At 43.6% G+C, this 63,627-nt stretch overlaps 1 protein-coding gene, 1 long non-coding RNA gene and 3 pseudogenes across 2 annotated transcripts in view; 1 reads left to right on the forward strand and 4 right to left on the reverse strand.

Moving 5' to 3' along the window:
* The window catches only part of LOC133126735 (tripartite motif-containing protein 16-like protein), a 23,070-nt gene extending 7,323 nt beyond the window's left edge, over positions 1 to 15,747 (reverse strand). Inside the window, exons 1-4 of the mRNA XM_061239073.1 lie at positions 15,163 to 15,747; positions 13,978 to 14,073; positions 12,157 to 12,390; positions 11,852 to 12,011 (exon numbers count right to left, since the gene is read on the reverse strand). Coding sequence (XP_061095057.1) covers positions 11,852 to 12,011; positions 12,157 to 12,390; positions 13,978 to 14,073; positions 15,163 to 15,747 — 1,075 coding nt within the window. The remainder of the gene's footprint in view (positions 1 to 11,851; positions 12,012 to 12,156; positions 12,391 to 13,977; positions 14,074 to 15,162) is intronic.
* Positions 5,253 to 6,693, reverse strand: LOC133126811 (uncharacterized). Its single transcript, XR_009708551.1, has 3 exons — positions 6,540 to 6,693; positions 6,067 to 6,166; positions 5,253 to 5,575 (listed from the first exon to the last, which is right to left on the reverse strand). It is a non-coding gene; the product is annotated as an uncharacterized LOC133126811 (long non-coding RNA).
* A 7,322-nt stretch (positions 15,748 to 23,069) lies between the features above and the next one.
* On the reverse strand, positions 23,070 to 25,649 carry LOC133126736 (E3 ubiquitin/ISG15 ligase TRIM25-like; annotated as a pseudogene).
* A 6,233-nt stretch (positions 25,650 to 31,882) lies between these two features.
* On the reverse strand, positions 31,883 to 42,533 carry LOC133126737 (E3 ubiquitin/ISG15 ligase TRIM25-like; annotated as a pseudogene).
* A 20,160-nt stretch (positions 42,534 to 62,693) lies between these two features.
* The window catches only part of LOC133126738 (E3 ubiquitin/ISG15 ligase TRIM25-like), a 15,061-nt pseudogene continuing 14,127 nt past the window's right edge, over positions 62,694 to 63,627 (forward strand).

Below are 63,627 nucleotides of genomic sequence, written 5' to 3' on the forward strand. Positions count from 1 at the left end.
AGATACTGGCCTCTGCTATGTTTCTGCTGTCACTGACACAGGCAGAATAGTTTCTCTGAAATAGACAGAGATAAGTTTCATTTCTCTGAAACTGCGTGACAGAGAGAGGGAGGCACTCCCTGGCTCTGCCCAGGTATGCTGTTGGACTGAGGCCAGGCTGAGCAGGGCGGTGACATATTAAGTTGCCACCTCTATTGTTGTTTTCTGTTCTCTTTTGGCAGCCAGGTCTTTTTGTGGCGACCAGTTTCAACAGCAAGGCTGTGGTCACTGAGTCTGTACATTGTTAACGTGTGCCTTTGTTTTGGGTTTTTAACTCTAGTGAGGTGTTCTGACAGGGAGTAATCTCGATAAGATTGTTGTTTTATTTACTTCAATTTAGTTTCTTCAAGCCAATTGTCAATGTACAGATTTTTGTTGATCTCGTCAAATTTATTAAATGTTGTGGTTGTAATATTTTCTTGTATATTGTGTAAGAATAGTTTTTTTTTACTTGTCCCAGAGGATCTTTCTCTGGGTAGAGTTGGTTGCTGTTCAGTGCCTCGTGCTGGTAGCCTGTGGGTCAGCCTGATTCAAATGAGCCCAGAATTTGAGAGCTCTTTTTTATATTGGCAGCAGGAGGGGGAAGCGGCCTAATTTGGCCCTGGACGCATTATTTGGGGCGTTTCTGTGGACACGTATTAGTTTTACACAACAATTTTTCTATTTCATTTCCATCCCATTGTTTTTTTTCATTGTGTAATAGAGGCCCCCATATTTCACTCCCATAAAGGAGGGTGGGTTGAATAATGCAGTCAAATATTTTTAGCCTGATTTTTACAGGGGGATTGAATTTGGAAATTGTTCTTTTAATTACGTAGTAGGCCTTGCGTGCTTAGTCCCGTAATGCGTTTAGTGCCATGTTGAAGCTCCCTGAAGCCCTAATCACCAGGCCCAGGTAAGTGTAGCTGGTGGTGTGCCCCAGGGTGTTGGCTCCTAGGGTGAAGTGGGACCTGTTTCCCTGCAATCTGCCTTTTTTTTGGAAGACTATAACTCAGATTTACTGTCAGTGCCCAGGTCTGACAGAATGGCTCTAGGCATGACAGGCTCTGCTGTAGCCCCTGTTCTGTGGGTGACAGCAGGACCAGGTCATCACATAGAGTAAGAATTTAATTTCTTTATCATGTAGAGTGAGTCCAGGAGCTGCCGACTGTTCCAACTGTAAAGCCAGTTCATGAATGTAAATGTTGAAGAGTGTTGGACTCAGACTGCAGCCCTGTCTCACTCCACGTCCCTGAGTGAAGAATTCAGTTCTTTTATTTCCAATTCTGATACTGCATTTATTCTCTGTGTACATCGATTTTATGATGTCATAGACTTTACCCCCTACACCACTTTGTAAGATTTTAAAGAATAGTCCACTGTGCCAAATTTTTCCTTTATTAGTTTGGTGGACGTGCTTGTTTATGAGTGTGTGTAGGGTGTAAATATGGTCAGAGTTGCGATAATTTGGTAAAAAGCCAATCTGACTCTTACTCAAGACATCGTGTTCCTTAAGGAAGGCCAGTATCCAGGCATTAATTATACTGCAGAAAACCTTCCCCAGATGACTGCTCACACAGATGCCTCAAAAATTGTTTGGGTCAAATTTATCTCCACTTTTAAATATAGGGGTAATCAAGCCTTGGTTCCAGATTGCAGGGAAACACCCAGTATTAAGTGTTAAATTAAATAGTTTCAGGAGGGCCTCATGTAGTTTAGGGCTGCCATGTTTCAACATCTCTGGGCAGATACCATCAGGTCCACATGCTTTTCTGGCTTTCAGGGCCTGTAGTTTGCTTTTTAACTCCTGCAGAGCTAATAGGAAGTGTTGTTGAAATTATATATTCATGTGATTATTTAATTATTAATTGCTTATCATATTATTAATTGCTTATCCTTTAGTAATTGCTTATACTATTATTGGTTGCTTATGCTGGAGTGATCCAGAGCATCCACACTTATTAAAGTATCATAACTTGCTTTGTGCTAATGAATATTATTTTCTGTAACTGTGTGAGTTGAGATGTCTCTCCCTTTCTGTACTGTGGGCCTCCAAGGCTACGGCAAAACTGTGTGTTCTGCATTATCTCGTCTTGGTGCCTGAGAGCCTACGGTAGCAAAAACATAAGTCCTCGCCATGGAGGCTTCCGTGGAGATTGTCCTCCCCCTAGACACCGGGAGTTAAAACAAGATGAGATACATTTCTCACGCGTAGGGAATGCGCAGGTGCGCAGGCCCCTGCGTATCCATCTGGGAACGTTTTTGAGGACACATATCTGCATAAGCAGTACCTTGAAGGGGGGAGATATGAATAAACTAACTGTTGTAAGGAGAAGAGTGGTGGATTGTCTTTGAATATTGATAATTGGGAATGTTTAATCATTTTGGGGCGTACATTTGTTGCGCTCCACGCATACATATATCCAGATAAAGGAGTGAAAACTCTGTCCTTGTTTTTGCATGTAACTTGGACCCTATGCGCATAGTAAAGATTGGATTTTATTTACTGTCTCTGTCTCTGAGTGTTTTCTTACAGGAATAAATTAAAATTCCCACCACAGGAAGGTATATACACAATCTTGACTCTTTGAGTGTAAATTTTGTTTTGGTCTATGTTGATATTACATTTATTACATATTACATGTATTATCTAAATCTGGTTTCCTCCCACAGTAGAAACAGGTCACAGTCTAAACACATGGTGTCATGGTGGGAGGTAGTACCCGGTGGGTCCACCAGAGGGCTGAGGATCATTAGTTCCACCTGTCCCTCATTAACTCCTGGGGAATTGCCTTCCCCAAGAGTATTTAAAGCCAGTGCTGACTCCCTTCAGTGCTTTTGTGTTCAATGTTTGCACGTGCACAAAGCCGGTAACACACCAGGTAGACTCTGTTCTGGTAGAGTCAGGTACGGTGTTGGTTATTTACAAAAATCTCTGAGACTACCAAAAAATTAGGTAAGGAAGGCGCTCGGTTGTGGTGTTTGTTCACCGACGCCTTCCTGAAAGGTTTTCATTTCTTCCTTTTTGTTTTGGGCTCGTGTGAGCCGGTGGTAGAGGGACGTTGTCCCCGGTATTGTATTTTAGTTTGTGTTTTTCTTCCTGAGCTGCGCCTCATGGGTTTTTGTTTTGTGCCTAGCGGTTTTTGCTAGGTTGTACCTTTATTTGGGGAATTCACTATTTCTCAGTGCTCACTTCCCAGCACTATATCTGGTTTGTGTATTCGCCCTGTTTTCTGAGGGTTGTTTTTATTTTCTACAGCTGTTTTTTGGGGCTTAATTTCTGTTCTTTCCATTACCGCCTACGGGTTAGTTTCTGTTCCTCCCTGTGTCCCGGGAGAAGGTCTTATTGTTGTATCTCACTTTCTTTATTGTGAGTTCGCCTTCAAGGGTCGAACCTCAGTCGCTACTGGCCCTCCACCCTGCCCCTACCCTACACATGGAGGTTTGGTTCATTAGAGTATGTGTGTGCCCTGTGATTGCTGGCCTGTCCCAGGCATGTTCCAGACTCTGGGCTTGCATGCTTTCAGCGAGAGTCAGGAATACACCACAAGTCATCCATTTTGTCTGAATATTAAAAAAGAAAGTAGTGTGGCCAAACAATTAATCGCAGGCTAGTCTTTAATCCCAAAATGAAGAAGTACTAAGGTTTACCATTCTCGTTAATAAATAATTCTGTTGTAATTAATTTTATTTTTGGGGAAGGTTTGCTAAACGTTTCTAAAATATGAGCAAAACATCTTTATTAATACATTCACAGGCGAAAACAGATGTGTCAAGCCCTCAACTTCATGCACTGTTAAACTATTTAGTTGGCCTGTGCATTCATAAACACAATTGAAATGTTAGCCGATGTCTCCATAAGAGCACAGAAAGAACAGATGGAAAAATATGTCCCATAACCTAATGAAAGGGCAGGTCACCGTTTTTCCTGCCTCTGAAGTAAAATGGAGAACTCCGAGTGTATCCACTTGTAGCGAAAGACACACTCTACACTACCTCTGGTTAAATGACTTTCTTGACCCAACATGGAATTTCTGTAACCTGGTTTTTCGATGTTAGCTTGGCTGAATGTAAAATGGAAAGTTCCAGAACGGACCGGCAGACCATGCCTCAGCGGGACTTGATCTTGCTCACATGAATGGTAAATGGTTGGAAATTATATAGCACCTTTATCCAAAGCGCGGTACAATTGATGCTTCTCATTCATACACACGTTCACACACCGACGGCGATTGGCTGCCATGCAAGGCGCCGACCAGCTCATCAGGAGCATTTGTGTCATGCTCAGGGACACTTCGACAGCCCGGGCAGGGGATTGAATCGGCAACCCTCCGACTGCCAGATGACCGCTCTTACCACCTTAGCCATAGGCACTTATTTTCTCTCAGTTCAAGCAGAGATTTTTACGTGGCAGTACAAACCCTTCAGGAGGGACTGTTTTATTTTTCTGCATAATGGGGCCTTTCACATGACAATTTGAATTATGTGAGATCGTGTCAAATGATAAATGTGTCTATTTGCATTAAATATCTTTATTGAATTAATCATTACAAAGCATTTTTCTTTACATTACATTACATTACAAAACATTTGGCAGACACGCTTATCCAGAGCGACGTACAACAAAGTGCAGATCGAAAGCAGGAACAAGTGTGAAGAGGACTCTAGAGGACAGTACGGTTCAAGTTTTAAAAAGTAATCAAGTTTTAATCATTTGCATCAACGCATTAACTTTGACAGCACTAGAAAAATATATACTTAACACTTTGTGAGGTACTGGTTTTAGCCCCCAAAAATGTGGATCAGATGAAAGAAACCTTTAATCCTTAATGGTTCCTAATTGGCATTAGTTCATTTTAAATGGATTTCGGCAAGCTCGAATAAAGTGATTTACATGAAATCTGAAGAGAAAAACAACAAGAAACACTGTCATTACACACACGCACGCGTGAACACACAACAAAATCAGGTTTGCAGATTCAGAAAGTAGCAGAAAAATCATACGGCATTTACATTTGTTTCTTCTTCATGATGAGATGTAAAAGGCGATCGGAGGGAAGGGTATGTGCAAGAGTGGCAGAGAAACCCTGAAAACCCGGGAAGTAAACTTTAGATTTACTTCAAAAGTAACTACATAGTCCATCAAATCCCCAGGGTGAGTCTTAGGGGCTCTTCTCAGGGCCCGCCATTCCTCCATAGCGCAATGTGCCATCCCAACCTCTTTACGCACATAAGATAACGTAACGTAACGTACCGTAACGTAACGTAACGTAACGTATGGTAACGTAACGTAACGCAACGTAACATAAGGCGAGTGTAGTGTACCTAGTGCTTTAGTTAGCCTAAAAGCTGAATAGAATCTGACACCGTATCAAGCCCGGTCTTGAAACCCCCCCCAGAGTTTGTGCCTCCACTACACACACTGGCAAGCTGTTCCACGCAGTGACCACTCGTTGTGTAAAAGATTCAGGCACTCTCCACACATATTTGCACAGACCGACTGCAGAGGCCTGTGTTGTTTTATGATTTGTCCTCTGGGCTGGATGCTCCGGCAGGCCTGTGGTGGAAAGAGAGGTTCATTTTGAGGACATCCAGGAAAAACCCAAACAATGGCAGGAACTGCATTTCCAATTCAAGACATGGACACTATGGGTTTTGGCCCCAGCAAGTGGGTCAAACTATTTATAGACACGGAACCGCAAAAAGCACTTATGAGTGGGCAGCACCTTTTACATTAAGGAATTGGCTAGTGAAGCCAGCACAGTAAAAAACATTTCTCAGCTGATTTGACAGAAAGCCCCACGGGCCTGAACTGTGAAGGGAGAAGGGTCTGTACTGAGAGAGAATGTGGATGCAGGTGTTACTGTCTAAAGGGTCTGTACTGGGTAAGAATGTGGATGCAGGTGTTATCAGCTGAAGGGTCTGTACTCTGTGGGAATGTGGATGCAGGTCTTAATGTTTGAAGGGTCTGTACTGTGTGAGAATGTGGAGGCAGCTCTTACCGTCTAAAGGGTCTGTACTGGGTAAGAATGTGGATGCAGGTCTTACCGACTGAAAGAGAAGCCCCTACTGGGATCCAAAAACAGGGAGGGGCCTGCAGGGGTGGACGTGGCTGCGACAGGGGCCCCCGAAAACAGGAAGGCTCCACCTACCAGACCAGTGAGAGGAGAGACTGTCAGACATCCTCAATATAAATATCCACAATGCTTGCCTGATCCTACCACTAAAGTGCACCTACACCTGCCTAGAAGAGTAGTACCTAGCACCGTATCAGGCCCGGTTCTGAAAACCCCCAGTGATTCTGCCTCCGCTACGTCCTGGCCAGCTGTCGACCGCTCTCAGTGTGAACGAATACTCCCGACTGTCTGTGCGGAATTTCCCCTTTGCCAGTTTCCATTTAATGCCCTCTCGTTCTGCGGACTGAACTCCTGCCTGAAGAATCGCCTGGAGCTCACTCATTTTGTTAACGCCCTGAATATATGTTACAGACACACACGCACACACCTCTCCTCAGTTCTCACCTGCACGAGAGGCCGAGGAGGCTGCAGCTGAACCAGGGGCGGAGGCTCCAAAGGAGTAAGTGGGCTCGGCAGGCTTCCCCAACAAAAACGCAGCTGTGGCCTCCGCCTTGGAGCGACCGGGACTGCTGAAGGTGAAGGTATCCCCCAGTGTAAATCCTCCCTTATCCCCCACTGTCAATCCCCCCTTATCCCCCAGTGTGAATCCCCCCTTATCCCCCAGTGTGAATCCCCCCTTATCCCCCAGTGTGAATCCCCCCTTATCCCCCAGTGTGAATCCCCCCTTATCCCCCAGTGTGAATCCCACCTTATTCCCAAATGTGAATCCCCCCTTATCCCCCAGTGTGAGTCCTCCCTTATCCCCCAGTGTGAGTCCTCCCTTATCCCCCAGTGTGAATCCTCCCTTATCCCCCAGTGTGAATCCCCCCTTATCCCCCAGTGTGAATCCCACCTTATTCCCAAATGTGAATCCCCCCTTATCCCCCAGTGTGAGTCCTCCCTTATCCCCCAGTGTGAGTCCCCCCTTATCCCCCAGTGTGAATCCCCCCTTATCCCCCAGTGTGAATCCCCCCTTATCCCCCAGTGTGAACCCCCCCTTATCCCCCAGTGTGAGTCCCCCCTTATCCCCCAGTGTGAATCCCCCCTTATCCCCCAGTGTGAATCCCCCCTTATCCCCCAGTGTGAATCCCACCTTATTCCCAAATGTGAATCCCCCCTTATCCCCCAGTGTGAGTCCCCCCTTATCCCCCAGTGTGAATCCCACCTTATTCCCAAATGTGAATCCCCCCTTATCCCCCAGCGTGAGTCCCCCCTTATCCCCCAGTGTGAATCCCCCCTTATCCCCCAGTGTGAATCCCCCCTTATCCCCCAATTCGAGTCCCCCCTTATCCCCCAATGTGAATCCCCCCTTATCCCCAAATGTGAATCCCCCTTTATCCCCCAGTGTGAGTCCCCCCTTATCCCCCGTTGTGAATCCCCCCTTATCCCCAAATGTGAATCCCCCCTTATCCCCCATTGTGAATCCACCCGTATCCCCAAATGTGAATCCCCCTTTATCTCCCAGTGTGAATCCCACCTTATTCCCAAATGTGAAACCCCCCTTATCCCCCAGTGTGAATCCCCCTTTATCTCCCAGTGTGAATCCCCCCTTATCCCCCAATTTGAGTCCCCCCTTATCCCCCAGTGTGAATCCCCCCTTATCCCCCAGCGTGAACCCCCCCTTATCCCCCAGTGTGAGTCCCCCCTTATCCCCCGTTGTGAGTCCCCCCTTATCCCCCAGTGTGAATCCCCCCTTATCCCCCAGTGTGAATCCCCCCTTATCCCCCAATTCGAGTCCCCCCTTATCCCCCAGTGTGAATCCCCCCTTATCCCCCAGTGTGAATCCCCCCTTATCCCCCAGCGTGAACCCCCCCTTATCCCCCAGTGTGAATCCCCCTTTATCCCCCAGTGTGAATCCCCCCTTATCCCCCAGTGTGAATCCCCCCTTATCCCCGAGCGTGAGTCCCCCCTTATCCCCCAGTGTGAATCCCCCCTTATCCCCCAGTGTGAATCCCCCCTTATCCCCCAGTGTGAATCCCCCCTTATCCCCCAGTGTGAACCCCCCCATATCCCCCAATTTGAACCCCCCCTTATCCCCCAATTTGAGTCCCCCCTTATCCCCCAGAGTGAACCCCCCCTTACCCCTCATTGTGAACCCCCCCTTGTCTCCCAGTATGAACCCCCCTTATCCCCCAGTGTGAATCCCCCCTTATCCCCCAATTTGAGTCCCCCCTTATCCCCCAGAGTGAACCCCCCCTTACCCCTCATTGTGAACCCCCCCTTGTCTCCCAGTATGAACCCCCCTTATCCCCCAGTGTGAATCCCCCCTTATCCCCCAATTTGAGTCCCCCCTTATCCCCCAGTGTGAGTCCCCCCTTATCCCCCAGTGTGAACCACCCTTATCCCCCAGTGTGAACCTCCCCTTATCCCCCAATTTGAGTCCCCCCTTATCCCCCAGTGTGAACCCCCCCTTATCCCCCAATTTGAGTCCCCCCTTATCCCCCAGTGTGAACCCCCCCTTATCCCCCAATTTGAGTCCCCCCTTATCCCCCAGAGTGAACCCCCCCTTACCCCTCATTGTGAACCCCCCCCTTGTCTCCCAGTGTGAACCCCCCCTTGTCTCCCAGTGTGAACCCCCCCTTGTCTCCCAGCGTGAACACCCTCTTATCTCTGCCCGAGGTCTGGATGCTGGAGGCGCAGGAGGAGGAGGAGGAGGAGGCAGAAGGGGAGGAGCTGGAGGAGACTGGGAGAGAGAAGGAGGAGGAGGAGAGGAGAGTGAGTCGTCTCGCGAGCACATCCCAGCAGCCCTGCGGTAACAGCCCTACCCCGTGGGCTCCATTTTGGCTCTGGGCTTATCGGGACTGACAGGCCACGCACCGCAGGGTCTGTCGGCCTCGTGCTGGGCACAGCACACACAGTGCACACCCAGGCCCATTCCGGCGTCTTACACATGCAAAGCCCGGCTGCCCTCCTCCTGAGGGGATCAGTGCACTCGCCACAGTCACTGTACAGTGTAGGTACACATAAATCCAGAATGCATATAAACACAGTCACTGTACAGTGTAGGTACACATACAGTGGGCTCAAAAATTATTGGCACCTCTGACAGAAAATGAACAAACAATACTCAAAAAAATTCTAAACAATATATTTATAGACAAACTCGAAATACCAACATGTGGGCGGCCTGTAGCGTAGTGGTTAAGGTAAATGACTGGGACACGCAAGGTCGGTGGTTCTAATCCCGGTGTAGCCACAATAAGATCCGCACAGCTGTTGGGCCCTTGAGCAAGGCCCCCAACCCTGCATTGCTCCAGGGGAGGATTGTCTCCTGCTTAGTCTAATCAACTGTACGTCGCTCTGGATAAGAGCGTCTGCCAAATGCCAATAATGTAATGTAATGTGATAAATACTGTGCTATATTAATGTTTCAATGGAACCAACAAAAATCATTTACTGATTTAATTAAAAATCTATTTCCTCCAAATCAGTGTTTCACAATTATTGGCACCCTTAAAGATCATTGTAAATAACACCTACCAAAATTAAACCAGGTATTAAATTCCACATATTTAAGTTTATCTATGTCTTAAGGAACTGTATTGAGTGATTACATCACTTCCTGTTTCACTAGGGTATAAAAATGAGGTAACACACATGCATTATCCCTTTGTCATCCAACACCATGAAGAAAACAAAAGAATTGGCAGTTCAAAAGAGGCAGATGGTCGTAGACCTTCATAAACGTGGTAATGGCTACAAGAAAATTCAGTGGTATATTCAAACGATTGAATATACCACTGAGCACTGTCAGAGCAATTATAAAAAAAGTTCAAAAGATATGGAACTGTTGAAAATCTCATGGGTAGAGGACGCAACTGTATCTTGCCCCCAGGATACTGAGGAGAATGGTGAGAGAAGCAACAAAATCCCCAAGGATCACAGTGAAAGAATTGCAGGCCTTGGTGGCATCTTGGGGTCACCAGGTTTCAAAAAGCACCATCAGACGCCACCTCCATAACCACTGCCTCATTGGAAGGGTTGCCAGAAGAAAGCCTTTTCTGACCACAAGACACAGAAGAAAGTGCTTGGAGTTTGCCAAACGTCATTTACATTATGACTGGAACAAGGTTCTCTAATCAGATGAGACCAAAATTGAATTGAATTGAATTGTTTTGGTCAGATACAGCATCGGTATGTTTGGCGTAGGAACAGAGATGCATACAAGCAGAAGCACCTCTTCCCACAGTGAAATATGGTGGTGGGTCAGTCATGTTTTGGGGCTGAAAATCTGGTTCCCTCTGCCAGAAGTCTGGGACTTGGTCGTAGGTGGGCTTTCCAACAAGACAATGACCCAAAACACACCTCAAGATCCACACAGAAATGGTTCCGTGACAACAAAATCAACGTTCTGCAATGGCCATCTCAGTCACCAGACCTCAATCCAATCAAAAACCTGTGGGCTGAGTTGAAGAGGTCAGTTGATAAGCACAAACCCAAGAATGTGAAGGATCTTGAAAGGATATGCAAAGAGGAATGGTCCAAAATCCCTCCAAATGTGTTCTTTAATCTTGTAAAAAATTACAGGAGGAGACTCCATGCTGTTATCCTTGCCAGAGGTGGTTGCACTAAGTACTAGGTGAAGGGTGCCAATAATTCTGAAACCCTAATTTTGTTGAAATTTATTTTTTATTAAATGATTGTTATGATTTTGGTTGTTTCCATTGAAACATTAATAAAGTACAGTATTTGGCACAGGTTGGTGTATTGCCTTTCTCTATAGTTATATTATTCTTTTTTTTTTAAGCCTTGTTTGTGCATTGCTGGTGAGGGGTGCCAATAATTCTTGAGCCCACGGTAGATCCAGAATCATGCAGGCCACACACTGGAGTATCTCAGCCGGGTTCTGCACCAGGCATGTGCCACAGTCCCATCTCCCGAACCCTGGTGCTCCTTGGTACTCTCGGGCGGCCTGTAGCGTAGTGGTTAAGGTATATGACTGGGACCCACAAGGTTGGTGGTTCTAATCCCGGTGTAGCCACAATAAGATGCACACAGCCGTTGGGCCCTTCAGCAAGGCCCTTAACGCTGCACCAGGGGAGGATTGTCTCCTGTTTAGTCTAATCAACTGTACGTCACTCTGGATAAGAGCGTCTGCCAAATGTGATGTAATGTAATGTGATGAGGAAGAGAGCCTGCAGGTTTTGGGAGGGTTTAGATAAGAAGTACTTTACAAATCATGCTTGGTGTGGGTGAACTTAAGGGGAATGATGACAGCAGAGCCAATTCTTGGACATGGCACAGGGCCGGTAGGTGTGTAAATCACACTGAAAATACTTTCAGAAGCTGGCTAAGCTGATGTCGATTATTATTAGATTTTATTTTATTTTATTTTATTTTATTTTATTTTTTATTTTTTTTGTTTTGCTTTACGGTACTTTTAAAATGTATTGTTTTTTATTCAGACAGATTGTGTGTCTGTGTGTGTGTGTCTGTCAGCTGAGAGTTTCAGAGTGAGCACTCACACTATCCTCTCTGGTCCTGGGCTCTACAGTATGAACTTCTTTCACTGCAGGGAAAGAGAGAGAGAAAAGGACAAAAAGAAATGGGAATGGGGAATTCTGTATATACTGATGTGGGTTTAAAATATTATTGAGTGCTTACAGATTAACAGACGATAACTGTATAGTCATTCTATTTGATCTGTCCATTGGTTTTGCATGGATAAACACTGTCAAAAAAGTATTTTGTTCCTTTCCCATAACAATTTTCACAACCTGATTCTGAAATTTTGAGCAGTTCCCCCTTGCAGACGTCCTCCAGTCGCTCTTTCAGCTCAGAGACACATTTCCTCACAGCCTCAAAAGAGACGTGTGGACTGATAGTGATGCTGGGTAAGTCTCCAGGTCCAGGAGGGACACAGAGAGACTGGCAGCTCTGCAGACAGACAGACACACACACACAAACAGAGAACAGTCTCAGTACAGATTCCTGTGCAGATGCCAGGAGCAGATCTTGGAACACACCTCACCATGTATGTACAGTGTACATGTGCAGACTGTCAGAGAGCCAGTGATGTTACCTGGAGGAAATGGATGTGATCCTCTGTGTGTGAAAGCTGCTCCAGCTCAGCGTCTCTCCTCCTCAGCTCAGCAATCTCCTGCTCCAGTTGCTCCAGGAGTCCTTCAGCCTGACTCACTTCAGCCTTCTCCTGATCTCTGATCAGCTCTTTCACCTCAGAGCACCTTCTCTCAATGGAGCGGATCATCTTAGTAAAGATTCTCTCACTGTCCTCCACTGCTGCCTGTGCAGAGCGCTGTTAGGAGACACAGAGAGAGGAGGGCTGTACATTTTAACTCGGCCTTTCACTCAGCTCTTACTGGGACCCCAGACAGCCTGTTCCCCACAGTGTGGCTGAGTGGGATTGAGCCCCACAGGGCTGAAAAGTGGCCCAACACTGGGCTCCTCACTGGTTGACTGGAGGAGAGCCCTGACTGAGCCCTGAAATGGCTCTTCCAGCAGCCAGCTGTTGTCTTCTCCTCTGGTCAGTACCAGTGGAGACTCCTCCATAGAGGTGGAGGAGGCCTGGCCTCCCCAATAATTTGAGAGAAGAGAGAGACTTAAAAAAAACAATAAATATATTTATTTTATTTATTTATTTTAACAAATAACATATTTTTTATTTTCATATTATTTTAGTTTTGTTCATAAATCTAAATTTTCCCATGGCTAAAACCCAATATTGCAATTGTAAAGCAACAGGCCAGATTTCCCTATCAGTTTGTATTAAGGGAGGCCAGGCCTCCCCTAGGAAATTAGCTTCTCATAGAAGTCAATGTAATGCATTTTTTTTCATGCCAATATGCGATTGGCCAGATCACTGAAAATGGGTGGGCAACGGAGGCCTGGCCTCACCATGCATTGTGTCCAGGGCTGAAAGATTGACATTTTGTTCGTCCAATCACATGCTACTGGTTCATTTGGAATCAACTATCCTTTCCTTTCCTATTCAACACAGAAGCCATTTTGAGAATTCGCCAGTCACTTCAGTCAAACAAACACTCGCCATAGTGGCTACGAGTGTCCTATCAACTTGTGCCTTTCAGGAAATTTGCTTAAAACGACCTCGGAAGTCGGCGAGATTCTGGCGCAATTTGAGATCTTGGGCTGGAGATATGCAGATTCCAGATACTAGGGAGTGAGAATGACATTCAATAGGTCATGTTAGACACCATTTGGGATTTATTGAACAGTTTTATTTTTAATGTAGTCCATTTCGTTTTATTACAAGTCAATTTAATAATCTTCCATATCAAATTACTGAATTGTTGCTCTGTGAGGAAATTCACTCTAAATACGAATAGAGTGCTGCCCTCTAGTGGATAACGTTAACGTTAGATAAAGCCAACTGGAACCATATTTTTACATATTTTATATTAAATATATTGAATAAAACTACATATGATAAAGAAAGTGTTATCTTATCTTTTTTATATGCTAAACTTGATTAAATTGGTGATTACATGTTGAAGCTGTAGAAGAATGAAAAATGTAAGCTAAACAAAATTGTTTTTAACTACATAATTAAAATTCCTGCCTTTTACACATGTTCACTTGGCATTTATATTACATCCAAATGTCATTTCTCAGCTTAATTATCAGGCAGGCTCATAGACTTACAGCAATGTCATTTCTTCAGGAAGGCGCAAGGCTAAGCTCTGCACAATGAATTTCATCAGCCAGAACTTTCTGACTGTAGCTTACACTCCAAATAGTATGCCTTTGGCCAGCACAAAGACAGATAAGAGAACAGGGAACATTCCATCGCGAGTGAAGTGAGCAAGCGGAAAAAAATGGCCTCCTCAATTCTGGAAGTCACCAGCCTCCTCTGGTCAGTACCCACCTTGAGTGACTGCACAGCCTGTCTCAGATCCTGCAGCTCCTTCTCTCTCTCCTGGATTCTCTGCTGGAATTTACTCTGTGTCACCCCCAGCTGCTTCTGTGGATAGTTTGATTCATCATATTATCATACATTGTACACATCACATTTTTAAAATATTGCATCTCGTGTAGCATTAAAAAAAATAAAAATAATAACAGTAATAAGCACCACGTTTTAAGACACTAAATTGTATGCCGTTAAGGTTGTAGTAGTCTGTCACAATAATCCTTCAACTGATAAAACCCTGGGTTAAACAATGATGTAATTTTCAATTGAACACAGAGTAAATAACCAGGAAATACAATGACACCTGTAGGCTCGTGTGTAGCAGTGTACTGGTCAGAAATAATTTGATGAATAGTGTTTGCAATATAGACAGCATGTTCAGAGGCTATTGTAATATTTTCTAAGTTAAAATGCCACCCAGGGCAGGTAATGAGTTAAGCAGGTTTTGAAAAGATGTTCAAATGCATAATAAAATGCTTTAAGTTTCTACATGCTTTTAAATACAGGAAGATATTGTTTCTCTTGCATTATTTATATACACTCAGAACACACAGAAATAAAGGTATGAAAACGGCCTAAAAAGGTACAAATCCTTGTCACTGGGGCGCTACTCTATACAGGTTGTACATGCAATTTTACCCCTCGCCAGTGATATATAATTCATTATTTGTCCCTTTTTTGGTTGGAAAACATACTAATTTGTACCCAGAGAACATTACTGTCCTCTCAGGGTATATTTGGGAAATGTCATCCTTGAAGAACAAGAATATACCTCCACTGTGACTTTATTTGTGAAAGTGCAGGCAGAAAGCAGAGAGGGTAACAGACAGAGAAGGGAGCAGAGCAGTGAAAGTGCCATGAGGGACCGATCCTCTATCCGTCTGTGTGGGAGAATCAGATGTAGCTCAATATTCAGCCTCCCTACAGGCTCCAGCACATCCGGAAGGTGTGACGTGTAAAAGACATTTCAACAACATACATACATATGCCATATTCTATGTGTTTTTGTTTCCGAAAACATGGCATGACATTTTTTGGAGTGTGTTTTCAATCAGTAACTTTTCAACTTTAATTTGAAACTATTCCTCTCCTGTATTATTACCAGTGTCAGAGCTGCCAGGGAAGAGCTCCAGTCCTTACCCGTTTCTCAGTCCTTTCTGCTGCAGCTGAGACTGTATCATGGCCTCTGTGTTCATCCATTGTACACAGATAACAGATACACTGCTGATCGGTACGACGGTAAATCTCCAACAGTTTTTTATGCTGACGGCAAATATTGTCCTGCAGGCATCCAGTAGCATTGATGACATTGTGTGTGTTTCCTGGGTTAAGCTCATTGTGAAGTTTGAGATGAGTTTCGCAGTAAGAGGCCAGACACACCAGACAGGACCTGACGGCTTTGCGCTTTCTCCCAGTACAGACATCACACGCCACGTCTCCAGGTCCAGTGTAACAGTGAGCAGGAGGAGCAGCTTGGAGTCCTGTCTTCTTCAGTTTCTCCACCACTTCAGCCAGCATGGTGTTTTTTCTTAAAACAGGCCTTGGGGTGAAGGTCTCTCTGCACTGGGGACAGCTGTAGACACCAGTATGATCATCCTGATCCCAGTAGCCATTAATACAGCCCATACAGTAACTGTGTCCACAGGGAATAGTCACCGGATCCTTCAGTAGATCCAGACAGATCGAACAGCTCAACTGGTCCAGTAAACCTCCACCTTCAGCCATTTTACTGTGAAAACCGATAAGAGATTAGTTTTAGTTCAGAATGTAGTGTAGTTTCTCTGAATGAGCGAGTAAGCAACGGTTCTCTCTTCCCCCCCGTAGCTGTCCACCAAATTTAAGCAGGAGGGAAGCAAAAGCAGGACAAAGTAATGCTGCCTGACAGCTAAGAGACTGACAGTCTCAAAACTGATTCTAACCTGATATCGGTTACAAACTGTACAGGAATCCAAACCATTTCACGATGAGAGCCAGCCTACAATGTTGTATACATCCATGTAAAAAACTAGGCCAGGGTCCATGTTGTATGTGTGGACATTTTGGTCATTTTAATAATAAAACAATTTTAACGAGCGCTCAGACAATCACGATTTCCTCTGAAATGTGTTGTGAAGGAACAGCTTCCGTTCAACCTGCAGTTCACTCCGCACATACTGAGCTACGAAGCCACTTCAGCTGCAGTAGATGCAGGCAAACTTTTGTCTGAAAGTGGCTGAACAAATAGTGTATTATAATTAATATATATTATAATATCGCCATTGGTAAAAGAACTGACGCCACTGATAGTTCTACAGAAAGCATTAGCTTGTCCCTGAAAAGCAATGCCGTGTTGTTGGCAGTATCACTTGTCCAATAAACCAGAATAATTTATCCAGTCAGCTACTTTGATCGAAGACAGTTTAAGCCACTAGTGTTCAGTTAATGAAAGTTAATAAACCTTTGCCCGTAGCCGTCTAATTCGCCAATAAAAGGTAAAGTGTTTTAACTTTGCTCAGCATTCTCTCAACGGTATGCCATAATTGCACAGCTGGACAAGCGAAAATATTTTAAACAGTCTTATCTGGGATAATGTATTATTATAATAACAAATAGAAATGATCTAGAAATATGTATTACATTAATATAAAAAAAAGAACGAATGCACACGTAATGATTGAGCAGTGGAAAAACAGCACACAATTACTTACAATATCAAGATGCGAAAGACAAGCTCTCGGCGCCTCAGGAACAGAGAAAGGGACCTAAAACCACTGGCAAAGCGACAGGCTTTCTACTGACTGTCCTAGGCACACCCAGAGATTGATTGGCATCTCAGTTTGTTTAAAAGGTACTTGCGACATCATCAAAATGAAGGGGATATATTGGAATTTCTTCACACGGAGCAAAAAGTCCAAATTGGCGAGTTACTTGACTACCAAGAAATCAGACTGAATTTAGCCATGGAGCGTTTTTGCAAGCAGTTTTCCTATTTATTAGCTTTGCCTTTGTACATATGAATGAGATGCTTAGTCTAAAAAAAGGCTGGCTTTGTCGCACATCTTCCAGATACGTTTAACTATTGCATTGGGCTGAGAATGCTTAAAAGGTCTATTTCACAAATCCAATCATCCAATTTGAAACACTGAATTTACTCTCTTAATATGCTACTAACATTCTCATCATGACAACTTCTGTTCTCTGCACAGGAGCATTACTGAAGTTTCCATCAGCATGACAAGAACCAATCTCTCCTCAAAATCAGTTGCGTCTCGTGAGCTCAGAAATGGCGGGGCGCAAAACCTTCCTTTAAACTAATCCTTTAAACTACTCCATCCGGTTTTCATTCAAATTATCTTGATTAACAAACGTTTCAATGACGGGGCTAATCAATTAACCGCTTAGTAGCCTCGCCAACACTTATTAAAAAAGATGCATCACTCTGTTATCTACCGCGTTCGCTTTCAGAATGACCAGCAGTACCAGTTTACAATCTACGCTTTGTAGATCATTTCCACCCCAGTCTATTATCCGAGAGTGAGTGCGGACTGCAGTCTACATGTGTCCGCAAATAATGTTGATAAAATGTGCACGATTTCATAATGCAAATATAATCAAATGCGTAAGACATAGGCTACTAAATGATAATACCTAATCTGACGGCAATGAGTATTTTGTGAATTAATCGTTGTATGGATAGCCTACTCAAGGAAAATCAGGGGAAGTCTGCCACTGCTGAGTGATTATAACTGATTTTTGGAAATTGTATTCATCATTCAACACGGTGTGATAAAGCCGCGTGCTAATTCTAGATTGATTAGCCAGATCGTCGACACATTTGTTAATCAAGGAAAGTTAAAGAAAACAGTATGAAATCAAATCAATGATTGATTTAAAGATAAGTTTTGCGCCCCACCAATTCTGAGCTCACGAGACGCCACTGCTCTAAGTGCTAATACTGATACAGTGCCGGGGGAAAGTATTGCTCCCTTCCGGGTGTAAGATTGTAGGTTTGTGTGTTAATCCACTCAAGTCTCAAACGCTGCTAAATCAATCATTCCGGCTCCTGCGTAGCTTCGCTCAGACTATCATGAGTCGGCCTGCAATAGGGCTGATAGGAGTGGCAACGAGTCATCACAATCGTTGGGAATAGCCGTCAATTATTGAATAGCCACCAGGAGTGCGTGGTCAGAGAACTAGTCCATCCACAGAGACACTTTTGGTTTGCGGTTTAGATTGACTCAGTTTAACCCAGGATACGATCATTGTATTGCTGCTGTTCTCCGAAATAAACCAATAATAAATAAATCCAATCGGCAGGGTAAAGAAAAGAGCCCTTTTCTTTACCCTGATTTCCTCTATTATTGCATGTTTGTCACACGGAATCGTTTCAGATCTTTTGATAAAACATAATATAAGACAAAGGGAACCTGAATAAACATGAAACACATTTTCGAAATTATTATTTTGTTTATTTAATGAAAAAGAGATCAAACACCATTATCACTCGTGAAAAAAGTTATTCTCTCCTTAAACTTAATATCTGATTTCACCATTTCTTGCAACAATAGCTGCAATCAAACACTTGTGTGATTTGATGTTGCAGAGTGTGGAGGAACTTCAGCCCCCTCTTTATTGCAGAGCTGCTTTCATTCAGACAGTCGGCAGGTTTTTCAGCATGAACTGCTCCTTCCAGGTCCCGCCACAGTGTCTATTGTGTTGATGTGACACAGCAGACCAGAGGGCATCAGTGGCAGAAGAGGAGCCCTGACCACAAAGAGCCAATGATCCATCAAGGCCAAAGGGGAACTACAACATGAGACAACCACCCCCAGATGCAGGAGTGCCACTGTGACCAAAATCAACCACCCCCAGATGCAGGAGTTCCACTGTGAGCAAAATTAAGAATATAAAAGTGGGGGAGGGGGACAATTATCGGGCAATGCGAGTGACAGGCATGACTGATTGAGCAGTGTTTGAGACTCGAGTGGATTAGGACATTTGAAGTCCAAACACAGACTGCTGATCCTCACAATTACACAAACCTTGTACTGACCATTGATTAAGCGCCTCATTCATTGGCTGAGAGAGAGAAACCCACAGTCCAACAGACAGGATTCTGCGGGCAGAGGCTCTGGGGCCCTGAGATGCTGGTATTGCATGAGAATAAATTAATTTGGACCCTTTACGGGACTTCCTTCCGTCCTGATTCCTGGGTCATTTCCCACTGCAGGGTTCACGTCAGGACTTTGACTAGGCCCCTCCAAAACTAAAATTTTGTTTATTTTCAGCCGTTCAGAAGTGGTCTTGCTCTTGTGTTTTTTTAACCACGGGGACAGTAGCCCCGCCCCCACCCTCCCAGTTCAAATAATTTCCCAAATTCCTCGACGGGGACAAATATGCAATTATAGAGGAAATCAGGAAGGGGCCGAATACTTATTATTGTAATTCCCGGGTTTCCTGTGTACATCATATTTTTTTTGGGAGGTCCCACAGAGAGGAAGAGGCGAAGCCATCTTTGGCTCCAATCACAGTCCAATAAATCAGAGTGGAAGAGGAGGAGCCATCTTTGGCTCCAATCACAGTCCAATAAATCAGAGTGGAAGGCGGGGCCTTTTTACTCACGACACTGGGTGCCGCTGGACAATACTGGAGGGTGTGTTGGACAGCGTTAAGAATCCCTCCCAAGCTCAGGTGTGTGCTGTATTTCCACAGGTGACCAAGCTCAGGTGTGTGCTGTATTTCCACAGGTGACCCACCTCTGCTGGAAGACTGCCCCCTCATTCCTGCCTTCTCCTGCGGCGTGCTCTCCTCGTATTTTCGCGGGAAGTTAATTAAGTTAATTATGATTGGGAAAAAAAGAAACAAAAGAAAGACCACGCAAAACAAAATCCTTGGGTGCGGATGAGGACTGAACTGTCAAAACCCATTCTTGGCTGGAGACTTCTCCTCCCCCCCACAACTGCAAGGAACCTCATCGTGGTGATGGACAGCAGACTGTCCCTCTCCGAGAACGTTGCGGTGGTGACCGGGTCGTGCATGTTCTTCCTATACAACATCCGCCCCTTTCTCACCCCCTACTCGACTCAGCTCCTGGTCCAAGCAATGTTTTTGTCCCACCTGGACTACTGCAACTCCCTCTTGGCTGGCCTCCCAGAGTCCGCCATCAGACCCCTCCAACTTATCTAGAATGCATCAGCTCGTCTGGTCTTCAACCTTCCCAAACACTCGTATGTCACCCCCTCCACTGACTGCCTGTCATGACTCGCATCAAATTCAAAACTTTGGTGCTAGCCTTCCAAGCAGTTTAGGGGTCTGCCCCAGCTTACCTCTTTATCTTTGCTTACCTCTTTATCTTTGTTGTGCAGGTAGCAGTTAAAATTGTACTTCCCTCTAAGGTCTTTCAGCACACTTATCCCTGGTTGTAGGTATGCACTTTGCACTTTGTTGTACGTCGCTCTGGATAAGAGCGTCTGCCAAATACCATTAATGTAATGTAATGTAATGAAAAGAACACAAGATGGCAGCGCGATACACAGGCATGGAGTGCTTATCAACCTACTAACAGTCCTGTACAGTCTGCTGTGTGAGAAGGAAGATGGCGGCCATGTTGGGGTACAGCACAAACACATTTACACAGATTAATATCTCATTAGCTGCACAGATCTATGGTGGTGAGGCACTTCCTGTACGTGGGCCACACCACTGCAGTATTATAACTGACAGGAAACCCAGAGAGCCCAAAGCCCTGCTTTTCTTTCAGTTCTCTCCATCCAACCCTTTCAAACCTTAAACTGTTCTCTCTCTCCACTCTTAGCTGTCCACCAAATTTAAGCAGGAGGGAAGGAGAATATTCTTACCACACCAAAAACCCAGGGCAGAGAGGAATGTAGTCTGTTTTTATTCTATTAAAGTAACACAAACTAACAAACAACAAAGTATACAGTATATGATACATGTATAACAATCTTTTGGAATTTTAATTCAGTTTACACTTCCTCACATTGGTACAAAGGACACATGAGCATAAACTACAGAACGACTTTCTCCCAAAAGAGTGATCGTCACAAAGCATTCATAGAATCCTGTGTGGAAGAAGCAGAAATGTAAGCACAGAATCCTATTCTTGATTGAGTATTATTCCTGATTGGTCTCTCCTCGGTTTCTGATAAATTATTTTTAGCTTCTTCTCCAGGTCGTAATTCACACAGACACTTATCAGGAAATAGGACAACTGGGAAAGACTGAGTTTGAACTCACAGGAGAAATACTCGGTGGGATAAGAGTCAACGGAAACAGCTGTGGGTAAAAAAAAAAAAAATCAAAAGAAGAAGAAATTTCAGGTGTGGAGGAGCAGCACAGGAACGGTTAATTGGGAGACAGAATCCTTCTAGAAAAAGATCTGGAGGGACTCTCTCCTCCTTTCTCTGCACAATAATCTCATTACAACAGTTTAACGAAAACATGTAGATGCACCATGAACTATTTCACACCCACAATTTTAGTAACCTGGGGAAGAGGTTAAAATAAGAAGTTTAAGAAATTTAATTAAATTAGCTTTGACCAGTCTGAGCATTCTCCTCTGACGTCTCTCATTAAAAAGTTTCTGTCTACAGAACTGTGCTCACTTGTTTTTTGGCTCTGTAAACTCTACAGACTAGTGTGCGTGTCATTCCACGGTCACGTTTTTCCCCATTCGGATGGTTAATGTGAACATTAACTGAACCTCCTGAACCGTATCTACATGAATGCATGCAAAGCCCTGCTCCCTCACAATTGGCTGATTAGATGATCACATGAATAAGTAGGTGTAATAAAGTAAAAAAGTTCCTAATAAAGTGATCAGGGAGTTTATATATTCCCTTTTGCGAGGCTCTCCTGTTGTTTACATGCTAAACATTCAGTACTATAAATACAACTTCCATGTCTTATTAACTTCTCATCTCTGTCTCACTGCAGTGTTTTTCTCTCACTCTGATTACAGCTGATCCTCTCTCTCTCTCTCTCTCATCACAGATCACACAGTTTCAGAGAAGATTCAAAACTAATGTCAAACCCAGGATAGAGGGGCTGAGTGAACATGGTCTCGAATCTGCGCAGGAGGGTCATTCTATTAGAGATGTTGTAGAAGGACAGAGTTCCTGCCCCGTGATCCAGGTACACTCCTACTCTGTAGGAGAAGGGAGCGTCGAATGAAATGTTGTTTTTATTGTGCCCGAAATTGTGATAAAGGGGAGAGCAGAACAAACTCCAGGACTTGTCATTACCTCCCAGAGCAGCGTCATAACCCCGCCCTTTCCTGCTGATGTCTTTATATGACACTGCTATAGAAACCCCATTATGATCACCACCACCACCACCTCTCCACTCAGTCTCCCAGTAACAGCGTCCAGACAGACCCTCTCTGCACAGCACTTGGGCAATGGCATCAAATCTCTCTGGATGATCAGGGTATGGCTGGATCTCTTCCACACGGGTCACCTCTCTGTTCCCCTCAGACAGAAGGAGCTGTTTATACACGGTGTTGGGGTCCAGTGTGAGCCGACAGGAATCTGATGGAGGACATGGTTATGATTTCATGAGAACAGGTCAATCTAAGGTCAGCCTATTATTTTCTCCATACATTCTGTATAGTGTGATTTTAGCGGAGTTATAATAGGCCAACATTTCTGAACTAAAACTGAGTCAAATCTATCTGGTTACACCCTCCTACAACTCATATGACAACCAGGCAGTTCTGGGTGTGTGTGTGTGTGTGTGTGTGTGTGTGTGTGTGTGTGTGTGTGTGTGTGTGTGTGTGCGTGTCTCAGCTGAGAGTTTCAGAGTGAGCACTCACACTGTAAGAAATCCTCTCTGGTCCTGGGCTCTACTTCTTTCACTGCAGGGACAGAGAGAGAGAGAAAAGGACAAAAATAAAGTTATGGGAATGAGGGATTCTGTTTATACTGAGGGGGGTTTCAAGTATTATTCAGAGTTTAACAGAGAATGACTGTACATGCATTCCATTTAATCTCCCCAGTGGCTTAGCGTGGATAAAGACGGTCAAAGAAAGATTTTGCCCGTTAACATTTTTAACAACCTGATTCAGAAATTTTGAGCAGTTCCCCCTTGCAGACGTCCTCCAGTCGCTCTTTCAGCTCAGAGACAGATTCCCTCCCAGCCTCAAAAGAGACGTGTGGACTGAACGTGATGCTGGGTAAGTCTCTAGGTCCAGGAAGGGAACGGAGAAACTGATAGCTCTGCAGACAGACAGAACAGTCTCAGTAAAGATTCCTGTGCAGATGCCAGGAGCAGATCTTTGTAAATGAGGAACACACCTCACCATGTGTGTACAATGTACATAGTGCAGACTGTCAGAGAGCCAGTGATGTTACCTGGAGGAAATGGATGATCCTCTGTGTGTGAAAGTTGATCCAGCTCAGCATCTCTCCACCTCAGCTCAGCAATCTCCTGCTCCAGTCGCTCCAGGAGTCCTTCAGCCCAACTCACTTCAGCCTTCTCCTGATCTCTGATCAGCTCTTTCACCTCAGAGCACCTTCTCCCAATGGAGCGGATCAGCTCAGTAAAGATCCTCTCACTGTCCTCCACTGCTGCCTGTGCAGAGCGCTGTTAGGAGACAGAGAGAGGATGGCTGTACATTTTAACTAGGCCTTTCACTCAGCTCTTACTGGGACCCCAGACAGCCTGTTCCCCACAGTGTGGCTCAGTGGGATCCACAGCCCTGACTGAGCCCTGAAATGGCTCTTCCAGCAGCCAGCTCTCGTCTTCTCCTCTGGTCAGTACCCACCTTGAGTGACTGCACAGCCTGTCTCAGATCCTGCAGCTCCTTCTCTCTCTCCTGGATTCTCTGCTGGAATTTACTCTGTGTCGCCCCCAGCTGCTTCTGTAGATAGTTTGATTTCTCATTATCGTATATTGTACACATAATTTATAAAATATTGCATTTTGTGTAGCATTAAACAAAAAAATAAATATATAAGCACCACGTTTTAAGACACTAAATCTTATGCCGTTAAGGTTGTAGTAGTCCGTCACTGTAAAATAATCCTTAAACTGATAAAACCCTGGGTTAAACAATGATGTCATTTTCAATTGAACAGAGTAAATAACCAGAACATACAATGACACCTGCAGGCTAGTGTGTAGCAGTGCACTGGTCAGAAATAATTTAATGAATAGTGTTTGCAATGTAGACAGAAAATATTATAATAGCGTCTGAACATGCTAAGTTAAAATGTCACCCAGAGCCAGTAATGAGTTAAGCGGGTTTTGAAAAGATGTGGAAATGCATAATAAAATGCTTTAAGTTCCTATATGCATTTAAATACAGGAAGATATTTTGTTTCTCTTGCTTTATTCATATATACACAGAAATAAAGCTATGAAAACTGCCTAAAAAGGTACAAATCCTTGTCACTGGGGCGCTACGCTATACAGTTTGTACATAAAATTTTATCCCTCGCCAGCAATACATCATTCATTATTTGTACCTTTTTTGCTTGGAAAACACTCATTTGTACCCCAAGAGAACATTACTGTCCTTTCAGTGTATATTTGGGAAATGTCATCCTTGAAGAATGTCATCCTTGTTTTAATAAGAAAATACCTCCACTGTCACTGGGCGAAAGGCAGGAATACACCCTGGACAGGTCGCCAGTCCATCGCAAGGGCACACACACCATTCACTCACACATTCATACCGATGGGCAATTTAGAATCTCCAATCAGCCTAACTTGCATGTCTTTGCACTGTGGGAGGAAACCGGAGTACCCGGAGGAAACCCACGCAGACACGGGGAGAACATGCAAACTCCGCACAGAGAGGCCCCGGCCGACAGGGATTCGAACCCTGGACCTCCTTGCTGTGAGGCGGCAGTGCTACCCACTGCACCATCCGTGCCGCCCCCATATGCCATATTGTACCTGTTTTTTTATTTTCAGAAAACATGGCATGACATTTTTTTTTGTGTGTTTTCAATCTGTAACTTTTCAACTTTAGTTTGAAACTATTCCTCTCCTGTATTACTACCAGTGACAGAGCTGCCAGGGAAGAGCTCCAGTCCTGTTTCTCAGTCCTTTCTGCTGCAGCTGAGACTGTATCATGGCCTGTGTGTTCATCCATCACACACAGCAGACAGATACACTGCTGATCAGTACGACAATAAACCTCCAGCAGTTTTTTATGTTGATGGCAAATATTGTCCTGCAGGCGTCCAGTAGCATTGATGACATTGTGTGTGTTCCCTGGGTGAAGCTCATTGTGAAGTTTGAGGTGAGTTTCACAGTAAGAGGCCAGACACACCAGGCAGGACTTGATGGATTTGCGCTTTCTCCCAGTGCAGACATCACACGCCACGTCTCCAGTTCCAGCGTAACAGTGAGCAGGAGGAGCAGCTTGGAGTCGCACATTCTTCAGTTTCTCCACCATTTCAGCAAACACAGTGTGTTTTTTTTTTTTAAACAGGCCTTGGGGTGAAGGTCTCTCTGCACTGGGGGCAGCTGTAGACACTAGTATGATCATCCTGATCCCAGCAGTCCTTAATACAGCCCATACAGTAACTGTGTCCACAGGGAAGAGTCACTGGATCATTCAGTAGATCCAGACAGATCGAACCGCTCAACTGGTCCAGTAAACCTCCACCTTCAGCCATTTTACTGAAAAAACTGATAAGAGATTAGTTTTAGTTTAGAATGTAGTGTAGTTTCTCTGAATGAGCCAGTAAGTAACTGTTCTCTCTATCCCCTCGTAGCTGTCCACCTAATTTAAGCAGGAGGGAATCCAAAGCAGGACAAAGAGTAATGTTGTCTGACAGTCTCAAAATGGATTCTAACCTGATATCTTTTATAAACAGCACATGAATCGCAACCATTCGCGCTCAGACAATCACAATTTCCTCTGAAATGCGTTGTGAAGGAACAGCTTCCGTTCAGCCTGCAGTTCACTCCGCAGATACTGAGCCACGAAGCCACTTCGTGTGCAGTAGATGCTGGCAGACTTTTGTCTGAAAGTGGCTGAACAAATGGTGTATTATAATGAATACGAATATGATAATATCGCCATTGATAAAAGAACAAACGCCATTGATAGTTCTAGAGAAAGCATTAGCTTGTCCCTGAAAAGCAATGCCGTGTTGTTCGCAGTATCACTTGTCCAATAAACCAGAATAATTTATCCAGTCAGCTACTATAATCTAAGACAGTTTAAGGCACTAGTGTTCAGTTATTGGAAGTTAAAAAACTTTTGCCCTTATGTGGCCGTTAGCTACAAAAACCCAGTTCCATTATAGCACCATGTTATGATTACGCCACTCCCATCTATTTGGCGGGGATGGGAGAACCCACTGATACTCTAGTAAAGATCCCTCCCCACGCTAGTGTTATTCAAATGAATGAAACAATTGGAGGCTGATGCATCAAAGGCAATACAGTAATACTTTATAACATTGGTTCAGAGTAATTAAAATATTTGTCGTGTAGAGGACCAACCTTTACTTACAGCAGTGTATTAGGGGTACATACATGAGTTCTCAAACACAAGTTTATATGAAAGATTCCAATAAATAATGTTGGGCAGCACCCCAGTGCTCAATACTGACAGGCAACCCACTTTTGATCCATAATAAGTACAGGGCTCCCCAGTGACTCAACACCCCAAGCACCGCAACCAAGGTGACACCATGTTAACCATAAAAGGCTTGGTCAATACACACCAATCGTAATCACACCACACGGGTGGTCCCCGTAACACATTGAGCATCGAGCCCTGCCCACTAAATATGAGAACCCAAGCAAAGCCCAATTAAGATTTAGAACAAGTAATGTAGTAACAAGTAAAGTGCATGAAGTGCCAAGATAATCAGTTAGATAGACAATTGTCCAAATTACACCTGCCCACTGGCACCTCCCCTTGTCCCAGCCTTGATATTGAACACTGCCCCCCTACTATTGATTGCAATAGTACAGCCCACCCTTGGTATTGCACACTGCCCAAACACAATAGGTTGCGTCAATAGTAAAACATCTTTTAATCATTGAGCTTATTTTCATAGACATAATATGAATAAACAAACGTATACCAACTTCACGTGGGAAAACAGCGGCTAGCTGTCCAAACAAAATGGCAAAAACGACGAGTGGCGGGGTTCATTCACAAGCCGGCTCCCAATCCCCTGGTGTACAACTGGGGCACGCAGACGCCGAAGCACACAGAACCTGGTATAACGTCAGTTCTGTTAGGCCGTCATACTCTATCATAAGGCAGCGAATGCTGGCCTAGTACAACCGCATGCCACACAATTCCAACTTACCGCACTTTCCACTCCGCTCCCCTTGCTAAGCAGCTGACTGATGACGCAAGAATCCTGCCCCTATGCACACCTCGTCATTTAAGCCCTTACTATTCGCCCCTGGGTCCTAAAGTCCCACTGGGCACAGTTAGCCGTCTCATTCGCCAATAAAAGGAAAAGTGTTCTTGTTAACTTTGCTCAGCATTCTCTCAACGGTATGCCATAATTGCACAGCTGGACAAGCGAGAATATTTTAAACATCTGGGATAATGTATTATTATAATAACAAATACAAATGATCTAGAAATATGTATTTATACATCACATTAATCAAAATAACAGAGCGAATGCACACGCAATGATTGAGCAGTGGAAAAACAGCACACAATTACTTACAATATCAAGCCACTAAGGACAGGCTCTCGGTGCCTCATGAACAGAGAAAAGGACCTAAAACCACTGGCAAAGCGACAGGCTTTATACTGACTGTCCTAGACACACCCAGTGATTGATTGGTATCTCAGAAGACAAACCTCTTCAAGCAGCACCTCTCCCCATCCCTCCCTACCTCCCTGTGAACCTTAATTGTTGTCTCTGTGACTTGCGGTATTTTTTAGTTGGCTAGGTAAGCAGTGTTTGGATAGTTAACTTTGGTCACTTTTGCTCTGTTGTTTGTTTAAAAAAAAAAAAAAAAAAATGGCCCTCGTCCTTATCTTTGTTGTACAGGTAGCAGTTGACATTGTACTTCCCTCTAGGGCAGTGTTTTCCAACCTTGGGGTCGCGACCCCACATGGGGTCCCGCGGAATTCAAATGGGGTCGCCTGAAATGTGTAGTAATTGATTAAATATTTTTTTATTTTTTTCATCAAGCCTTGTAGCTTACCTAACTGTACATGTATTTCCTGATCAGGGAAAATTAAATGTCACTTTGTGCACTAATCTGGCTACTCTGCATTTGCAACACAGTATAACAAACAAATGATCAAGAACTAATTCGAGGGAAAAAAAAGTCTCTGGGGTCGCCAGAAATTTATGATGTCAAAATGGGGTCACGAGCCAAAAAAGGTTGGGAACCACTGCTCTAGGGTCTTTCAGCGAACTTATCCCTGGTTATGGGTATGCACTTTGTTGTACGTCGCTCTGGATAAGAGCGTCTGCCAAATGCCAAAAATGTAATGTAATGTAATGTAATGTTTTTTTTAAAAGCCACTTGTCACATCGTCAAAATGAAGGGGACATATTGGAATTTCTTCACACGGAGCCAAAGTCCAAATTGTCAAGTCACTTGACTACCTAGAAATCAAACTGAATTTAGCCAAGGAGCGTTTTTGCAAGCAGTTTTCCTTTTGATTAGCGTGGCCTTTGTACATATGAATGAGATGCTTAGTCTAAAAAATGCTGGTTTTATCGCACATCTTCCAGATACGTTTAACAATTGCATTGGGCAGAAGAATGAAACAGTACAGTACAGCTACAGTAGGCTCTGTTACTAAATAGTAACGATGGTATTTTTGATGAGGGTATCAGAATGGAAATGAGACCCAGCGTCAGGCTACAGCAAGCACAGATCAGAAATTACCGCAATAGTTTGTAAAAACACTGTTGCGAGCCGAGCTGAGCCGAGCTGTTCTCCGATATAAACATCCTTTTCAAATTGTGAGCCTTTTTCCTTACCCTGATTTCCTCTATTATTGCATATTTGTCCCGCGGAATCGTTTCAGATCTTGGGAGAAAATTGAAAATTAGACAAAGGGAACCTGAGTAAACATGAAACACATTTTCGAAATTATTATTTAGTTTTTTTTTTTTTTTTTTAAGAGATCAAACACCATTATCACTCATGTGAAAACGTTATTCTCTCCTTAAACTTAATATCTGATTTCACCATTTCTTGCAACAATAGCTGCAATCAAACACTTGTGTGATTTGATGTTGCAGAGTGTGGAGGAACTTCAGCCCCCTCTTTATTGCAGAGCTGCTTTCATTCAGACAGTCGGCAGGTTTTTCAGCATGAACTTCTCCTTCCAGGTCCCGCCACCTGGAAGGAGCAGTTCCATTGTGTTGTGGTTGTGGCTGGTGTAAGCCCCGCGCTAAATACGGAATTTAGAGAGGGCGAAGGTATCTGCGTAGTTGTCCTTCTGGTGTTGGTGTTGATGTTAATAGGGTTAAATGTTAATGACCGGAGAGACTAGATCAGCCAATAAATAAACCAAGATACAAACACAGTAGTAGCACTCTGCCTTCCGCTTTGTACTTGTCCAGGCTGACAGAGAATCTCCACAATAGGGCCAATAAATCAACCTTCGTATGATCTGACTCCATTTTAATAATCATTTTGATTAGGTATCTACCTTTGGTAGATTTCTTAGTTATAATTCAGACTTGATCGTGACAGAAATCCTGTACCGTACCGGGCTCCCCGAACAGTCCTCCGCTGGTTCTGCCACATGACCAAAGCCAACCACCCCCAGATGCAGGTGTTCCACTGCGACCAAAACCAACCACCCCCAGATGCAGGAGTTCCACTGTGACCAAAACCAACCACCACCAGAATCGGGAGATAAGATCTGCACAGCCGTTGGGCCCGTGAGAAAGGCCTTTAACCCTGCATTGCTCCAGGGGAGGATTGTCTCCTGCTTAGTCTAATCAATTGTACGTCGCTCTTGATAAGAGCGTCTGCCAAAATGCCAATAATGTAATGTATGTTGGACAGTCGGCAGTATTTTTCATAGACTGGACATATTTAGAGGACACAGTACGGTCTAACTCAGTGAAACACTGTAAACATAAAGTTTGCATATAATCAAGGGATTTTAAATACACGACATTTTGAGATCATTTAGCCAAATTAACAACTTTCTCATCCAGTGAACTCAAGTTACGTCCTCAGTAGGAGGCAAGTAAGCTGCATTCTCCAATTCCTCCTTCTCCCAGCCCCACCAATCAGAACCCTTAAGACAGGAGCCAATCGGGCCCTGACGTGCTCCCTCTGGTGGTGAAACTGTGCTACTGCAAGAGCTGCTCACTGTGGGACACTGAGCAGAGCCCAGCAGGATAAGAGCACAAGATGTCAGCGGGATACACAGGCATGGAGTGCTTATCAACTGACTAACAGTCCTGTACAGTCTGCTGTGTGAGACGGAAGATGGCGGCCATGTTGGGGTACAGCACAGACACATTTACACAGGTTAATATCTCATTAGCTGCACAGATCTATGGTGGTGAGGCACTTCCTGTATGTGGGCCACACCACTGCAGTATTATAACTGACAGGAAACCCAGAGAGCCCAAAGCCCTGCTTTTCTTTCAGTTCTCTCCATCCAACCCTTTCAAACCTTAAACTGTTCTCTCTCCACTCTTAGCTGTCCACCAAATTTAAACAGGAGGGAAGGAGAATATTCTCACACCAAAAACCCAGGGCAGAAAGGAATGTAGTCTGATTTTATTTTATTAAAGTAACACAAACTAACAAACAACAAAGTATACAGTATATGATACATGTATTACAATCTTTTGGAATTTTAATTCAGTTTACACTTTCTCACATTGGTACAAAGGACACATGAGCATAAACTACAGAACAACTTTCTCCCAAAAGAGTGATCGTCACAAAGCATTCATAGAGTCCTGTGTGGAAGAAGCAGAAATGTAAGCAGAGAATCCTATTCCTGATTGAGTCTTATTCCTGATTGATCTCACTTTGGTTTCTTATAAATTATTTTTAGCTTCTTCTCCAGGTCTTAATTCACACAGACACCTATCAGGAAATAGGACAACTGGGTAAGACTGAGCTTGAACTCACAGGAACCAGGAATAGGGGTTAAAAAGAGGATACTTGGTGGGATGAAAGTAAACGGAAACAGCTGCGGGTAAAAAAATCAAAAGAAGAAGAAATCTCAGGTGTGGAGGAGCAGCATAGGAACGGCTAAGTGGGAGACAGAATCCTTCTAGAAAAAGACCTGGAGGGACTCTCTCCTCCTTCCTCTGCACAATAATCTCATTACAACAGTTTAACTAAAACATGGAGATGCACCATGAACTATTTCACACCCACAATTTTAGTAATCTGGGGAAGAGGTAAAAACAGTATGTTTAACAAATTAAATTAGCTTTGACCAGCCTGGACATTCTCCTCCGACGTCTGTCATTATCAAGGCGTTTCTGTCGGCAGAACTGTGCTCACTTGTTTATTTTTTTATTTTTATTTTTTTTGCTCTGTAAACTCTACGGACTAGTGCGCGTGAAAATCCCAGGAGATTTCTGAGATACCCAAACAAACCTGCCACCAACAATCATTCCACGGTCATGTTTTTCCCCATTCTGATGGTTGATGTGAACATTAACTGAAGCTCCGGAACCGTATCTACATGATTGTATGCAATGCACTGCTCCCTCACAATTGGCTAATTACATAATCACATGAATAAGTAGGTGTTAAAAAGTAAAAATGTTCCTAATAAAGTTTATGTCTTCCCTTTTGGGAGGCTCTCCTGTTGGTTGCAGGCCAAACAATCACTACTATAAATACAACTTCCATGTCTTTTTAACTTCTCCTCTCTGTTTTTCTCTCACTCTGATTACAGCTGATCCTCTCTCTCTCACAGATCACACAGTTTCACAGAATCACCACGAGAAAACCAAAACCCAGCATAGAGGGGCTGAGTGAACGTGGTCTGGACTCTGTGCAGGAGGGTCATTGTGCCAGAGACGCTGTAGAAGGACAGAGTTCCTGCCCTGTGATCCAGGTACACTCCTATTCTGGTGGAGGAGGGAGCAGTGATGTCAGTGTCCTCATTATTGTGACTGAATGTGTAACGGGAGTGAGAGCAGCGCAAAGCCCAGGACTTGTCAGTACGTCCCAGAGCAGCGTCATCACCCTTTCCTTTCCTGTTGATGTCTTTATATGTCACTGCTATCTCAACCCCATTATGATCACCTCCACTCCACTCAGCCTCCCAGTAACAGCGTCCAGACAGACCCTCTCTGCACAGCACCTGCCACCAGAAGTCAAATCTCTCTGGATGATCAGGATATGACAGGCTCTGTCCAACACAGGTCACCTCTCTGTTCCCCTCAGACAGACGAAGCTGTTTATACGCTGTGTTGGGGTCCAGTGTGAGCCGACAGGAATCTGATGGAGGATATGGTTATGATTTCATGTGAGAACAGCTCCATCTACGGTCAGTCTATTATTCATTATTTTCTCCATGCTGTATAGTGTGATTTTAGCTGAGTTATAATAATAGGCCAACATTTCTGAACTAAAACTGAGAATCAAATCTATCTGGTTACACCCTCCTACAACTCATATAATGACAACCAGGCTGTTCTGGATGTGTGTGTGTGTGTGTGTGTGTGTGTGTTTATCTCAGCTGAGAGTTTCAGAGTGAACACTCACACTGTAAGAAATCCTCTCTGGTCCTGGGCTCTACAGTATGGACTTCTTTCACTGCAAGGAAAGAGAGAGAGAAAAGGACAAAAATAAAGTTATGGGAATGGGGGATTCTGTTTATATTGAGGGGGGTTCAAAATATTATTCAGAGCCTAGAGTTTAACAGACAATTACTGTATATGCATTCCATTTGATCTCCCCAGTGGCTTCGCATGGATCAAAATTGTAAAAGATTTTGCCTGTTAACATTTTTCACAACCTGATTCAGAAATTTTGAGCAGTTCCCCCTTGCAGACGTCCTCCAGTTGCTCTTTCAGTTCAGAGACACATTTCCTCACAGCCTCAAAAGAGATGTGTGGACTGACAGTGATGATGGGTAAGTCTCCAGGTCCAGGAGGGACACAGAGAGACTGACAGCTCTGCGGACAGACAGAGAACAGTCTCAGTAAAGATTCCTGTGCAGATGCCAGGAGCAGATCTTTGTAAATGAGGAACACACCTCACCATGTATGTACAGTGTACATGTGCAGACTGTCAGAGAGCCAGTGATGTTACCTGGAGGAAATGGATGTGATCCTCTGTGTGTGAAAGCTGCTCCAGTTCAGCGTCTCTCCTCCTCAGCTCAGCAATCTCCTGCTCCAGTTGCTCCAGGAGTCTTTCAGCCCGACTCACTTCAGCCTTCTCCTGATCTCTGATCAGCTCTTTCACCTCAGAGCATCTTCGCTCAATGGAGCGGATCATCTCAGTAAAAATTCTCTCACTGTCCTCCACTGCTACCTGTGCAGAGCGCTGTTAGGAGACACAGAGAGAGAAGGGCTGTACATTTTAACAAGGCCTTTTACTCAACTCTTACTGGGACCCCAGACAGCCTGTTCCCCACAGTGTGGCTCAGTGGGATTGAGCCCCACAGGGCTGAAAAGTGGCCCAACACTGGGCTCCTCACTGGTTGACTGGAGGAGAGCCGTGACTGAGCCCTGAAATGGCTCTTCCAGCAGCCAGCTGTTGTCTTCTCCTCTGGTCAGTACCCACCTTGAGTGACTGCACAGCCTGTCTCAGATCCTGCAGCTCCTTCTCTCTCTCCTGAATTCTCTGCTGGAATTTACTCTGTGTCGCCCCCAGCTGCTTCTGTGGATAGTTTGATTCATCATATTATCGTACATTGTACACATCACATTTTTAAAATATTGCATCTCGTGTAGCATTAAAAAAAATAAAAATAATAACAGTAATAAGCACCACGTTGTAAGACACTAAATTGTATGCCGTTAAGGTTGTAGTAGTCTGTCACAATAATCCTTCAACTGATAAAACCCTGGGTTAAACAATGATGTAATTTTCAATTGAACACAGAGTAAATAACCAGGAAATACAATGACACCTGTAGGCTCGTGTGTAGCAGTGTACTGGTCAGAAATAATTTGATGAATAGTGTTTGCAATATAGACAGCATGTTCAGAGGCTATTATAATATTTTCTAAGTTAAAATGTCACCCAGGGCAGGTAATGAGTTAAGCAGGTTTTGAAAAGATGTTCAAATGCATAATAAAATGTTTTAAGTTTCTATATGCTTTTAAATACAGGAAGATATTTTGTTTCTCTTGCATTATTTATATACACTCAGAACACACAGAAATAAAGGTATGAAAACAGCCTAAAAAGGTACAAATCCTTGTCACTGGGGCGCTACTCTATACAGGTTGTACATGCAATTTTACCCCTCGCCAGTGATATATAATTCATTATTTGTCCCTTTTTTGGTTGGAAAACATACTAATTTGTACCCAAAGAGAACATTACTGTCCTCTCAGGGTATATTTTGGAAATGTCATCCTGGAAGAACAAGAATATACCTCCACTGTGACTTTATTTGTGAGAGTGCAGGCAGAAAGCAGAGAGGGTAACAGACAGAGAAGGGACCAGAGCAGTGGAAGTGCCATGGGGGACCGATCCTCCGTCCGTGTGGGAGAATCAGATGTGGCTCAATATTCAGCCTCCCTACAGGCTCCAGCACATCAGGAAGGTGTGACGTGTAAAAGACATTTCAACAACATGCATACATATGCCATATTGTACCTGTTTTTGTTTTCTTCCCGAAAACATGGCATGACATTTTTTGGAGTGTCTTTTCAATCAGTAACTTTTCAACTTTAATTAAACACTATTCCTCTCCTGTATTATTACCAGTGTCAGAGCTGCCAGGGAAGAGCTCCAGTCCTTACCTGTTTCTCAGTCCTTTCTGCTGCAGCTGAGACTGTATCATGGCCTCTGTGTTCATCCATCGTACACAGATAACAGATACACTGCTGATCAGTACGACAGTAAATCTCCAACAGTTTTTTATGCTGACGGCAAATATTGTCCTGCAGGCGTCCAGTAGCATTGATGACATTATGTGTGTTTCCTGGGTGAAGCTCATTGTGAAGTTTGAGGTGAGTTTCACAGTAAGAGGACAGACACACCAGACAGGACTTGATGGCTTTGCGCTTTCTCCCAGTGCAGACATCACACACCACGTCTCCAGGTCCAGCGTAACAGTGAGCAGGAGGAGCAGCTTGGAGTCCTGTCTTCTTCAGTTTTTCCACCACTTCAGCCAGCATGGTGCTTTTTCTTAAAACAGGCCTTGGGGTGAAGGTCTCTCTGCATTGGGGACAGCTGTAGACACCAGTATGATCATCCTGACCCCAGCAGCCCTTAATACAGCCCATACAGAAACTGTGTCCACAGGGAATAGTCACCGGATCCTTCAGTAGATCCAGACAGATCGAACAGCTGAACTCGTCCTGATCCAATAAACCTCCACCTTCAGCCATTGCACTGCTCACACTGACACAGACACAGAGTTAAGTTTAGTTTATCTGGAATTTTGTGACAGAGAGAGTGGGAGTGTTGTTCTGATTCTGCCCACAGCTGAGGAGGTGTGGTGCTGGTCTGAGGCCAAGCTGAGCAGAGCAGGGACGATAGGGTGAAAAATGTGATCTGTCCGGTCATACACGTTTCTTACAGGAAACTCATAATGCAAAGAAATCAGAATACATTACATCATATTAATGGCATTTGGCAGACACTCTTATCCAGAGCGACGTACGGTTGATTAGACTAAACAGGAGACAATCCTCCCCTGGAGCAATGCAGGGTTAAGGGCCTTGCTCAAGGGCCTGACGGCTGTGCGGATCTTATTGTGGCTACACCGGGGATCAAACCACCGACCTTGCATGTCCCAGTCATGTACCTTAACCACTACACTACAGGCCTACCCTCTATACAGAAGAGAGTGGGAACTGTACCGGCATAGATCTTGCTGTCCCTCACAAACATTTGAAAGTGAACTACAGGTGGTTCTCAGGGTGAGCTCGGTTATTAGAACGAGGGGGGCAGAAATGGAAATTAGCCAAGAATAAATTCCACACAGGCGTTAGTAAATACTTTTTCGCGCAGAGCGTGATCACTGTGTGGAATAGGTTTCCTGGACAGAAACACACTGGGGATTTTCAAGACTAGGCTTGAAAAAATAATAATAATAAGGTGCTAGATACTTTTTAGCTTTTAGGCAAAGTGGTACAGGAGGTAGACTTTAGTGGTAGGAAAAAGAGCATTGCTGGGCTGAATGGGCTGTTCTTCTCATTATGTTATGTTATGATTAACAAACACTCAAAGGACAAACAACAACTGCCACACTCAAATGCACTCAGTCAGCAGCAACGTCAGGTTTTTTCCTCACATTTTCGCCCATTCAATAAAGGCACAGTAGAGGTTGTTTTGCTCTTCAAGGAATACATTGTGAATAATTATATGCCTGAAAAGTACAATGGTTTACTCTTTGGATACTAATAACAACCTTTTACAACCAAAGATTGTGTATTTCTGGCTCTGGGTGTTTATTTGTATGTACCTACACGGTATCACTCCACTGCCAAGTGTTTGTGTCTGTTAGACTGGCTTTTTCATCATTTGTTTCTGAGAAAGTTGGTTACACTTCCTGCCAATCACGTCGCAGGATCTGTCCGGTCCTACCTGTTCCATACCTGGGGCTTTGTGCCACGCCAGAGAGCAAAGAGAGGGGGAACTCTCCCGGCAGTCACTCACAAACTCCTACTTTTTATTATTATGCAATTCATTCATACTCTCCAAACAGACAAGGAACAGACAATAACGGCTACTGCCATATGCATTCCATTAGCAGCAAGGTGATTCATTTTCTCCCTGGTCCTCTATTGGTTACACCGCTTGCCAGTCACCATGCAGGACGTTCACATAGCCAAGGAGCAGCTCAGACCCTCCTCACAGCTGAACTCTGTCCCTGCAGGATTGTGCTTTGACAGATTAAACTGGTTCAGTGAGCGACTTAATTAGACTGTGCGTATAAATCAATGCCCGGTCACTCATTGGTTAGGTCACGTCACTTGGCCTGACTCAGTCAGTTACAACAGGTACCATTAGCAAGCTAGCTAACATTACCCTCGCTCTGTCAGCTCAGTGACAGTAGGGTCTGTCAGCAAGCTAACTAATGGTACCTGCTGTAACTGACTGAGTGTGTGAATGTGGTAATTCCGGTTTTCACCAGCATTTATTTGCAGACATAAAGAGAGCCCATTATATTAACAACCAGACAAAACGTTCTCACCTAACGCAACCCAGCTATGTGTGCCTGCCGGTTTAGTAGGCGTGATCCCGGATAGCTCGCATTACTGCGCCCGACTGCAGTCAGAATCGAAATCAGAGTTATTGTCACGCGAGGGCAACAGAGACGAGAGCAGCGTTGAAATGGTGAGAGTTCTGTGGATCAAATTTGACGCAAAGACTCATCCAGGCCCCACACATCCCCTGCTTCTTCACCTTTAACAATTATTTTCTTGCAGTACAGACATGTGCACTCATCCCCCCATGGAAACTTTCTCTCTCTCTCTCTTTCTCTCTCTCACACACTCACTCTCTCTCATCAAAATAAAATAATACATCCATCCATCCATCCATCCATCCATTAGCTGAACCCGCTTATCCTGAACAGGGTCGCAGGGGGGCTGGAGCCTATCCCAGCATACATTGGGCGAAAGGCAGGAATACACCCTGGACAGGTCGCCAGTCCATCGCAGGGCACACACACACACCATTCACTCACACACTTATATCTACGGGCAATTTAGAATCTCCAATCAGCCTAACATGCATGTCTTTGGACTGTGGGAGGAAACCCACGCAGACACGGGGAGAACATGCAAACTCCGCACAGAGAGGCCCCGGCCGACGGGGATTCAAACACAGGACCTCCTTGCTGTGAGGCGGCAGTGCTACCCACTGCACCATCCGTGCGGCCAAAATAATACAAATAAATAAATACAAATCTGTCTGTACACCAGGTGGCTGGGGAGGACCACTGGTCACAGAGTGTATAGACCAGACAAACCAAAAAGAACAGTTGGTTTACCGTCTTTTATTGACAAGCTCAAACAGAAACACCAAAGTAAACAAAACAAGGGCGCTCTAACACAATTAAAATATTATCTGAAAACAATTCTTAACCACACCCATAATCAATGTTTCATTGCCATTTGTAAATCATATTTATCTTCTGGAATATCAAGCATATTCACTCAGTGAGCACTTAATTTGGTATTTGGTATTTATTATTTATATTTTGTGTTTTTCACAAAACTCTAGAGACTGTTATGTGTGAAAATCCCAGGAGATCAGCAGTTTTTGAGATACTCAAGCCACCCTGTCTGGCACCAACAATCATTATATAGTCAAAGTCACTTAGATCACATTTCTTCCCAATTTTGACATTTGGTCTGAACAACAGCTGAACCTCTTGACCACATTTGCATTCTTTCATACATTTTGTTGCTGCCACATGGTTGGCTGGTTAAACATTGCATTAACAAGCTGCTGGTAGCAGGCCTATCTAAATAATATATTATATATTATATATATAATAATAATATATCTAAATAATAATATAATAAATCACAAAGTATATAAATATATACTTTAAAATCATTTTCTGATTTCCTTACTACATATTAGTCAACATTTAGAATAAAATACAGAATGACTTTCCACCAACAGCCTGATCATTATAAATCATTTTTCAGGTCCTGTGTGGTGCACTCATGGTGAGGGCCTTTACTCTCCTTATCAGAGCCTCAGCTTTCATCTTTTATCTTTCAGTAGCCTCTCCTCTCTGTCTCTCTGTATCTATCACTCTGATTCCAGCTGATCCTCCCTCTCACTCATCACAGATCACACAGTCTTAAAGAGGATCCAATACCCAAACCAAACCCAGGATAGAGGGGCTGAGTGAATGTGGTCTGAACTCTGTGCAGGAGGGTCATTGTGTCAGAGACGCTGTAGAAGGACAGAGTTCCTGCCCTGTGATCCAGATACACTCCTATTCTGGTGGAGGGAGGAACAGGGATTACAGTCTCCCTGTTATTGTGCCAGAAACAGCAACTAGAGGGAGTGCAGCACAAATTCCAGGACTTGCTATTCCATCCCATAGCAGCATCGTTACCATTTCCTTTCCTGCTGATCTCTTTATATGACACTGCTATATCAATATCCCCCGTGCAACACTCCCACTCAGCCTCCCAGTAACAGCGTCCAGACAGACCCTGTCTGCACAGCACTAAGATCCAGCGGTCAAATCTCTCTGGATGATCTGCATATGGCTGGGTCTCAATCATACCAGTCATCGTTCTGTTCCCCTCAGATAGACGAAGGCGTCGATTTGCTGTGTTGGGGTCCAGAGTGAGCTGACAGGAATCTGATGGAGGAGATGGTTTAGATTTTATATGAGGACAGGTCCCTCTAAGGTCTCAGTGTTGTGCATTATTTTCTACATACATACTGTTCAACATGATTATGGCTTTTTCATCTCTATGTGTGTTCTGGATTTTGCGTTTATTTATGAGGAAACAGACTCACAATGGCATGGGTCCGATTTTGGCTTCAGAGTACTTAGAGTGTGTGTGTGTGTGCATGTGTGTGTGTGTGTGTGTGTATGTGAGGGAGAGGGTGTGTGTGCATGTGTGTGTGTGTGTGTGTGTGTGCATGTGTGTGTGTGTGTGTGTATGTGAGGGAGAGTGTGTGTGTGCATATGTGTGTGTGTGTGTGTGTATGTGTGTATGTGAGGGAGAGGGTGTGTGTGCATGTGTGTGTGTGTGTGTATGTGAGGGAGAGGGTGTGTGTGCGTGTGTGTGTGTGTGTGTGTGTGTGTGCATGTGTGTGTGTGTGTGTGTGTATGTGCGTGTGTGTGTGTGTGCATGTGTGTATGTGAGAGAGAGGGTGTGTGTGTGTGCATGTGTGTGTCAGCTGAGAGTTTCAGAGTGAACACTCACACTGTAAGAAATCCTCTCTGGTCCTGGGCTCTACAGTATGGACTTCTTTCACTGCAGGGAAAGAGAGAGAGAAAAAGACAAAAATAAAGATATATAGAGGGGGAGAACAGGCCAGAAGTTTGAGGATGAGGATTGAGGATAATGTCCACACTAAGATGGATCAAATGACTGACAATGAAATTACTTTTGTGGAATGTGGAACACAATGAATAAAAAAAACGATGAACATTTTTCACAACCTGATTCAGAGATTTTGACCAGTCCCACTTTGCAGATGTCCTCCAGTCCCTCTTTCAGCTCAGAGACACATTTCCTCACAGACTCAAAGGAGACGTGTGGACTGACAGTGATGCTGGGTAAGTTTCCAGGTCCAGGAGGGGCACACAAAGACTGACAGCTCTGCAGACAGACAGACAGACAGACAGAAAGAGAACAGTCTCAGGAAAGATTCCTGTGCAGATGCCAGGAGCATATCTTTGTAAATGAGGAACACACCTCACCATATATGTACAATGTACATAGTGCAGACTGTCAGAGAGCCAGTGATGTTACCTGGAGGAAATGGATGTGATCCTCTGTGTGTGAAAGTTGCTCCAGCTCAGCGTCTCTCCTCCTCAGCTCAGCAATCTCCTGCTTCAGTCGCTCCAGGAGTCCTTCAGCCCGACTCACTTCAGCCTTCTCCTGATCTCTGATCAGCTCTTTCACCTCAGAGCACCTTCTCTCAATGGAGCGGATCATCTCAGTAAAGATCCTCTCACTGTCCTCCACTGCTGCCTGTGCAGAGCGCTGTTAGGAGACAGAGAGAGGAGGGCTGTACATTTTAACTAAGCCTTTCACTCAGCTCTTACTGGGACCCCCAGACAGCCTGTTCCCCACAGTGTGGCTCAGTGGGATTGAGCCCCACAGGGCTGGAAAGTGGCCCAACACTGGGCTCCTCACTGGCTGACTGGAGGAGAGCCCTGACTGAGCCCTGAAATGGCTCTTCCAGCAGCCAGCTGTTGTCTTCTCCTCTGGTCAGTACCCACCTTGAGTGACTGCACAGCCTGTCTCAGATCCTGCAGCTCCTTCTCTCTCTCCTGGATTCTCTGCTGGAATTTACTCTGTGTCGCCCCCAGCTGCTTCTGTGGATAGTTTATTTTCCCATTTTATTGAACACATATTTTTCTTGATGAAAATACTAAAACACTAATCCACATTAAATCCAGTGTGTAGAAGTGCACTGTGTCGTAGGTACAGCTTCTAAACTGTGAGTGAACTAGCTCCCCCAGCCGTGTTGATTCTCATTCAGGGAGTGAATAGGGGGGTGATGGGGGTGAACAGAGCTGTCACACAGAGCTGACTTGGGTTCACTTCCTGCTCTTACTGCTCGATCACTGCGGACTTCAGACTTGAAACGATCACAACAAACACATTTAGTAAAGCTTTTCAAATTTGTAAAACGAATGAAACATACTTCTAGATTCAATTTTGTTTTTGCATAACAAAGTAGAAGAAATGGCACAACAAACCAACGTACTGTAGCAGTCATTCAGATTGAGCTTTTTAGATTTTGACTTTCTCAGTATACTGCATGCTGGTCTATCATAAATCATCGTCTGGAAATGGTTTGTAAAAGAGAACAGGACAATTTCAGTTGTATTTTGGAGCTTTTAGACAGACAGCACAGCAGAGAGGGGAACAGATAGAGATGAAACCACAGGGACCACAGCTGAAAATTCACACATTCCACCATGACCAGGAATGTTAACATATATATAACAAAATATGTTTTATATACATAGCATGCATATTTTCCCCACTGTTCCCAGTTCATCTAATTAAAAATCAAAGGTTAAATTATAATGCAATTACTGTGAACTGTGAATTAGGAAAATGTTCATTTTAACATTACATCCAGTGTCAGAGCTGCCAGGGAAGAGCTCCAGTCCTTACCTGTTTCTCAGTCCTTTCTGCTGCAGCTGAGACTGTATCATGGCCTCTGTGTTCATCCATCGTACACAGATAACAGATACACTGCTGATCGGTATGACAGTAAATCTTCAGCGGTTCGTCATGATGAGAGCAGATCTTCTTCTGCAGGTTTCCTGTGGCTTTCACCAGTTTGTGCTTCTTAAAGGCAGGAGATTCATAGTGAGGTTGGAGGTGAGTTTCATAGTAAGAGGCCAGACACACCAGACAGGACTTGATGGCTTTGTGCTTTCTCCCAGTGCAGACATCACACGCCACGTCTCCAGGTCCAGCGTAACAGTGAGCAGGAGGAGCAGCTTGGAGTCCTGTCTTCTTCAGTTTCTCCACCACTTCAGCAAACATTGTGTTTTTTCTTAAAACAGGCCTTGGGGTGAAGGTCTCTCTGCACTGAGGACAGCTGTAGACACCAGTATGATCATCCTGATCCCAGTAGCCCTTAATACAGCCCATACAGTAACTGTGTCCACAGGGAATAGTCACTGGATCCTTCAGTAGATCCAGACAGATCGAACAGCTCAACTGGTCCTGATCCAGTAAAACTCCACCTTCAGCCATTTCACTCCTTGGTTCTGCCCACAGCTGCAGGCGTGTTGAATTAAATATAGAAGATAAATAGCGTGACAGTCAAACCCCAGGGTAATGCTCTCGGGTTTCCCGCGTTTCCCGATAAGTTTTGATATAGTGTAGTTTCTTTGAATCTGCGTAAGAAAGTGCAGGAGGTAATTCCTGGTTCTGAGCGCACGCGCGTAGATACTGGCCTCTGCTATTTTAGTGGGCGCACTGACATGGAGAGTTAAGTTTCGTTTTCTCTGAAACTGCGGGACGGCCGCCGTGCCCGCGACTGACCGCCGCGTGATAGTTAAGCTTAACTTCCCTTAATTTTTACCATTCATTCTCAACGGAAGTTCTTACCACTTCGGATGTAATATATTCTTGGCCACACGTTGATATCGCGGCGCTGTTCCGAGGTAAACGAATGACGTCTTTACAGTGCGGATTCCTTAACTCTACGAAATCGCCTGGCGCGATTCATTTCCCTGGGCGCCGACACATCTATCTCAATAATTATAAAATTGCCTGCAGTTTAATCAGTTTCTGCGATGTATTATTGTTATTTTGAATGTTCTTATTTTGTGTTCCTTTATTTACCATTAATATATTATTGTTGTTGTTAACTTGCCCATATTATGTAGTTGCCCAGCTAAGTATTTAAATAATACAGCAGTTTCCACAATAATTATATGATACAATATTTACACCCATGTTACCTTAAATTATATGAATGTACAGTAAATACATGCTTATTGTTTTGTTTTTTCTTTGTTTAGTACAATAATGATATAATTTAGGCAGACAGTATAATTAGTACAGGTCTCTTGGTTACTTTCATCCTAACTCTTGTTACTTTGATATCTTCCGGTGATCAGCATGTGGAGGCATGTATATTTTCTCCCAGGTAGGCTACAAATGTACTTCCGAAGAGGCCTGTGAAGTCCTTGGCAAAATCATAACAATACCAGTACTTAACACCAGTCCTGAGAAGCTTCAGGAGACCCAGCAGTTGTGGCAGCATCTGACTGTCGGGAGATAGGCTGTGTGCATGCCAGTTGTCACCTTCCCTCCTGCCCTGGTTATTCCAACTTCCCCAGTCCCAAGCCCAGTCTCCTTTAATACCTGTGCATATCAACCCTGCTAATATTGTTACAACAATACATAGTTATTCACATATATATTTGTTGCTGTTGTTGTGTTTATGTGTTCATAAGAATTGTAATATGCAATGCGCTCCATAATGCTTGGGACAAAAACATTAATTTAGCTCAGTACACCACAATTTTATATTAATAAACAAACCATTCAAAGTGCAAGTTCTCATCTTTTATTAAAGGGCATTTTTATACATTCTGGTTTCACCATGTAGACATGACAGCACTTTTTATACATAATCCCCCATTTAAGGGCACCATAATGTTTGGGACATATTTATGTGATGTAAATGATAGTCATGTTTACTGCATATTTTTTGTATGCATGACTGGTTGAAGTCTGTGACCCACTGAGACATTGCTGTAGTCTTCTGTGGACAGTAGTCTCTGACACACCCACGCCTGCCTCCTGAAGAGTGTTTCTGATTGGTCGGACACTTGCTTGGCGATTTCTTTTCATTCTGATGAGAATTCTTCAGCTATCAGCTGTAGATGTCTTACTTGGCTTGCCATGCCCTTTGCCCCAATACATGTTCTCTCTCCTTAATGCTGTTCCAAACAGTTGATTTTGTTACACCTAAGGTTTGACATAACAAAACGGACATTACAGATTTTAATTTTAATTTTTCAGTCTCATAATGGCTTCCTGACATTCATTAGAACAACTCTGTCCCTCAAGTTTAATGACAATAATACAAACCAAAGGCAAGAAAAAGCCTAGAAAAATATGGTGTTTATGGTTACTATGTATAAAACACACTGTAATTTCAATATAGTGAAACCAAAGTCTGTAAACATGCCCTTCAATATTTGCTGAGAATATGCATTTTTACTGCATGTCAATTGTTTGATTGCAAATCTAAAATTGCGGAGTACAAATTTTAAAAAATGTCGTTGTCCTAAACATTGCAGATGGCACTGTATATAACATTGTAATCTTTTTTTGTGTACCGTAAATCCTCAAATTGTGGCCGGGGTCTTTCATTTACTTAGGCTGCACAAAGCACAGGCCTTTATTTTGGGCAGGCTTGTATTCGAGGCAGGCCTTTATTTCTTATTAGTCTTCTGTTGTAGAATTTTATTCTTAGAAATAAAGTAAAAGGCTAAACTTAAAGTGGGCCAGCACGGTTCAACACTTCCTGTAACCGTTCAGAAATCAGTTAGTGTAGGCTAATCAGGAACACCGTTTGATAAGTCATAGTGTCAGTCTTAACAGACTTAGTTTATTGCAAATATTCTCCATCCATCCATCCATCCATTATCTGAATGGATGGATGGCAAATATTCTCAAACACAATAAATCACATGCAAGTCCAGAATCCATAAAATAACAACTTGCCAGACACGCCTTCATGAACAATAACAAATTAGCGTAGATAACAGCAGGTTAAGGATCTTTTTTTCCTAAAGTGCGTTTTATTGTGAGACATGCGTTTCATTTGGAGCAGCATACCGGTAGGATATCAAAAATTTTTCGCTTTGGTTTGGGATTTAATTTACTTTTGGACTGTTTGATTCTATTGCTAAATGTTGGGACTGATGGGCACTGAAATCTGGGGGGTATTTGATGGTTCACTGTTAAGTTTTAAGTAGTTGAAAGAGTGTCGGGATTTCCACCCGTCTGTTTATTGCGAGCCAAGGCAGCCGCTTTCATTCATTCATTGAACGAGCGCTGTGCTGTAAATACATGGAAACCTTATTGCGTAGCCAAGTAGCCTAAATTGAGTTAATTTTTAATTTTGCCTGATTTACTTTTTATTAAATTCGTAGGCTGGAATGCCTCGCGGCAACAATTGTGTTTAAATGTATACTGCTTCAGCCTTTGGCAAGCTACTCAGAAGGGGGCGGCAAGCGACCGGTAGCTTGAGAGCAACGTGTTGGAGACCCGACTACGGCTAGGACTACGACTTTTCATTGGCAACAGTATTAAACCAACCAACAATATAAAATATTAAGAAGAGCTCTTTTATTTCATTGAGTTAAATCGAAACAATGTCTTCTAGTGCTCATGGACTGATAGTCCTACTGGTAGGCAATATTACCCCGGCTTGTATTTGGGGGCCGCCCTTTATTTGTCCGAATCGACCACGCCCCCGGCTATTATCCGAGGCCCAGCTTCCAATAGAATCCCGGACACAATTTCAGGATTTACGGTATGTAATAAATTGCAATAATGTCAGTACTTGTAGAACTTTCCATATATTGACATACACTGCTATTTGCACATACTGTACAACTTTTATGTTGCCTCATTGTGTTAGTGCAGGGGTCGGCAACCCTGGTCCTGGAGAGCCGCAGGGTGTGCTGGCTTTCGTCTCCACCTTAAAATAAGCAACCGATTCAGACCCAAGAAACCAGGTGAGGTGAGTTAACTGTGTAATCAACAGCTTTCATTGATCAATTAATGCCAAGTAACAACGAAAGCCAGCACACCCTGCGGCTCTCCAGGACCAGGGTTGCCGACCCCTGTGTTAGTGTAAATATGTTTATACAGTTCTGTACTTTAATAAGCTATACCCTTCACCTCAGTTACATATTTTGCATGTTCTATTTGACAATATACACTCAGTGTGTCAGGGTTGGGATGTAGTACCGGTCAGGTTATTTTCACCTGGTCCTCATTAGTGCCAAGGGAGCCTACCTCCTGAAAAGTATTTAAAGCCCTCTCTGACTATCGGTCGATGCTTTGGTGTTACTGTTCGCTCTGACACCAAGCCGGTATGTACGCGGGAAGAAAAAAAAGAAAAAAAAGAAAAGAAAATGAAGACGCTCAGCTGGTTGGTGCTGTGTGCACAGCTGACGCCTTCCGTAAGGTTCTTTGTTTTGTTTTGTTTGATTTCATTTTCAGCTCGTGTTAGCTTTCGAGTTAGGGACGTTGTCCCCGGTACATGTATTTTGGTTTGTGTTTTTTTCTGAGCTGCACCTCAAGGTTCTTTGTTTTCGTGCCTAGTGTTTTATACTAGGTTGTTATTTTATTTTGTCCCCGGTCTGGGGTTACAGTGCTCGTTTTCAGCACTCATTTTTGTTGGGTTGTTCGCCCTGGTTTTTAAGGGTCGTTTTATTTTCCGGTGGCCGTTTTGTGGGCTGTCAGTCAAAATCACTATTGGTTGATATGAACATGAACTGAAGCTCCTGACCCATATCTGCATGATTTTTTACATTGCATTGCTGCCAGGATTAGGGAATCGCATGACTAAGTAGGTGTACAGGTGTTCCTAATAAAGTTCTCAGTGAGTGGATATTTTGGCAATGGTTGTCTGTATCTGTGTGCATGGATAGTAGACAAGTTGTAAATATTGTTCTCCTTCAGTTGCCATAAAAACCTTTACCCAACATCCAACCAGCTGCCTTCCTTTCATTTTATTTCCTGCTTGATATTATTCATTGGAATGTAAAGTTTGTCAGGATTAGAAGATATTAAATTATGTACTTCATTATCTGTCACGACCTGGCTCAGTGGCCGTGACAAAGAGGGAGATGCACACTGACGCATTTAAAAAACAAGGTCAAATTTATTTGAAATAACCAGTTAACAAAAATGTGTAGTGTGAAAGTCAATTGCATCAGTAGTGTGAGTGAGTGGATGTGTGAAAAGTATGCTGAAGCAATGTTGTCTGATGCAAACCCAAAAAGAACCAACAGGTATGTGGGCAGAGAGTTCCCTTCTTCAGACAAGAGACAGGCACATTTTAACATCTGGTCACAGGTGCTCCCAATTGCGCAAACGACCTGGTGCTCCGCCAACAAGGCACCTGTGAAGTAACGCCAGAATAAGTAGCACAGAGCAGGGGGCTGGAACATGTCCCTAATTTTATTGTTTACTGTCAAGCAGCAGTAAACAATAAAATATAAAAAAAACATTTACAGAGTTACAATAACAGCCATTAAAAACAATGTACTTAAAACAAATTGCATATACCATATTGTTCAGAGTGAACAGTGGGGGACAAAGCCAAATACCTTAATTGTAATGTGAGATAACTATTAAGTAGAATGATGGCAGGAAGAATTTCCTATCCATAGTGAAATGGAGCTGAAGATCAAATCTAATGACACAACAAACATGATTATGGGACAATTCGACACGGAAATTGTTTCCATTATTTGTCATGGTTTGCCAAAGGGTGGATTCGAGCCATAGTGACCATTGCAGGGTTCTACACCTACACGCCACAGGCCCCCGCCAGGGACTCTGGTTCTTCCCACAGCTGCAGGAGGAGTGGCGTTGGACAGGCTGGCTCTCCCCACAGCTGCAGGAGGTGTGGCGTTGGACTGAGCTAGTTCTCTCCACAGCTGCAGGAGGTGTGGCGTTGGACAGGCTGAACAGAGCAGTGAGAGTGAGAGAAAAATATAATTCTAATGACAGTGGGGTGCAGAAATTTGGACACCCCGCTTTAGATGTTGTTTACTTAATTGTGAGGTAAACACGAGACCTTTCTGCAAAAAGACTGTTATAATCGTTCCTGGTCTCAACTATATAATGCACTGAGCAGTTTCTAGTGTCACGCCCGGCTTTGCCCTGCTGGGTCCGCCTCACTCTACCTGGCTTCACGTAATACATTTTGGAGTCTCTCCCTACCGGTCTGCAGGGGGAGCTGTGCTGGCTAGCCATTGTGGCTAACTGACTAATGATTGGGGGCAGTTTAAAACCAGTTCCTCCATGGCAGCGCTCTCTCTCTCTCTCTCTCGTTGCTGCTCTGGCCCTGTGCTACGAGGGCTGGCTGCAGCTCCTTTCTCTAATCTTTCCCCTCACCTCCCTTTTTGCATTTCATTACATTATGCTGACTTTCACGACATTTTTGTTTGCCTACACTTACTGATCTTTGGGAAGCATATGATTTAATAAATGATTCTGATTTGAACTTTGAATTGGTGTGGTCTCCCCTATGCCACTGCTACTGTGAGCTAGGTAGTCGTGACACTAGCATTTGGAAAATGGCTGAACCCTTCAAAAGCCCTTGATAATAAAAATAAAACAAAGAAGAACATTCTGAATGTGTGGACGAACGGCACAGAAACTACAAACTGGGAGACAGAATTCTTCCAGAAAGAGACCCAACAGCTCCCCCTGCAGGGATCTACTGGGAAAAGCTTCCTGACTATGGGGAATAATCATAATAAAACATGGAGACGCACCATGTACTATTTCCCACCCAAAATTGGATGCTGTCAGCACCATTGGTCATCTTTGTAGGGGGTTCAAATAATGTTTTATTTTGAGTAATATATAAATGTTTTTAATTTAGACTTTTTTTTTCTGAAAATGGTATGATAAAGTAAAAAGGTGATTGTATGGTGATGAATGGATGATAAGTTAGTTACTGTATGAGATAAAATAATGAAAAAAACAATGCTGGGTGATCTTTATTATGTGTGTGTTTTGTGCCAAGTTAAACCACATCAAGAACAACAACATTCGTTAACAACTTTTTTTTTAAAAAGGGTTTCTAAAACATTTAAGCCGTTCTTCAATTTAAAATGAAACCAAGACGTTAACCCCATTAGCACGGCCTAATGTAACTCCTTATTTGCCGGGTCTGTAGTCAAGGCCGTTCTCACCCATCCACATGCTGGTTGATTCCTTGCCCTGGAACTTGATGGCGTGCGTTGGGGTGACAATGAAGGAGCAGTTACTGCGCATGTAAAAGTTCTGGGGGATGTTCGGGCACTCATCGCTGCCGTCGTTTTGCTCCACGAACACGGTGACATAGAGGGGTCCCGCATTCAGGATCCTGCGGAAGTCGCTCTTCTGGATGCGCATGTAGCGGATGCGGGAGTCACGTTCTAGTTTCATCTTGGCTTCCATGGGCGCTTATGACCTCCAACGCGGAGCGGCTTCCTCTGGTCCTCGATCTCACTCAAGAGTCAGCTGGTTTGTGCTGGAGAACACTCGCAGGGGTCTGAACACTTGAGGCGTTGGCCACAAACGCGGCTTCTTCCCGGTGCCACCGCCTGTAACACGGACACACAAGATGTTCCAAGTCCGAGCCACACTTGCAATGGGGTTGATGAGTGTCGGCGACGAGCCGTCGCAACCGTAGGGCATAGCCATCAATTATTGAACAGCGACCTGCAGTGCGTGATCAGAGAACGAGCTCATCCAAAGACACGGCATTCATTTATGTTGATAGCTGTACTTGTGGGGTGGGTGTAGGTGTCAGTAAATGCAGCCCCATTTACATATCTGGATTTCATCATAAAGTACAAAAAAGAAAATAAATGAAAAACACTTTTCTTGTGTTTCTGCTGTTGTTCCAAATAAATTATTTTTTTCCCACGAAGATTCTGTCTCCTACTTAGTCTAATAAGCTGTACCATTAGCAAAAATGTTATATTATAATGTCAATAATAATATCAATATTCATGCTTTTTACTTGGGATGAATGTCAAAACAAGAATGGTAATTGGGCTAATGCGGAGAGAGATAGAGCTTCGGTCTCAAGGATCACCAAAATATCCCACAATCTTTAGTTTAATTATGATCGTTTAATATCATTTTGGACATATAATTAATCTGTCTTCAGTGTGAAACTTATGCAACTGATTTAAAACTGAGTAATCATTAAATTTATAGTCTATAGTTCAAATTAAAACGGATAGAAATACGTTATTTTACAAACAAATAAATGCAATACATGTAATGATGGCATGTCGAAATTATGTTGAATTTATATGTATTTAAATATATTTCAATGTAAATGGTATATTAGTCATATACTTTCCTGTAACTTTCAGCCAGACGCGCTTTAGAAAAGCACAGACTACGACTTTTATTTCTTAACCCTGTGAATTCTGAAATAGCAATTATGAACAAATTAAAAGTGATTTTTCTTTTTAATATAATGCCCAGAATTAACGTGAGTGCAGGTATTTTTATTTTGCTGTCAACAATGAATGGAGCCCAAAGGAGAAATTGGCGTTTTGAGCGGAATTATAGGTAGCACCAGAGGGCGCTATCATTTCTAGTGCTGGGGTTGAGGTTTTTTTTTTGTGTGTATGCTGTAAATATAGCGTCGTCCCTATGAATTGAAAAACATTTTTCGGGTCTTTCAACAACTGGTTTGTCCACGCAGCAGAGACTGCTCTGAAAAAAAAGGGAAAGTCAGACTAGTTATGAGTTAAAAACTAAGAGGAGGAAATATTGGCTAAAACATGCTTATGTCTCAGAGGGCTAATACCTGACTTTGCCACAAGGAAAGTCTTGTCTGCCTGATAGAATTTTATTTATTTATTGTGATCTAATCTATGACAGAGTTTACAGCTGCCTAGCTTACTGATCCAGGAGTAGTCCATTCACTCAGGAAGAACTGGAGCAAATGCCCAGCTTACACTGAGCGAGAGGCAGGAATATACGCTGGACAGGTCGGCAATCCATCACAGGGCTCACACACCATCCACTCACTCACACACACACACACACCATCCACTCACTCACACACACACACACACACACACACACACTCATACCTACACACACACCATCCACTCACACACACACACACCATCCATTTACACACTCATACCTACACACACACCAGTTACTCATACACACTCACACACACACACACACTCACACACACACCATCCACTCAGGCACTCATACCTACACACACACACACACACCATCCACTCACACACACACACCATCCATTTACACACTCATACCTACACACACACCATTCACTCATACACACACAAACACACCATCCACTCACACACACACACACCATCCATTTACACACTCATACCTACACACACACCATTCACTCACACACACACACACACCATCCACTCACACACTCATACCTACACACACACACACACACCATCCACTCACACACACACACACCATCCATTTACACACTCATACCTACACACACACCATTCACTCATACACACACAAACACACACTCACACACACACCATCCACTCAGGCACTCATACCTACACACACACCATTCACTCAAACACACACTCACACACCATCCACTCACACACACACACACACACACACACACACACCATCCACTCACTCACACACACATACACACACACCATCCACTCACACACTCACACACACACCATCCACTCACACACACACACAAACCATCCACTCACACACTCATACCTACACACACACATACACACACACACGTTACTCATACACACTCACACACACACCATCCACTCACACACTCATACCTACACACACACCATTCGCTCATACACACACACACACACACTCTCACACATATCATCCACTCACTCACACACTCATACCTACACACACACCATTCACTCATACACTCTCACACATATCATCCACTCACTCACACACTCATACCTACACACACACCAGTTACTCATACACACACTCACACATATCATCCACTCACTCACACACTCATACCTACACACACACCAGTTACTCATACACACACTCACACACGCCTGCATGTCTGTGGTCTGTAGGCGGGCCAGCCGGACACGGTGAATGCATGCAAACTGGGATTCCACAACAGAAAGCCTGGGATTCAAACAGCAACAGTGCTCTCTGCCCTTCAAATGGAAGCAAACACCTGAAAACGCCAAGAGCCTCCCGCCCCACCTGCACAGTAGTGTAATGCTGTTTCAAGGATCTGACAACAACAACAACAGGCATTCATGAATTACAGTTTATTTGTTTGTTTATTTCTAAAATAAGCCGTTCTTCAATTTAAAATGAATCCAAGACATGAACAGTTTAGGTAGGTAGATTAATTAGATTACATTACATGTTATTTAGCTGATGCTTGTATCCAAAGTGACTTACAGTTGATTAAACAGACGACAATCCCCCCCAGGAACAATGTGGGGTTAAGGGTCTTGCTCAAGGGCCCAACAGATGATCTATTGACGAGCAGTCAAAAGGTCGTTCCTATCTGTAGTTGATGCCATTCTCACCCACCCAAATGTTGGCTGCATATCTCTGGAACTGGATGTTGTAGTTTGGGGTGATGATGAAGGATCTGTCACTGGGGATAAAAAAGTTCTGGGCGATGATGCCAACGTCATCCCTGCCCTTAACTGGCTCCACTAACACCGTGACGAAGATGGATCCCTCGTCCAGGATCTTGCCGAAGTCCTTGGACGGGACGCGGAGGTATCGGATGCGGTGGTCTCGTTTTATCGCCATCCTGACTTCCGCGGGCAGGTACATGCTGTTGGGGCTAACTCTGGTCCCGAAGACGACGTCGATCTCGTCCACAGTCAGGTGCCTGGGGCTGTAGTACACTCCCACGTGCCGATCCGAGGCGTTGGCCACAAAAGTCATGTCGTCAGCACTGACAGCTTTCAAGTGGCAGCACCTGCATTGTACAGATTTTATATTGTAATGTAACTTTTATTCATACTGGAACTAACTACTTACTGAGTTAGTTGTGAATGTAAATGCCTACTCTCTCGTGCAGTTAGCCAGAAAACATATGGCTTAATATCTATATGGTACAATGGAAGATGTGGCAAACCTCCAGGGCGTGCTGGGGCTGTAATCAACGGCATATACAATATTGAACAATTTGGCATCCCAGTCAGATGCACACTGCAAAATAGCCCAATCTGCAGGCTCAGTAACACCGCTCTTCTGCAAAGGGATTAGTAACGCAGCACTGTTCAGTTTCTGACTGTTAACAAATGTTTGGCCTGCTTTGTCCGTTATTTAAATAACTGTCTAATTCACCATGAAAGCAAAACTAGACAGTTTGTCACGTATTCTTCTATAGACGATATAATAGCACAGCGGGACAAGAGAGAAAAGATAAACAGTCTTGTCTGAGTTGATAATCTTGTAAAACTAACAGAACAAATGCAAATGTAATGAGATTAGCAGTGGGAAACAGCGGCGAATTACTTACAGTATCGAGGCAAAAAGGACAAGCCATTGGAGGGGTCTGCCGGTGGTATCGTCTACACCCATCACAGTTTCCAAGAGACAAAACCTGTGTATAAAGATGTATCTGCGTTAGAGCCGGAGTCACACTTCAGAGTGACACACCACCACCACTCTGCCCCCTATTGGCTGTCCAGAGTGCTGCAGCTTCCAGAGTTAGATATACTTACTTACATACTTACTTATTTTACCTTAAATTATATTTAAAAAATACATTTTGCATCCGCAACTTCTGAGCCTTCGAATCTACAGGGTGAACATGCACCTTCGTTCAACCCTCACCAAGGATACGTCGCTGAAGTGAAGACACATTTTGACCTGGTATCTGTTTAGGCGCCGGCCGTAGCTGCAAACTGCAAATTAATCTAAACCATTTCACCATGGGAAGCTACAGTGATATGTACAGCCATGTATAAAACTAAGCCAGGGGTAGCCGAAATGTTTTAGATTTAGCACTTTTTATATGATACTTGGTCATCAACGATACCTTAATAATGATCTCAATCCTAGCCTTCAAGATGGAAACCGTTTTTCTACGTTTTCCTACAGTTCACCCTGAACTTTTCACGACTGTAGCCAACTGCAACGAATGACTTAATGCGATATAAGCGGAGGCATAGCATACAAAAATCGCCCCATCCGCAGCCACAGACAATTGCACAATTATATAAACGGATATCTGATGCGGTACCTTTCAGTTTATGAAAGCGAATCAACCTTTGTCCGTCCGGAACGCAGCCCTGCACAGTCCGTTAGTTAGCTAACCGGAAAATTCCAAAGGAAAGGAACATGAAAGTGAAACTACATTTGACTTTGATAAATATGGTTTTAACATTATATCACGACAGGAGAAAAAGACATAGCCAGTCGAGTATAATAATGTAAAAGTAAAAATGAAAAAAGATTTAGCACACACAAAAAACAACACGAAAAGTGCGTACGATTTCAAGACACGGGAGATGTGCGTGAAAGCTCTGAGCGAGTCTGAAATTGAAATACGGAATTTAAACAGCGGAAACGTTACAATGACACTTACTCTTTTAAACAAGGTGTTATTTGCACTGTATAAAACAATACGCCTCACAATCTGTCCTCGCATCCTCGTGCACGTATTTGCTTTACTTTATTAATATATCATTGTTTCACAATAGTTGGTCACGATGACTGTAAATTGTTTTACTTCAATTTGTTGCACCTATATTGTTTAGGATTTTTGTAATAGAAAAAAAAATGTTAAACTAGATATACCACATATTTTGCTTTATCCAATGAAACATTTTTTCATTGTGCGTCAAATTCGTCCAGGTGGACTGTATCACAAAGAAGGGTTACCTGGACAACGGCACCGAGTAAATGCTTCATATTCCCGGGGTCAGATTTTTTCACATGAAGAGATGTTGAGTCCGCTGTCCAATGTTGCATATTACAGTCCTCGCAAAATTTCCCCAAAGAAGAAATCTCCACACACTTCTTGGCATCTCTCAGGACTGTGTAAATGTGCTCTTCTGACCCCAGTGCTGGTACAGGTGTGGAACTGTGAAAATTGTCCTCTCTGACCCCAGTGTTGGTAGATGTGTAGAACTGTGTTTTGAAGAGTAATATGAGTGTATGCTTTTGCTGGTTGTGTTCGTGAAGAGATAAAGAAGAAGATAAAAGTAGTACAGTTAATTTAGCTGATACTTTTAACCACAGTGACTTGCAGTTGCTTGATTAGACTAAGCAGGAAGCAATCCCCTGTGGAGAAATGTGGTATTAAGGGCCTTGTTCAAGGGCCCGAAAGTGGCACATATCTTATTGTGGCTACACTTGGGCTTGAAGCAACATTTCACACCTAAGTTCACCCAGTCTGGCACCTCAGCCACAAGGCTACAGGCACCTCATGTCACGTTTCAGGTCTGTCTCGCCATGTTTTATGTTTATTTATGTTTATTTATGTTGTCTTAGTCACGTAGTGTCTTATCATGTATTATGTTGTCTAGGTTCGTCATGTTGTTTAGTTATGTCTCGTTACGATTTATTTTCTTGTGATGTCTAGTTATGTTTTCGTACGATTATATTACCTGGTTATGTTGAGTGATTATCGTCTTAGTTTCGCTTTGTGTTATGTTTTGATGCATGTTTATTGTTACGTTTACTGGTCGTTGTTATGCATACACTTTTACATGTTTTTCCGCAAACCTTGCGTTCCGCCTTTTCTCTCTCTCTCTCTCTCTCTCTCTTTCTGTCATTCACTCCCTAAGTGTTTCCATTTGTCTATTTACTAAAACTACTAACGCTAGATCAGGATTGGGTAGAGACTAACAAACTAATCATGTGTTCATGTTACCTTACGTTTCTCGTGCATGTCATTTACTAATTTACTAATGCTAGGGCAGGATAGGTTTATTACTAACGATTACTAATCTCCTTGTTTAACTTGTCATCCATCGCACCTGTTTTCCATTTCCTTGCTACGCTCTAACTAATTGTCTGCACCTGTCTACACCCGCATTTATAGCCCAGTCGCGCTACTGTTCACTGCGAAATTGTCTGCCTCTAGTCTAACGACGCAACTCTTGAGCATTACTACTGGTTGTTTACACGTTACGATCCAAGCCTGTTATCGGCCATCGTCCATTGATTTCTGTTTTGTGACCACTGTTTGTTTTTTGACTACGTCCTCGCCTACCGTTTTTGTACTTTTGCCCCGCTGATTGTTTCATGGTTTCGACTCCCGCTTCGCCCACGACTACGCCTCTGCCTGCCGTCCGCCTGTTCATCTGCCCCGCTGACTGCTCTCCTGCTACCGGACCTCCCTGCACGTCTACCGACTACGAGATTGCCTCTTCCCTCGGCACCATGCTTTTTGTTTGTTTTATATTTGTTTGGCTGGATCTTCGTGTATGGGCTTTGCTTGTGTTGACTACGCTCCTGGGACTCGTCCCGAATAAAGCCCTAACGGGACTTTATTTAACTATTATTTCTGAGTCTTGCATTTTGGGTCCAACCCCCACGCACCCCTCTCACCTCAGCCACTAGGCTACAGGCACCTTAGCCACTAGGCTACAGGCTGGCCAATAGGCTCTTGGCTGTCCCTTTCGGTTCTTCAGAGGAAGTAGAGTGTACAAGACGTGTAAGTTCTGTCTTGCTGACATCTGTGGTTTATCCGCCTGCCCTCACCACAAGTGCACTTTTGAACTGCCTGTAGCAGGTTTGTGACAAGCGTGTGGAAGTGCAACAAAATTGAGACACTGGAACCATTAGTGACACTTCCTCCTTTCAACAAAGCGTTGTATAAATATTGCAAATCACTACTGTGTCCCGATTTGAACCATATAAATAATGCCCCTCATGATCTGCCGTCTCACCCTCATGCTCCTGTGCAATTATTCAGCTACAAACTGTCCACACAGTGCGGTGAAAATGTATTTGGCCCCTATCTGATTTCCTCAATGTTTGAATATTCATCACACTGAATGGTTTCAGCTCTTAAGACAAAGTATATTGTTTCATTGCTTCAATGAAAAAACTTATCAAACGTCCATGTCACCCCTGTGAAAATGTAATTGCCCCCTTCAATTTAACAATTGATTTCACAACATAGCAGCAATAATTGCAACCAAATACTTTGATATTGATATCAGTCTTTTCGCTGTGGAGGAATGTTAACCACTCTTCTGCTTGAATAATACTACAAATTGGTAGGTTTTTGAACATGGACTGGTTCTGTTTTTCAGGCTCTACTACACCACTACGACTCTTTTTCAGTCATTTAGATGTGGAATTACTGTTGCATTTTGGATTAGCCTCTTGTTACATTTCTTAATTACACTTCAGTTCATGGACAGATGACCAGACCTTCTCCTTACTAATTTTCCGGTCCAGAGAAGAATTTGTGGCCCCTTCAACAATGGCAAATTTCCCAGGTAACAAAGCATCCCCACACCATCACACTACCATCACCATGTTTGAATTTTGGTGTGACGTTCTCACTGTAAAATGACATTACATTACATTTAGGGCATTTGTCAGGCAGAGGCTCTTATCCAGAGCAACATGCAGATGATTAGACTAAGCAGGAGACAATCCTCCCCTGGAGCGATGCAGGGTTAAAGGCCTTGCTCAAGGGCCCAACGGCTGTGCGGATCTAATTGTGGCTACACTGGGGCTTCAACCACCAACCTTCTGGGTCCCAGTCATGTACCTTAGCCACTTGGCTGCAGGCTGCCCCAAAAATGAGTATTAATGTATTAAAGATCATGCAAGTTGTTGTCTAAAACGTACTGGTCTTATAAATAAAGCACTTTAGATTTAGGCTTTAAATTAATGATACTAATTTAGTTTACCACATATAACAAAGATGCAACTTTAAAATCACAGCAATCCCACTGTTCCCACTTTACCCAGTTCCTCTCCCATTATTACATTACATTACATTACGTGGCATTTAGCAGACGCTCTTATCCAGAGCGACGTACAACAAAGTGCAAATCAATCACAAGAACAAGTGCAAAAGTAGACCTGAGAGGACAGTACAGTTCCGAATCCTAGTGTAAACATACAGAAATTCAGAACCCTTGAAGAGTACAATCAACTTTCAAACTAGCATACCACTGTTGGCAGCTAGAATACAACAACAGCCAATAAAAACAACAATACCTATACAAGTAACGATATCTATACATAAGTGCCATTACGGTCTAAGGCTAATCACAGTGATTGTGAGTTGGAGAGGGAAAGGTGTAGCCTGAAGAGATGGGTCTTCAGTCTGCGCTTGAAGGAGGTCAGAGACTCTGCCGTTCTGACATTCACCGGGAGGTCATTCCACCACCGTGGGACCAGGACAGACAGCAGTCGTGAGCGTGAAGTGCAGGTGTGGCGAGGGGGAGGCGCCAGACGGCACGAAGTGGCAGAACGGAGGGGTCTTGTTGGTGTATAGGTCAGTATATATTCAGTTTCAGAGCTGCCAGTGCATACCTGATTCTCAGTCCTTTCTGCTGCAGCAAATTCGAAATAGGGCAACCCAAAGAGCCACCGACAACGATTTATGAACAATTGCATTATTTGTTCGGTGCTGCGTTTCCCGAAGCCTTCTTAATGCTACGCCGTTCATAAGTTATACTTTAAGCTTTACCTCAATGTTTCTGCGTGTTTCCCGAAATGTTCTTAGCTAAGTACACCTTATGTACATCGTACTTTTGTTAGGTTGGTCTGGACCACTCTTAGGAAATACCTTATCGATGTTGTCAACTCATTCCGCTAGTGGGCACCACTGTTACAACCGCAAGCCTCTGAAATCAGCTGTTGCTCTTAGTTACAACTCAAATCTGTTCAGCAATATCTACACTAATAATTCTACAGCTGTAGTTGGCTAATAATATAACTAAAATACCAATTTAAAGGGACTGTTCATGCAAAGAATAAAATTGTTGATTACGAAGGATGTATGTTGCATTTCATTGAACATGTTGCCTAATTGTCTTTTAAATGATATTTATAAACTGAAGATTTCCCACTTTCTCTGTTGGCTGGAGCGATGTTTAACCATAGTTCTTTCTTTTTTGTTGGACAGCGTAGTCCTAAAACTGGAAAATATTTTCCGCCTTAGCTTATGTTGTTTAAAATATTCACTTGGAAGCTGTGTTTTATTTCATTTTTTACATTTTAGTCATTTGGCTGACACTGCATAGGTTCTTCCAAAGGTTGAAGCATCAAATCCATAACTAGTTAAATACACCTGAGGGGCTATTCTAAACAAAAAGACAGTCATCGTAACTGCAATTTCTTTTTAATTTTCTAATTTTAATTTTTTTGGGGGTGAGACAAGAGGGATATCAGAAGGGGGGGGGGGGGATCAGGAGGGAGGACTAAGGTATAGTTTGCAGAGGTGTGTTTTTAGTCTGTTGAAATATTGGGAGGGATTCTGCTGTCCTGACAGTGGTAGGCAAGTCATTCCACCACTGAGGAACCAGAACGGAAAGCAGGCGTGTATACATGCAGCTCAACCGCCAGGTGCTTGTAGTGAGGGAACCACAATGCGAGCAGAGCTGGCGATTAAAGATCATAAGTAGTGTGAAGGAAACGCATGTAGGCTGACCAATGCTACTGGAACAGGGTTAAGTTTATTTTGTTCTCGTTTATCTGACTCCAAAAGATAAGTTCAACTACTCCTCTGTTCTAACAGTTCAACAAAAGGAACTGCAAGTGGCCGGCAATAGTGTGGCTCTATATGATCGCTATCTATTTGTACAGACGCGGACGTGCCTGTGGCCTGTATAGCCTAGAATGATGCACTTAGTATGTATCTTTGATGGCACTGGTGTATAGGCGAGGGACTATGGGGTGCAGGTATCCTTGGTTGTCTATATCTGTTAGGACTCTAAACTACTACGTTTTTAGTGGTGTGAGTCAAGAGGATGTTGGTTCAAATTAATACAATCTATTCAACAATGTGCATTGCAGAAATAGAATGACAATGTGTTACAAGAATTACAAGGTGTAATATGAATGGCTATACGCAAATGGTGTGCAGGAGATCATATTAACGAGTCTCCTCAAACTATTCCACTTTTCCCTCTATATACCCAGGGTTTACAGGAAAAACAACAAATCATCAAATAAAGAGTCACAAGATGGCGGTAACAACAATGGCCCTGCTGATCTCTGTATGACTAACAAATCTGATTAACCCTTGTAGCACAACTGAATGCCGCTTACTCACAGGTAACTTGCATTACCTGTGGTTTATTCCTACAAGGTCTTTATTCAGCAACCAATGTACTACACCACCAATGACACCAAACTATTTCCCACATCATTAGCTATCTAAAGACACCAAACACTGTATGTGGAAAACCCATGGTTTATACAGTGCTATTTCAACTCATCAGTTCTGGGAGCATTCCACTGAGGTGGCAGAATTGTGCAGAGGCAGCTCAATAATGGGAGCAATAGTCCTGTATTTACAAGCACTGTCTTTTCATCAAACCTTGCTGACCCTGTGTCAACATGGTCAACACAGTCTGTTCCCTTTTGGGGGTCTGCAGAGAGGCACACTTATGTACAATGCCATACAGTGGGCAGTCATCCAGGCTGATGGGGCTTAAACCAAATTAAAAACAGCAGACTACTCAGGAGGTGCTGATAGAGGAGGTGTAGAGTGGAGCAGGAGGTGCAGATAGAGGAGGTTTAGAGTGGAGCAGGAGGTGCAGATAGAGGTGTAGAGTGGAGCAGGAGGTACAGATAGAGGAGTATAGTGGAACAGGAGGTGCAGATAGAGGAGGTGTAGAGTGGAGCAGGAGGTGCAGATAGAGGACGTGTAGAGTGGAGCAGGAGGTGCAGATAGAGGAGGTTTAGAGTGGTGCAGGAGGTGCAGATAGAGGAGTATAGTGGAACAGGAGGTGCAGATAGAGGTGTAGATTGGAGCGGGAGGTGCAGATAGAGGAGGTGTAGAGTGGAGCAGGAGGTGTGAACATAGATGTGATTACATTCATATGAGGGTGTGTTTGAGTTTGTGTCTGCAAGACAGTGTGTGAGTGTGTGAGTTTGTGTCTGTAAGACGAAATCCCGAAAACGACCGTAAACACCCGAATAGTGGGACGCGCAGACAGGGGAGTGACTCGGCTGGTAAACATTCAGACGCAGACATAACAGGGGATCACGAATGGGAAACTGACTGGGTCTGTAGCGTAGTGGTTAAGGTACCTGACTGGGACACGCAAGGTCGGTGGTTCTAACCCAGGTTTAGCCACAATTGGATCTGCACAGCCGTTGGGCCCTTGAGCAAGGCCCTTAACCCTGCATTGTTCCAGGGGAGGATTGTCTCCTGCTTAGTCTAATCAACTGTACGTCGCTCTGGATAAGTGCGTCTGACAAAATGCCAGTAATGTAATGTAATGTAAAGAAACATTACATCGGACTTTTGTGGATTTTGGATTTTTGACCTTGGATTGTTTTCTCACCATAATTTTGCTACTCGCTTTGGCATTTTGTTGATTGGAATACCTGGCTTGGTTATTGGACTGAACTAAACAACAATTCTGATTATCCCTTGCTCTGCACTTGGGCCTCTGTACAGATGTCACAGAAATTGCCATCATGAGTAGCCTAGCGTAGCATATTGCTGTAATATTTGTAATATATTTGTGGATTGTATGTAGCCTAGTATTTTTTTAATGGACTGTATTCATGACATTACGCCATTCATTTGTCATAACCTGCCCAGCTGAGGCTACGGATGAAAATGATGTAATTTGCTGACTCCGGCACATTTACTTTTGAGTAAATGAAAATGTTGGTTAATGTGCACAGTCCCTGACAAATATGTTCCGTTGTGTTGTTGAATAGAATAATGGCATCCCTTATATGGCTTGGGTTGTCTCAGTGAGACTCTTAATTTCCCCGGTTCGATGCTTTCCGGTCTTGAATACCGAAATGTTTGGAAACAGTTAAAGTGTTGACGGGTTCCAGGTTTTAAAATAATTTGATGGTCACGACCGGACAGCGGGTTATAATATGTGTCCTGTCTGAGTAGGCAAAAAAAAAAAAACCTTGTAACAAACACGCCTCTCAACCAGCCTCTGTTCCGGGAAATGTTCCGACTACTTCCCAGCTCGTTCGTGAATAAACTCCCAGCTGTGCATGTTGTCCGATTTAGAAAATTAAAAATAAAATCGGCCATTCATACCAGCCATCAACAATGATAAATAAACAACCGCATTGTTTGTTCAGAGCGAAACCATGGCCCTGGAGTTCGACTGTCACGCTATTTCTATCGCGATATAGGAATAATAATAGCTGAAAATCTGCTAAAGGTGTTGTGAACCTGAGCTCCCAGAACTCCAGAAGGTGTTCATAGTCCTTTCTGAGGACGGACTGTGTTCTGTTAAGGTTGCTTAAACATGTTTAAGTCGCAGCAATATTGCTAAACACTGTTTAATGTAGTTTGACTTGAAACGTGCCCTTTAACCCAACTGCAGCTCTGTTTCCAGGTTAGTGACCAAACACTCATCACATGCAGGCTTCTGTTTGTGTGATATTTATGAGTAAATCTCCACTCTGCAAGTTTTTCTCTTCAGCCTGGCCTCAGTTCAACGCCACACCTCCTGAGCTGTGGGCAGAACCAGGGAGTCCCTCCCACTCTCTGTCACGCAGTTTCAGAGAAACTAGTCTGTGTCAGTGTGAGCAGTGAAATGGCTGAAGGTGGAGGTTTACTGGATCAGGACCAGTTGAGTTGTTCGATCTGTCTGGATCTACTGAGGGATCCAGTGACTATTCACTGTGGACACAGTTACTGTATGGGCTGTATTAAGGTCTACTGGGATCAGGATGATCATACTGGTGTCTACAGCTGTCCCCAGTGCAGACAGACCTTCACCCCAAGGCCTGTTCTGGGCAGAAACAACATGCTGACTGAAGTGGTGGAGAAACTGAAGAAGACAGGACTCCAAACTGCTCCCCCTGCTCACTGTTACGCTGGACCTGGAGACGTGGCATGTGATATCTGCACTGGGAGAAAGCGCAAAGCCATCAAGTCCTGCCTGGTGTGTCTGGCCTCTTACTGTGAAACTCACCTCAAACTTCACAATGAGCTTCACCCAGGAAACACACACAATGTCATCCATGCTTCTGGACACCTGCAGGACAATATTTGCCGTCAGCATAAAAAACTGTTGGAGATTTATTGTCGTACTGATCAGCAGTGTATCTGTTATCTGTGTACAATGGATGAACACAGAGGCCATGATACAGTCTCAGCTGCAGCAGAAAGGACTGAGAAACAGGTAAGGACTGGAGCTCTTGCCTGGCAGCTCTGATAGTGCTATAATGGGAGAGGAACTGAGTAAACTGGAAACAGTGGGATTTCCGTGATTTTTTAAAAATCGCATCATTATGTTGTAGCCTTCACTCAGTGAGCACTTTATTAGGTATTTATTAGACTAAGTTTTTAGACTTCTACTGCTGTAGCCTATCTACTTAGAGTTATGATGTGTTGTGTGTTCAGAGATTCTCTTCTGCATACCCCTGTTGTAATGTG

This window comes from Conger conger, chromosome 4 (assembly GCF_963514075.1).
Source record: "Conger conger chromosome 4, fConCon1.1, whole genome shotgun sequence".
In the NCBI taxonomy this organism is placed as follows: Eukaryota; Metazoa; Chordata; class Actinopteri; order Anguilliformes; family Congridae; genus Conger; species Conger conger.